This window comes from Acartia tonsa, chromosome 4 (genome assembly GCF_053477335.1).
Source record: "Acartia tonsa isolate MP-2025a chromosome 4, ASM5347733v1, whole genome shotgun sequence".
NCBI classification, from domain to species: Eukaryota; Metazoa; Arthropoda; class Copepoda; order Calanoida; family Acartiidae; genus Acartia; species Acartia tonsa.
Genome location: NC_137263.1, coordinates 11118482 through 11189336, shown reverse-complemented (window position 1 = coordinate 11189336; position 70855 = coordinate 11118482). Strand labels below are relative to the sequence as shown.

General features: G+C 32.9%; 7 protein-coding genes across 8 annotated transcripts; 6 read left to right on the top strand and 1 right to left on the bottom strand.

Moving 5' to 3' along the window:
- Nucleotides 1-21930: 21930 nt before the first annotated feature.
- Nucleotides 21931-27089, bottom strand: LOC145318359 (uncharacterized). Its single transcript, XM_080159656.1, has 2 exons — nucleotides 26354-27089; nucleotides 21931-25589 (listed from the first exon to the last, which is right to left on the bottom strand). Exons 1-2 carry the CDS (start codon nucleotides 26939-26941, stop codon nucleotides 24789-24791), a joined length of 1389 nt encoding a protein of 462 aa, XP_080015782.1. The 5' UTR covers nucleotides 26942-27089; the 3' UTR covers nucleotides 21931-24788.
- A 1907-nt stretch (nucleotides 27090-28996) lies between these two features.
- On the top strand, nucleotides 28997-35260 carry SMC2 (structural maintenance of chromosomes 2). Its single transcript, XM_080156326.1, has 8 exons — nucleotides 28997-30293; nucleotides 30405-30741; nucleotides 30916-30991; nucleotides 31365-31419; nucleotides 31663-32091; nucleotides 32521-32665; nucleotides 33144-33279; nucleotides 33554-35260. The coding sequence occupies exons 1-8, from the start codon at nucleotides 29277-29279 to the stop codon at nucleotides 34899-34901; spliced, it is 3543 nt and encodes a 1180-aa protein (XP_080012452.1). The 5' UTR covers nucleotides 28997-29276; the 3' UTR covers nucleotides 34902-35260.
- On the top strand, nucleotides 34557-38091 carry Prp38 (pre-mRNA processing factor 38). The gene is made up of 6 exons (XM_080156335.1): nucleotides 34557-35433; nucleotides 35741-35828; nucleotides 36188-36318; nucleotides 36620-36727; nucleotides 36965-37150; nucleotides 37659-38091. Exons 1-6 carry the CDS (start codon nucleotides 35270-35272, stop codon nucleotides 37918-37920), a joined length of 939 nt encoding a protein of 312 aa, XP_080012461.1. The 5' UTR covers nucleotides 34557-35269; the 3' UTR covers nucleotides 37921-38091.
- Nucleotides 38050-39868, top strand: LOC145316050 (uncharacterized). Its single transcript, XM_080156336.1, has 3 exons — nucleotides 38050-38142; nucleotides 38350-38471; nucleotides 38769-39868. The coding sequence occupies exons 1-3, from the start codon at nucleotides 38050-38052 to the stop codon at nucleotides 38794-38796; spliced, it is 243 nt and encodes an 80-aa protein (XP_080012462.1). The 3' UTR covers nucleotides 38797-39868.
- On the top strand, nucleotides 39854-48373 carry Elp2 (elongator complex protein 2). The gene is made up of 11 exons (XM_080156328.1): nucleotides 39854-39894; nucleotides 40375-40444; nucleotides 40845-40935; nucleotides 41229-41447; nucleotides 41556-41624; nucleotides 42095-42207; nucleotides 42775-42812; nucleotides 43338-43398; nucleotides 43470-43636; nucleotides 46403-47317; nucleotides 47739-48373. Exons 1-11 carry the CDS (start codon nucleotides 39868-39870, stop codon nucleotides 48318-48320), a joined length of 2352 nt encoding a protein of 783 aa, XP_080012454.1. The 5' UTR covers nucleotides 39854-39867; the 3' UTR covers nucleotides 48321-48373.
- On the top strand, nucleotides 48287-54322 carry Zwilch (zwilch kinetochore protein). 2 transcript variants are annotated; one of them, XM_080156330.1, is made up of 13 exons: nucleotides 48287-48425; nucleotides 49030-49199; nucleotides 49302-49421; nucleotides 49849-50004; nucleotides 50312-50505; nucleotides 50857-50983; nucleotides 51334-51398; nucleotides 51585-51709; nucleotides 51897-52229; nucleotides 52332-52565; nucleotides 52817-52897; nucleotides 53269-53400; nucleotides 53662-54322. In XM_080156330.1, exons 1-12 carry the CDS (start codon nucleotides 48375-48377, stop codon nucleotides 53398-53400), a joined length of 1788 nt encoding a protein of 595 aa, XP_080012456.1. In that variant the 5' UTR covers nucleotides 48287-48374; the 3' UTR covers nucleotides 53662-54322. The 2 variants fall into 2 exon arrangements, with proteins under 2 accessions (XP_080012456.1, XP_080012455.1); XM_080156329.1 differs by having other exon boundaries at nucleotides 53269-53425.
- LOC145316047 (uncharacterized) lies at nucleotides 54216-70190 on the top strand. The gene is made up of 11 exons (XM_080156334.1): nucleotides 54216-54412; nucleotides 54857-54903; nucleotides 55736-55836; nucleotides 59135-59266; nucleotides 59670-59714; nucleotides 59961-60146; nucleotides 61272-61362; nucleotides 61787-61946; nucleotides 62386-62495; nucleotides 63471-63571; nucleotides 69476-70190. The coding sequence occupies exons 1-11, from the start codon at nucleotides 54244-54246 to the stop codon at nucleotides 69624-69626; spliced, it is 1293 nt and encodes a 430-aa protein (XP_080012460.1). The 5' UTR covers nucleotides 54216-54243; the 3' UTR covers nucleotides 69627-70190.
- Nucleotides 70191-70855: the final 665 nt, after the last annotated feature.

Here is a 70855-nt window from a genome sequence, read left to right as displayed (position 1 = left end):
TGCGCTCGGCAGTTGAGATTAAAAACCGCATAATCTACCAATTTTCCTTAATAGATGGGTTTCTATTAGGGCTTTACAGCCGTGCGTAAGCTACCTGTAAGCCTCAGGGAAATCAACCTTTCACAAATTTAGCTGCTGCCGAGCTTTGATTTCTATATTTTGAACAGGTTTAAATTATCAGCAAATTTTTTAAGTTATAAAACGTAAGATTTGTCTACAGTTTATTGGTGGCTTATGATGCACGTCTACCAAACCCTGGTTTGTACTCTATATTTACTCTATGTAATATCGTATTGAAATTGTATTTGCTATACATGTACACAAATTTCACCTACATACTTAACAATTTTAATTTTAGATTAAAGACATAATTATACAAGGACAATTATTTACAAAAGTAGCGCTTATAAATCTTTATATATTTAACATTCATAATATTCATTAGTACAAAGTACAAATTGACTTTTCTGCGTTATATAAGAAAAATTAGACATATTTAAAAAGCCTAAATTTAAATACCTCACCACCTTCCTTTTTTATTATGCAAAATCAACCCCCCTCCCCCCCACTGTAGAAAAAAATTCATCTTTTGATTTAATAAGCAGTATATTATTTTTACTCATATAAGCATCATTTCTTTTTATTTGTAACCATGATTGAAGACTTATTAAATAAAAATAACATGTTTAAATAAACTGTATTGATCATTCTATGTTATATTATAAAGTAGTAAGGTTTTTTATCTTTGGAACAAAAGATCTCTGATAGGAATTGTTGGAATTAAGTTGTACTTTTCAGGGAAGCTTTGTTTTGGTCCTGTGGTTGGTTTTAGTCAAATTATCATGCTCAACCCCTCTATAATTAGGCCCATTGAGGCTAAGTGTGCACCAGTTAGTATTATATTAAATAAAGATAGTACGTTACATAAATAGAAAAAAAGACTGCTATGTGTTTGGGAATCATGATAATATTAAATATGTAAATGGTATAAGTATATAGATAACAAGACCGAAAACGTTCATTGATGTAAGTACAATTTCTATCTTAATGTATATCATATTTATGGAGAGATAGAAGAAGAGTATTTGCTATTGGTTTAATTTTTGTGGTTCAATCCCTGCTACTTAATTTAAAAACACAAAAATTATCGAAAATTATAAATATTTATGTGTAAAATCTAATAAAAAGTATAAAAAAGGTATTTTGTTCTGTAACCAGCAACATTTAAGCTCTAATAGATTTGACTCTAAGGGCACAATAGTACAGTATACAACCATACTTTGGGAAAAATTCAGTCAGCGAGGGAAGCAGATACTTATAGATATGATACTCGTATAAAAAATAATGTTTCTTTAAGATATTTCCTCGCATTTTCCCAGCATGTTAGCATTTTTTAAATCGGATGAGATGATTAAAATCTCTGTAACCACTATTTCTTCAAGGAAATATCTATTTTAGTCACAACCCTTTTATACTATTCTCCCTTCCCGATTTTCAAATTCTTACATAGTAAACGTTAACTTGTCCAACTTTATAAAATTACAAGTGGTTATGAGTCTTTTCTTAATTGTCTTCTTTCCACTACACATCCCCAATTTAATTTGAAAGTTTGCAAGTAAACGACTTCTCAACAAATGTTCAAGTTTTGGTTTAATTTAATTCTTGTGCACAGAAGAACATCAATAATAATGTAGAACATCAACTTGTACTTTTAATCATATCTAATATTCCAAGACAATAGGATTTCTATCTGTATGTATGTATTAGTCCAAGGCATGTTTCAGCCTATTTTGTTGTTGTTTTACGTAGCCAGATAAATGGCTATGAGAAAAAGTAACTTTTTTTCCAGCAAAAAGAATTTCTCTTGGATTGCAGAACCTTATTGCTCTATCGGTGTATAATAACGATGCAAGATGTACCTGTTTATGAGTGAAGACATTTCCTGATGCCTAGTATTTATGTTACGCGCCTAACATTGCAGTAGTATCAACAATCTTTAACATTAGTTTTGAGCTTACAGGTACCAACTATACATGTTCATATTGAATAAGATTTGTGCACTAGGTAGGGTTCACGGGAATAGTCCCTTTCGTAACATCGCCACATAAGGGACAATTCGTCGTATTTTAAAAATGGCTTTTTGTAGGTTATTTTAGGTGATTGCCCCACAGGGTTAGGTAATTGGCCCCGCTGGGTTAGAGCCCCCCGCAGGGGCTAGAAATAGTAGAAAAGCTACTGTAAAAAATATGAAGAATCGCCCCATAAGGTGCGATGTTACGAAAGGGACTAACCCGGGTTCACAAATTTTAAATAGGGAGATCGACTTATTAATTAATAAAAAGTTCCATGGCAAATGTTATTTTTAACAAACTTCTCCTTTATTTTTAGCCAGTTTTTGGGATTTTAGCGTATTCCCAAACTTCCCCTGAGCAAAGCTTATAAAGGCCGGGAACGGAGCTATAACAATACCAATCTTTGGGTAAAAATATTATCTGAACTTAAATAATGTAAAAATTCAAAAATGTTTTTTTTTTATGTAGAATTAAATAAAATCATATTCATAAAATGTGTCAGTTTTTGGAAAGAAGAAAAAATTGTATATAACATATTTTATTATTCATGTGTCATAGTTTTCTATTATTCATTCATACTTCACACATTATGACAAGGAAAAAAATTAGACCCATAAATAGCGCAACACAACAAGCTCACATTAGTATAATGAAACAGTTAATTTTGGGTGGGATATAAATAAATAGGTCATGGTATGTTTCATTGGAATTTTAACAAAATTTTTTAATTTCTAAATTCACTGAAGAACAAAGATGACGTAATGATCGACGGACAATTAGACAAACCCAGATTATAGAGTGGCTGCGCTAATAATAAAAATAAAAAAGATAAAGTCTCAATTCGTCCTTTCATACTAAATCAATTTGCAATGTTCAGTATTATCTAAACTATGGATTAGCCGTAATTTTTAGATATTATTTTTTTTTATGCCAGGTTTAAGGCTATTTTTCTTGAATATTAGCCTCCTAAAAGAGGTACACTTCTTTTTTATATAACTTTAAATTTAAAAATGGGGAAAAATACGTTGACTTCAAACCTATTAGAATTATTGTGATATCTTAACTTTTAAAGAAGACAGGCTTTTACTGTTTCTAAAATATTTTTTTTCTCACATATAAAAAAGAAAACTGTCTTAATTTCACTAAAGTCACTGTAATACTGCTAAAATTTTTACTTACATTGATATATTTCTCAAGTCATAATAACCCTCCACTACACACAAATATACTTTCACATTAATTTCACTCTTAGACGCGGATATTCCGTTATTTTACAAATTTTTTAATGTTCCATCAAAATCACAAGAGAAAAAAAACATTATGGAAAATAAAAAGTAACTACACCTTTTTTGGACGCCTTTAAAAGCAATACTTTGGTCGTTATAATTGTCCTATTAATTTCCAACCTTTATAATAACATTCTCTATTCATTTGATTACGAAATGTTGATTCCTATTAGAATTAGGCATTATTTCATCGCTTTTATAGTGTCATTAAAAATCACTTTTTGTTTTGTTGCGCTTTATATGTGGCTTTAAAGATAGTTTTAAAATGTAAACAATTCCTATTTTGATATGCCAAGATTCAACTTTAAGTTTGTGTTAATATTATGTTACACTTCGTTCTAAAGTAATAATTGGAGATTTTTCTCGTTGTTTTGCTTATTTGTTTTGACTTCCACATCAGTTTAGATTCATAATTTAACAATTAAGGTTCGTTATGTGTGTTTGAAGTGTAATTAAGTTTTTAAGTAGATGTAATAAAATAATTTTCATAAATTTTTTTGAGGTTTTAATTAAAAGATTCTACCTTTCCAATATTTAATTAATGAGGATAATCTAAGATTAAATTAAAAGAAGGATAACAAATAATTAGAGAGAGAGAGAGACAGAGAGAGAGAGCGAGACTGCAGTGCCTACTGTTTCTGTTTAACCTACAGCTTTGTTCAATGTTTAAAGTTGCCAAATCCTAATTTTGATTCAATAGAATGATATCTCTGGGGATGATGGATGATATTATAGCCAGACATTGGCCAAAAGGGAACTATTCATTCCAATATTTGTTAATATCCCTTTAATTACACAATCTTAGTCTGAAAGTCTTTTTGGATATAAACAAGTTGCGCTAGTTTTGGGCAATGATATTTCCCCTTTACTCCATAAATGTCACGCATCTGAGATGGCAGCATTAGTTACCAAGGGAGTAAGGGAGGGGACAATGGGCAATTAATTCAATTTAAGAGTTCTTGCTAAAAAGGCCATGAAATTCAGATTTATCCAGAAAATTTGAAGAAAATTGTAAAGGGTATGTTAATCAAATTTAGAAAACTATAAAATAAGAAAAAGTTCTAAGAAAAAAATCATTCATTTGAAAATTAGATTACCAATACATCACACTGAGGTAACCATTCTGTAATTAATTACTAGAAAAATCACCCCATATTCCTAAATTTTAAAATGCCACTATATACAAGAATTAAATTTAAGGGTTCTTAGATTGTTTATTACACAAATATCACAATAAAGTTTTTATCTATGAAATGATATTTTTTGGAGGAAGAAAAAATTGTTAAACGAGTTATCGTCAATGATGCGGTAGTACCCAAAGTCAGTCAGAACCTGCTAAATTCTTGCACATTCCCTTTAAGCCAGTACCCAAAGTCTAAGACTCCTAAAAATTGAATATTTGATCCATTGTCCCATCCCTTACTCCCTGAGTAGGTACCATTGATTCAGTTCAAGAATATCTGAAATTCTAGCCCCATTTTTGAAAAGATTCGCTTTAACAATATTAAAATTTAATGATAGATGAATTTAACCTAACCCAGGGATCTAAAGGGATAAGACAGTGGCAGATAAATTGATGCACAATACATCGCCAATGATTATACACAAAACTACCTCTTCTGAAAATTACAATTAAGGGTTGAAACGTTTAGACAGTGAACTTAATGACCCAACTAATTGATATTCAATTAAAGTTCCCAAATTAGTTAAACCAACAGGACTAGTGTAATAATAAACAGCCCACTGTCCCTCCCTCCCTGAACCTATCCGTGGTTCGTAAGAAAAGGGTAGGTGATAGGAATGGATGTAGAATATACGTGGATATTATGGCAGGAGAAAATTTCTGGTCATTTTAGGTTGCTAACATGAACATCACTTATTGGTCAGTTCGCTCATCCAGTAGAAACTGAGAGGATGAGGTAAAGGGAGTGGAGTAGACAGCTACAAGTTTATTAGAGTACATGATAATCTGGTGTAAGATCCAAGAAATAATAAATCCATTATGGTAGGGGTGGCAGAGTCTGATAAATAGCAAAACTTTTAAATCTAAGTTTTCACACTCATACGCAACAGCTAAATACACTGAATTAGTTTGATTTATGTTTGGTTTATGTTACTTAAGATATATTGAACCAGGGCTCGGCAGCCGCGCTTAAGCCACCTGTAAGCCTCTGGGAAATCAATATTTACTATTTTGAAAATAAGCTTGAAGTCTAAACCTGACCAAAATATGACAATCCCATTTTTCAAAAAAAAATGTCAGAGTATCCGGACGGGTTTAAATTTGAGGATTAGTTGCGGCTGACGTGTGGCTGTCGAGCCCTGTCTGAAAACGAATTATGGACATCGTGGTGGTTTATACTGGCCTTGATTGTTTTAGGCTTCGTTTATATTTTTATATGGTATAACAAAACCACTAGAGTACTATGAATTTAAATTTAATTTAATATAAACTTGCTTTTTCTAGTTTTCTAAAACCAATAAATAATATATGTTTAATTTTCTATGTTTGAATTATTTTTAAAGCTATTTATTTTTATGTTTAAACTTTTTTGCTGGTTTACAGAAATACCGAAAGTTTGTGTTTACACTATACATAGGTTTAATAATGAAGGTAACTAAAGTAAATGCAAGTCAATTGTGAATGTTAGAAATTAAAGTCTTCAAACCGGATAGCAATATATGATATGTTAGTAGATTTGGTCTCAATATTGATGGGTTTTACCAGTAGAAAAGTTGAAGGCAAATTAAACAATTTCTTATGGATTTATTATTACTTGGATCTTACAAATTTTCATGTTCTCTTATAAAGTGAAAATTGTAGCGGACTAAAATAATAATCTCCCCCATCCACAATCTACCCCATCCCCTTCTCTCCTAGTGGTTAAACAAACAGAACCATAAATGACAGGGAGAATAACAATTTCCCCCCTGTCATAATATCCACGTATATTCTTCATCCATTAACGATCATCTTAGAACCTTGTCAAAAGAAGCGCAGCTATTCTTTAACTAGTGGAGCAACAGAGAGGTTCTGTCAAAATTTACTATGTTGATATAATTCTGATACTTACTCAGGAAGGGAAAGGATAACAGCACTTAAATCAATCTACACATTTATCTCTCCAATTTAACAAACTAACAATCTGAGATTTTTTCACGAATTAAATTCATGGAACATTAGTTTATCTTTCATTGCCTTATCCCTGTAGCCCCCCCCCCCCCCACTTGTATCTGATACATGTAAAGTTTAGTTCTTCACTTGTTACTTAAATTTCAATAGAAAAGTTTTAAAACAAAATTAATTGATTGGATGATATTCATAGTAGCTAAGCTTTTCTATAAATCTAAGTTTCCGTCCGTCTGTCTGTAAGAAACGGCATGAAAAAAAATGTATATTATTCAGCTGCTATTTAAGATAGACAGCAGAAACTTTTTGTGAAGATTTACTGTTAGAATGAGCATCCTTTGTTTAATTTAATTGGTCTATCGGTCATGCTACAAAATATGATAATTATGTAATTGTTTTTGTGTAATTCATATTTTTTTTTCTTTTACTCCAAATGTTTTTTAGGATGACTGATCAGCTGCTCCATAACTCTCTTCGTCCGTTTGTCTTCGCTACTTATCATCCTTGTTACAATTCACCTAATTTTTTAGATATCATTCTTTAGTTATTGTGTTGATTAATTAACAATTTTCATAGCAGATTTGTCTATTTGATATAGACAAAAGTCACTTTAAGTATCTGCAAATTAATATTAATATGTTTTTATCTAATATATTATAATTTACATTTTCCATGTAATAATGTTTACATAAAAAATTACTGCAAGACTTGATTTATTGCATGTTTAGTCTAGTTCAGCTGCTCTGCCATAGTTTGACGGTCGTACATTCTTCACAACGTCAAAGTAATTGAACTAATTTTGTGCATGGGCTCAGAATTGCAAGTAAATAAGTGTAATATAATTATGTATGAATAACCTGTTTAGTAAGATCTCGGAAAACCACTGAACTGATCAGTCTAGAATTTCCAGGAAAGCTTAGTATTGGAACTTTGCAGATTTAAAGCTTTATGAGGGCGGGGCCGGGGAGGAGGGGAGAATGGGGCGAATTAATCTCCCTCCCAACCCCCTCCCTCTTGTACGACTATAGGTAACGATGAAGACATTAATTAATATTTTTATGATATATTCATTTGATTATTCATGCTATTTCTCTCCTTGTACATTAATAAGATCATTAGCTGTTGTGCAATAATGAAAACATAATTTACACACACATACACACTCTTAAACAAACACACACACACATATTACAAGTACAAATTCTTTTCAGTAAGGCTAAAGTGTATTTTCAGGGATTAGTACTGAAAAATTATATGTAGATATTTTGTAAATATGTCTGTATATGATCACTATAATACAATTATACATATATAGTCAACATAAACCCTATAAAGGGTAATTTTCGAGGTTTTTTTGTCTTTGATGGCCAACTTTGGAATTTGTAGAGGTGCTTCGCTTAAAAGCACCAAAAAGCCCTTTTATGCCGAGCCAAAATTGTTTTTAAGATTGAACCTTAGATTAATTGCAGATATATGTTTTAATTTCTATGTCATTAAAGCTTAAATCAAGATACTGGTTGAACTCAATGTATCAGGCTCGTTTCCAGAGTTTTTTCGGAATAGACCTCATAGAAAAACCAAAAGAGCAAAAGTAATCACTTTCTATTGCCTGCATCACTCCACTCTCAAACTCCACGGACTTTCAAATACTTCTTGAGTTTCGCGAATTTAAATATTTTCATACTTGTAGACTACTACAAGTTGTAGTAGTTGAACCACCAATCCGCGAAGTCCCTGGAGTTATGGCACTACTGTGCATCCACTTACACACAATATTACACACAAATTCACACACAATTTAACATGCACTTACACACAAAACACACACTCACACACAGATTTACACACATTCACATACCCAATACAAAACCAACTTTTAAAAAGTAAGTAGAATTCTTAACAGTCAATATAAACCTATTGTGGCAAAGCTACTCTATAATTCTAAATGTTTGTCTGTACTCTGTATGTCCGTCAGAAAAGTATAAAAACGTAATATTCTTATCTCCTAATTGATTCTTGTATAATTATTAGCAATATATTTTTTGTCTGTAGTTCTGTCAATAATTCTATGAAGGCTTTAGATTTATGTATTTAAAATTCTATTTACTTGGCTATTATCTGAGAAAGACGGCTTCTTTTTAATTCTTTGGAGACATTAAATCTAAAGCTTTTCTTTGTCACTTTGCAGGTCTTTAGATATATTTCTTACACCTGTCACTAAAAACAACTCCTCTTAATACATTTTGAACTATATCTAAAAAACTTGTAATAGTACTACTTTATTACATACTCTTTGAATGAAATAATGCATGATGCATTTATTTACGTAATTTTCTTAACATTCACTTCTCTTTTTTTGTGTACACCATTACTTACAGATATACAATAGTTTATCCAATTATGCTTCTAAGCCCATCTATATTAACAAACAAGGATGACAACATCCATAAAAATGATGCCAGCCGCCACAGTAGGCGGTCGGCGGGAAAACGGCGGCAGGTCTTAATTTTAATACTTCATGTAGACATGTAAGAAAAGCTTAAGTTTAAAATTTGAAGTCTCTAAGTAAAAAATTGCGGCCACAGGAGCCTTTTAAAGATTTCTGGAGACCTGGAGGATCAGGACCTGCAGGATCATACCTGGAACCTGAAATTGACTTGAACACCTGTATTTCATATGAGGATGTACTACTAGATGATATTTAAGTATTTTGGTAAGATAAAATGCTTTGTTATGGTCAAAAAATATTTTTGCTCTTTAGCTGGATGACCCTGCCAGGTTTGCTGGCATTCTGTGCCCGCCAGGATGGAGATATTCAAAATATTCTAAATCTCTGTTATGTGTCATATTCATACTTAAAAAGTCACGCAATTTGGGCTCTTTATATTTTACACACAGAAAATGAGATAGAAAAAACCGAAAGGGGTTAACACTTAAATAGATTCAGAACTGAATAATCAGAATATAAAGAGTTAAAGCAAAATTGTGAGTAAATTTGTTTAAAAACTTCTTGATAAAGGATAATGTTTATGGACATACTTACATTTTAGACTAGATTATAGAGTTGCCTTACTTATAATATTGTACTTTGTTGTCCCAGGAATCAGTTTACCAAGAATCAGAACAATCGGATAATTAGATCACATAAAAATTTGTTGTTAAAAAAAAGGAAAAATAAACATGTCTAAAATGGACGTATGGATATTCTGGTAATGATTATATAGAGTTTCTACTCGTTCTAAGCCGTACCTAACTACTACAGGAAACACCTTGCAAAGTTTGAAATATTTGTTAACATTTTGGTTAGTTTTGAGCCTTAAGCGTTATAAAAGATTGGAAGAATATTTCTTAATTACATACTATGCGTGTTCAAAACGAGATTATTTATCCGTTTTTTTGTGTAAAAAATCTTTATTTAAAACTTTATCAAAAATTTTGTTATTATCCTCATCTACAAGGTTTAGTTTCATTTTAGCAAAAATATTGTCGGTTTCGTGACACCACCCTCTACGGGGCGTTTTGTCGTATTTTCACAGTAGCCTTTAATAGTATATTTTAGGTTAAGTAAGTGTTAATGATTGCCCTGCAGGGTTACGCAATTGGCCCTGCAGGGTTAGAGCCCCCTGCAGGGGCTAGAAATAGAAGAAAATCTACTATAGAAATACGACAAAACGACCCTTAAGGGTGATGTCAAGAAACCGACAATACCCAAAAGTTCAAACAATAACGTATTTTGAAAGCATATGTCGTAGTTATGCATAAAATTGAAAAAGTATTATCTTAAACTAAGTGATGAAACGGGGTATACTAAAGAAGAGTGAAATAAGAATTCAAAGACATAGACATACTTATCAGTCGGAATACCATAAAATTTAAATATTCTTCTTATACACATCTTTTTACTAATGAAGTGCTGGAAAGTGTCATGTGTGACGTCTAAATCCATCTCTTTACTCCTTTCCCACTTTTCCTTTCATTCCTCCTTTTTAGACGTATTTTTATGACGTCCAACGTGACACTTTCAGGCGCTTTTTAGATGCTGAGCAAATTAAGATGAATTCTGAGAGGTTATATCACAATGACAACCATCTCAACCACGATAGAAACTTAAGATAGGGTTGTTGCTGGTACATGGCTAGAAAAAACTCTCCTCTCCTTCTAAAGAAAAAATAAATATAGGGGGTAGGAATCCTTCAACTTTCTATTAGGCTATGGGCGAAACCACATGTATTATAAATAGTACTAATACAATTTTACAATTATTTTTACCAGAATTAACTCCCTGTCCTGAGCAGAATTGAGGCATACACTTTACAAACTTTTATATTCTCAATCCTTTGAAGAAAATGGGAAGAGAGAAGCAGATAATAGGCAAGAAAATAGAAAACTTTACCAAACTCATGGAGGCAACCTTTACAACATTTAGATACACATATTAGATTTTATATTTAGATTTCTAAATTAGGCAATCAACTATTTGGGGCAGTTATCTATAAAATTTAATATGTTTAAAGAGGGGCGGGAGGGGGGGGGGGTGGTTAACCCGACTGAGAAAATAAATGAGGGAGATATGGTTCACCCCCAAGATACCATGTATATCTCTGTGCACGAGCCTGATTGGAATATAAATCCTATTAACACCTCTGAATTTAAAGTACAACCCCTCCCCCCCGCCTTTATTTTAACTCTTTAAGTTGTTTCCTATCAACTTTTATTTTATTTGAATCTCTAGTTTTCTTTAAAGCAATACCAGCGTTACATACAGACGTAAAGATTTGTAGATTTGAAATAGATATCTAGTAATCATATTTAAGAAATAGTGTTTTTCATAGATCATTATATGTACCTGTTGCTACTGTAATTTGATTATCTATGTTTGCCTAAATCTAATATAAACACATTCACACACACACACAACAAGGACACACAAATACACAAACACACATAGTTTGATGAGAATGCAAGGGATTAATATCCTATCCTTAGTTTAGGACCAGAGAACACTACAATATTCTTCACCACAACCATTAGCAAAAACATTTAATATAATAAACATATGGATGCAGGATTTATATTTTACCAGTTGCTGAATTCCAAGCCTCTAGGGAGTGGGGTTTGTTAGCTGTTAGCGAGATCCCTTGGTACAGACACACACACACAGACCCTGTTACTTTAATATAAGGATTCGATAAATTTTTTTGTCTGTAGCTTAAGACTTAAAAAAATACTGAACCGATTGATTTCTCCTTTTTTTGGGTAGCTTTGGATGATTTTGTGCTATTTTTCTGTCATTCCCATCGACAGATACAGCGTCCCTAGATGATAAGGGTGCAGCCTCTAGTACTATAGCAAAGATTGTATCCATTTTCAAAAGATTGATTGTGAGAACTAAAATATGTATAAAAGAGAAGAACAACTTTCAGAGAAGTTTAATGCTACCAACATTTATGTAAAGAAACAAAAATATTTAGAAAATCCGAGGTCATGTAAAATAATCTGTTTGTGTTTGAGTGGTTAGGCTTTAATCTTCTATAATACAAAGTAGAATGATGTCTCTCCGTCCGTCTGTCTGCCCGTCTGTCCCTTAAGATCTCGGTAACCGCTGAACCGATTGGATTCTACTCTTCAGGGAATATACCTACTGGTCCTGTGGTGGTTTTAGGCTATTTTCTTCAGGGTTGGGACACCGACAACCCCCCCAAAAAACAAAAAAATACCCCCCCATTTTTTTGTTTATGGGGAAGTTAGTTCACATAAATCTATTGGCAGCACCATTAGTACTTAATTTTCTATATATTTTTTTTAATTACCTCTTTAGACAACGCCCCTAGAGGCTAGGGGCGAGGTCGCTAGTGTATCATAAAGAAGTTTCGCTGTTAAACAAGGTCGATTACTTCCAATGATACTGAAATTGTTTTAGATGAACAGAAAACAGAAATTTTAAAAAAGATAGAGTAAAATACAATATATTAGAAACAGATTTAGATATGAGATAAAGTAGATATGGAGAAATAACAAAAAAATTAAACAGAAATATTAAATATTATAATACTGAATTTTAACAAGGATAATTACGTCGTATAACAGCGAAGCAAAAGAAGAATAAATAGAGAGAAAGTTTGAAAAAGCAGAATGAGAAAACATAATATTAAGAAACAAAGAAAAATAAAGGGAAAGGGGTTAATTAGAATAGGTATTCGAGTTTTGCCTTCTATTCTAAACCAAACTTTTGAACATAATTAACAATTTTAAAACTAAAAATTAAATCAGCAACCTCCTAAAATTACAGGCAGAAGTACAGACAGACAGAAGTACAGACGGACATTGAGTAGCTTTGCTACTAAAAACTGCAAGAGCAGCAGAGAAAATTGTTCTCAATACTTTTGTGTATCTTGTTCCTCTATTTGTTTTCAGTTTCTTGCAGAGATAGAGGGGACAATGGGCTGTTAATTACTCTAGTCCCCAAAGTTTTATAATAACGTACTCTTGTTCGTTGGCTCAACAATTTTGTGGACTTTAGTGAATTTTGATTGATTAAATTATTAAGATGTGTGTTCAAACGTTTCAATCACTAATTTTAATGTTCTCAAGGAGTAATTTTGTGTATCATCATTAGGGATGAACAGTACATCAATTTATCGGCCATTGTCTTATCCCTTTAGATCCCTGAGTTTCTTGTATCTCCAAAAAAGCTAATTGAAAGAAGACACAGATGTGCAATTTGTGTTTCCTAATCCTAAGTTTTACAAAAATACTATTCACAACATACACAAAAGCGAAGCTCAATAGATTGTAAAAGCTGAAGAAAAAAAGTTTACAAATTTAAAAATAAAGCGCTTTAATATACTGAAGAACATAATACTATTTAGGATAATTAGCGGCCTATCATCTAGGGGTCTAATTCGAAGGGGAGGGAGGGGCAAAAATAGAACCCAAATCCATCCAAAGACTCAAATCTAAAAATGAAATAGCATAAAACCATCCAGGGACCTATATGAAGCTTCCCTAAAAAGAGAACTGAATCGGTTTTGTAGTTATCGATATCTTTAGCTACAGACAAAAAACTTGCTACTTTATATAATAAATAGGATATCTGAATAAATGTTCGAGGTCATCAGATTGATAAAGCATATTATATCGTCCTAACATTCGCCATTTGAAAATCAAATTAATAATACAATTGTGTCATTTAAGATTTGGTATTAAAATAGTTCATTGGACGTTCTGACTTTCTGATTATCATAATCGAGAATGCACTTACAATATTATTCCTACTTGTTTTAGTATTCCTCATCTGTAGTGTAAGAAATCTAACCTAAGAAACTCTTTATAGTGCCTGTGAAAAAAAAGGCGTCATATTAGAAAAGTTTTTGATTTAGTGCCTATAAAAAAGGGCTAAATTTAAAAACTTTTGGCCGAAAAATTCCAAATTACGTCATATTAAAATAATGGACTATTTTTATATAACGTCATTTTTATAAAAAAAAAAAAACATTAACGTTACGGACATTCCTAAATGTAGATTGTAGAAGAGCATAAATTTGCCCATAAAAGTTTTGAAGATATGCTCTTCAATGTTCAACCTTAGTGGTTTGTATGATACTTTGGATTTAAAAATTGTACATATCATAATGGATTAATTATTACTTGAATCTTACGCCAGATTATCATTTACTCTAATAAAGTGAAACTTGTAGATGGCTAAAATAATGATTGTTCAACCTAATCAAGATTTAATAAAATTTCGCAACATTTTTAAGCCAAAAAATGAAAGAACGTGTTAATAAAACTTTTGGGAACAGTAAAATTCCAGTCCAATGTCTCCTCCCCCCCCTGTGGTTTACCTAGCTTTTAAGTCCGCTTAATATGTACTTGCTTTTATTTGCTATAAATTTTCCCTGTAAATGGAATAATTTTCGCTCTATATATACATACTAGCGAATTCGCCTCTAGCCTCTAGGGGCTTTGGGTGGGGGAATTTTTTTTTTTTTTGAGGGGGGGGTTGCGATCCCCACTATTTTAATTTTAGTTTTAAAAAGAAAAAAAAATTTCGGGGGGGTATTTTTCATTTTTTGGGGGGGTTAGGGGTGTCCAACCCCACAAGAAAATAGTTATAAACCTTCCCTGGATCTATAAGAAGCTTTCCTGTAAAGGAGAACCATATCGGTTCAGCGGTTAGCGAGATACTTCGCTACAGACAAAAAAATCTTACTACTTTATATTAAGGATATTATATCAGGATGGTAGGGACAATTTGCTGTTTATTACACCAGTCTCAAAAGTGTTTAAAACTTTGTGAACTTTTAATGAATTTTGATGGGTTGATTCATTACGTTGAGTGTCGAAATGTTTCAACCAATAGTTGTATTCTTCAGGAGAGGGAATTTTGTGTATCATCATTGGGGATGTACATCAATTTGTCGGCTGTTGTATTATCCCTTTAGATCCTCTGTCTATATATTATGCACAAGCCATCATATTTTGTTTATCCTCATAGTGAATAAAAAGGTTAATTAATCTAATACATAATAATGTTATTCAATAACAAGGAGGATAACATCCATTAAAGTTCTGCCAAGGAGAAAGATTTTAAGTCTACACATGGTGGAATACAGAAAAGCAACTCATATATATTATATATGTAGATGCTATTTTAAATGTTTTTTTTTCTGTTTGTTCGAATGTTTAGGTCCTGCTAACCACCAAACCGTTTAGGTTCTTTATCGGAGGGAAGCTTTATATATATCCGAGGATTGTTTTAGACTTTTTTTTTTCTTTCTATACTTAAGTTTTGTGATGGTTTTAGGCTAATTTTCTGGTACTTAACTCCACCTTTAAATACAGAGTCCATATACCCCTTGGGGCAAAAAAATCTGGAATTTATCTTTTATTTTTTCATTTTACCACAGGACCAATAGGCATATACCCTGAAGAGTGGTTACCGAGATCTTAATTGATTACGTTGGATTAGAAATGATTTTATAATGCTCTGATAAAAATATATAACATAGAGCTTTCTTTATGTTATAGCGTGGGTAATTAAACTTATGATTTAGTGCAATGCGTCAGGGATCTGAAGGGATAAGATAAGTGACGAGAAATTAATGTATCCTTCCAATTATAATTAACATAATTGCCCATACTCTAAAAAAAAACAACATCCATAAAAGCGAAGCTCTGAAACGGTAGGACAAACGGACATTAACACTTGTATAGTGTCTGAACTTAATAATCAAAATATAAAAGTATAAGAGTCGAAGCAAAATTGTAAGTAAATTTGTTGAAAAACTGCTTGATACAGGATAATGTTTATGGACATACTTACATTTTTAGGACTTGCTTCGCTTATAATATTGTTCTTTGTTGTCCTAGAAATCAGTATACCAAAAAACAGATCAAACAGATAATTAGATCACATAAAAATTTGTTGTTAAAATAGTAGAAAAATCAACATGTTTAAAATGAACTTACGGACATTCTGGTAATGATTATAGAGTTGCTACGCTTTCTAAATCGTACCTAACTACTACAGGAATCATCAAGCAAATCGATAGGACAATTCTAACATGCCTAAATTAACGAATAAAAGCTATCTATCTCGGACGGACGGACGGACGGACCGACCCAAATTATAGAAAAGCTTCGCTTTTTAAAAAATTGGTGAGCAAGTTTGAACACTACTAGTTTGTACCAACCAATCAAGATTTAATATTTTATGCCCAATTATTTAATACTTATATTTTGGGTACCAGAATTTACTAACATTCTAATGTCCCTACCCTTCCTGGCATTATGTAGAATATAAGATCAATTGAAAATGGATTACCTTTTTCTTCCCTAATTTTCGAAGTTGTACAGCAAAAGCTATTTTTAGCTACTCCGGTCAAAGGGAAAAGTGATATAGTGTATAAATGATTTATACATATACATTCAAAATTTTAATTTTTCAAATTTTGATTTTTTTTTGGAAGTTTTAAGCTTTTTTAGATAGTTGTAAATATTGATATAGGATGAGTAAACTATGTACACAATCGGAAACTAGAATTCAGCTGACCAAATATAAATATATTGTAAGTACATAGCAGTGCTATAGAATCAAATAATTACAGTAATAGATGGGTAATACTTTGCTAATTAATGCTGCAAAGAAAAATTTATATAGAATAATATAATGTTGGGAATTAAACAGTAAAGTTTTCCTGAGATTGATTATTTGCAATCTACTTTTATTCAAATTTTATTTTAACATGTTCAAGTCGAGCCACAAAAGCCCTGCGGTGAACTAACCCTGTGGGCTACCAAGTACCCAATATAACCTATTATAATCTATCCTATAACCTAATAAACAAACAAACGAAAAAATACCCAGTCCTACTTTATTTTCGATTAATACCTTAAATAAGAGGGGAGAGTTCACTGCTCGACAAGGCACTTTGAGAGAAGTTACCAACTGGTCTAAATTCATGCTATTTGGTGCAGCCAAACAGCCATAAATTGACAGTTTATTAGCGGCTTATTTGCAGCTGCCGAGCTTTGCCTATTCGTTTAAATTTTAAAACTTTTTTTTCTAAAAAAAGCCTAAGAAATTTAATGTACTTTTCTGTGGACAATTTCTTTCAAATCATGAAAAATATTATTTTTCCTCATGGTTTAATAGAAGTGAGATTCTAATAGAATAGTAAAATTTTAGGTTTAATCTTTCTTGAACGATATACTTTTGAATTTTATGTAAAATGACCAATCTTATTTCACTTTCAAATTTTTTCGAAGATTGTGTCCCTAGCTTCGACCAACGGGAGTTTTTTGATGTTCTCTTCCTTCTACTCAACTAGATGTGATGACCCTAGATCAAATTGGTGGTATCACCCTGTATTATTATAAATTATAATATTATATATTAGAAATGTGCATATTACCAAGAGTACAAATTTTAGACATACTTTAGGTAACCAAAGTTTTATGAACGGGTCTTTCATTCGCTAAAACTTTGGGTACTTTGGCATAGGCGTCCAAGGGGGGGGGGGTAATGGGGCGATTACCCCCCCCAAACGATTTGGGGGTGCCGTAGGCATTTTTAATACTATATATTTGATAAAATTTAAATTACCCCCCCCAAAAATTTTACCCCGGGGGTAAATTTTGGGGGGGGGTAAACTAAATTTACCCCTGCCAACAGATTTCATGGGGGGTAATTACCCCCCCCCCCCAAGCAAATTTTACCCCCGGGGTAAAAATTTTGGGGGGGGTAAAAAAAATTTACCCCCCCCCAAAACGAATTACCCCCCCTTTAAAAAATTTTTACCCCCCCCGCCAAAATAAAAAGCTTGGACGCCCCTGTACTTTGGTTAATTAGCAGTGTCAAAACTTTTTAGCTAATATAAATCTTCTCCAATTTTTTTGTTTATCGTCATTCGATATATACATCAATTCATCGAGCGTTGTCTTATCCCTTTAAATCCCTGACATATTCCATATATTGGTATAGATTCAATACTGTTTAGGGAGAGGGGGGAAGGAAGATTGAATTATATATAGAGAGAGGAGCAGAGAAATAAAGCTTAATGCATGCATCTAATACAGAGTGCTTCTCATAGTAACTCAATATAATACTTCAGTGTGTCTGTCTGTATGAGAGTATTTTATTCTACTTTTATGATCTTCTTCTATAGACAGCGAGAGGGGACAATGGGCTGTTTATTACACTAGTCCCTTAAATCCTATAATAACGTTTTCTTATTCGTTTACTTAACAACTTTGGGGACTTAAGTGAATTTTGATTGGTTGGTTCATGAAGTTGAATGTTCAAACGTTTCTAACTAATTTTGATCTTCAGAATTATCGGCCAATGGCTTATCCCTTTAGATCCCTGTCTTTACATCTGTCTGTAATGGGTTCGAGTCCTTTCCTATAACTGGTTTAACAAAAAAAATATATTTATTGGAGCTATGCCCTATCGAGAGTTAGGGGACAATAAACTTTAAATGAAACTGCCCCCCAAAGTTTATAAAATTGGCCTTCCATTAAATAGCTAAATTTTAGGTTTATTTATTATTCCTACAGTGTAGAAATAAGACACTACAGGTATAGGGCCGCATAATTATGAACCCCTCCCTCCCCCCGCAAGAGTTGGTCATCGGAGAAAAACTACACCCCCATTTATTTAATTTATGTCAAAAGATAAGGTTCGGGGGGAGGGTTCAGTTCTCTACTGGCAATTTTAGGGAAAGCGCCAAATTTTGATTAAAATGAGTGCTTGTATTTTGTTTTGCCTCGTAAAATTGGTGATGCTTGTAATTATTTATAGAACAAGGAAATTATGTTCAATAGAAGCGCAACAATTGAATCATTATAAATCAGCCAATAATCAAGGAAGAAAAGAAAGACCTTAAAGTAATCATTCTTTAGTCCATAAAATTGGTTTTCTGTTTGGGTTTACAAAGTTCTATACGTAACTTAAATAAACCTTGCAATGAAAATATATTTGGACTGTAAATTACACTGGTAACCAAAATTATTTTATGTTGGCTCTAACGCCTTGGCTACTTGTAATGCATTTTGATTGTTTTGTACAAACTAGCAGTGTCCAAACTATTCAATCAAAAATTTTAATCTATTGAAGGCGTCAATTGATTTATCATCATCGGGTATGTTTAGACGTCCTTTGTCTTATCCCCTGAGATTACTGGTATGCAATTTATTAATTTGATACAAATTCAGATGGTTACGTCACGTTGAGCACAAATACCATTAATTTCATCACGGTTTCTGAATGAATTCATTATTTAACAAACATTAGCATGTCCTTAAATAATGCGCAAATTATAACCAAAAAAACATCAATATTTTAGCAGTTTTTACGCAAATTATAGAAAATTTGTGGTAAGTGAAAATAAACCAGAAGAAGTCAGGAAGCGTAACAACCAGAGAGGGTTAGTCGCAAGAGCAGTGCAAATTTCTGGACAGGGGTGTGGAGCTTGAGCTAGAGAAATTTATGGACAGGGGTGTTTGAGCTTGAGTAAGAGAAATTTCTGGACAGGGGTGTGGAGCTTGACCAAGAGAAATTTCTGGACAGGGGTGTAGAGCTTGACCAAGAGAAATTAATGGGCAGGGGTTAGTCGCAGGAGCAGTGCAAATTTCTGGACAGGGGTGTGGAGCTTGAGCTAGAGAAATTTATGGACAGGGGTGTAGAGCTTGACTAAGAGAAATTTCTGGACAGGGGTTTGGAGCTTAAGGAAAAAAAAATTTCTGGACAGGGTGTAGAGCTTGAGCAAGATAAATTTATGGACAGGGGTGTAGAGCTTGAGCAAGATAAATTGATGGACAGGGGTGTAGAGCTTGAGCAAGATAAATTTATGGACAGGGGTGTAGAGCTTGAGCAAGATAAATTTATGGACAGGGATGTAGAGCTTGACTAAGAGAATTTTCTAGACATGGGTTTGGAGCTAAAGGAAGATAAATTAATGGACAGGGGTGTAGAGCTTGAGCAAGATTGGGGTGCTTGTAAGGGGAAAAATTTTTGAAAAAAAATAACATGGTCTCAAATGATTCCAAATTGCCTAATTCGGCGAGAAATGCAATAAAAAAAATTTTTGGTGGCGGCGGAAAACGGCGGCTGGCGGCGGGAGCGGCGGTCCCGCCGCCGTTTTTTATGAAAGATACCAAAACTTGGGGTTATTAGTGACCCAGCCCAAAAGATTTTACCCAATTATCTCTAAAACTAAGGGTGTAGCATCCAAAATAAAATTGCTGGTATGTCGTGGCCCGAGTCACCACATTTTACCCCCCCCCCCCTTTATGGACAGGGATGTAGAGCTTGACTAAGAGAATTTTCTAGACATGGGTTTGGAGCTTAAGGAAGATAAATTAATGGACAGGGGTGTAGAGCATGAGCAAGATAAATTTATGGACAGGGGTGTAGAGCTTGAGCAAGATAAATTTATGGACAGGGGTGTAGAGCTTGAGCAAGATAAATTTATGGACAGGGGTGTAGAGCTTGAGCAAGATAAATTTATGGACAGAGGTGTAGAGCTTGAGCAAGATAAATTTATGAACAGGGGTGTAGAGCTTGAGCAAGATAAATTTATGGACAGGGGTGTAGAGCTTGAGCAAGATAAATTTATGGACAGGGGTGTAGAGCTTGAGCAAGATAAATTGATGGACAGGGGTGTAGAGCTTGAGCAAGATAAATTTATGGACAGAGGTGTAGAGCTTGAGCAAGATAAATTTATGAACAGGGGTGCAGAGCTTGAGCAAGATAAATTTATGGACAGGGGTGTAGAGCTTGAGCAAGATAAATTTATGGACAGGGGTGTAGAGCTTGAGCAAGATAAATTTATGGACAGGGGTGTAGAGCTTGAGCAAGATAAATTTATGGACAGGGGTGTAGAGCTTGAGCAAGATAAATTTATGGACAGGGGTGTAGAGCCTGAGCAAGATAAATTTATGGACATTTTAAGGACCCCCCCCCCTGTACTTTCTTGAAATAGGGAAATTTAAATAGTTTTTGTAGACTAACACTTTTTTATAGCTCCAAATCACTGTTCATGGAGTTTTTATTAAATTGTGATAAAAAGTAACTAGGTGAATGATGATGAATCATCATAAATTTTTTCTTCTAATTTTGATACAAAACAGAAATGTCAAAAAGTAAATTAAAATTGTAATGAAGTTTGATAATTAAAAAAACAATTATGTCCAACAGTAGCGAAAACATTCGAAATTATAACCAATAGTTAATGTAAACAGCCAACAAAGGAAAGAGTTTGAGAGAGGACAGAAAGAGATTAAAACCAGAATAAGGCAGAGAGTATTCTAGTTCAAATCTAGAACATTTCCAAAATATTATAGAAAAAAAGAAAGAAAAATAAAAGGATTGGAAATGGGGACGGGCCCATGACTGTCCAGTGAAAAGGGACAGTTAATCCTGCAACCGTATTTAGCTCGTAATATTAAATTAGAGCTTTGAGCGCGCCTTCTTAAAGTAGCTCACGAATTTTCCTCCTTTTTTTTTACAAATGTTAAATGTTCAATGGTAATAAAAACAAGTCCACCCTTACATACAGACACGAACAAGCAGAGTAGCTTTGATATAAGAACACATTTCCGATCACTGTAAATATTTTAAATTTAGAAATTGATTGCTCTAATGCAGAGAGACAATAAACTATTTAAGAGTATTTTTAGATTAAAAATCTAGTAAAATGAATTGGAATCACACAAAATTAGGTATACCTATCTATCAAAATAGTTAATTATCAATCTGTTGGAATTAATAGCATACTTTATCAGGAGAAAGACACTTCAATAATATGAAGAAAGGCAAATTGACAAAGTTTTGGATGATTCCTGATTCATATATGCTTTTACACCAAAATTTAGCTTTTTAACGGACAAAGTGAAATATAGAGTTGCTACACTCCTAAAATAATTAAAAATAACTAAATTGAATTATATGTTTATTAAAATTTAAAGTGTACAACATAATACCTCGAGAATTTACTATCACAGGGTTGCAATTAGTTAATTTCATCTTAATTAATTAATTAATATTTACAAAAGGGTAAAACCAAAGTTGTTAAATAGAAAGCGGTAATTCATGTTCTGTTTTTTTATGTGTGACTTGGACCACATTGAAAATAACCTCCCCTATTTTCAGAATTAACAAAAGTAAACACATGATACTTAAAGTATATCTAAATACATAAAAAAGATTTATTTTCATTCAGTTTTACAATTTTTTGAGATGTGCTCTAGATTTAAAGAAAATTTAATGATAGGAGTTTATAGCTCATTAAATAAATAAATGATTATTATAATTGTTGATGGTAGGGAGAAGGGTTGAAATGGTCCAAGTCATATGTAATGGTTAATGCAATTTTTCGCACCATTACATTTTTCAATTGCCCTTTAATTATTTGCATGTGAAAAAAAAATATTATATTTACTACTATTAGTAGGTATCATTTTCATTTTTTTTGTATATTTTTTCATTCTTTGGTTACAAAATCCTCTTAGTTATTTTCTGTAATTTTATTACTTTGCATTAAATTCTAATCCCATAAACTACAAATTGAGCATGAAAAAAAAACATATTTTTACCAAATTTTTGTAATAATACTTAATTCTTAAATACAATAAATTTATTATAAAAATTTTAATACATTCTAAAACGCAAAAATAAGACCGTTTTATGTTTAAAACATGAAACAAATTCTTGTATTGAAACATTTTTTTTATATTCTGCTCTAAAATTTGATTTACTTCCAGATGTGAATAAATAAACTGAACAAGTGTTATTTTTTTTGGAATATCAATGTAAATAAACTCAATTTTTAATATTTAAAAAAAATTCATAAAAAACTTGTTAAATATTTCATATAGTTGTGCTCTAAATGCTTTAAAGCACATTGCAAGAAATATCTTAATATGAGTCTTATTTTACATCCTATTTGTAATGTTTGTATTAACAAACTTACTACTCAAATAGAGTATAATCATTGGTGGACAAGTCTGAACACCGTTACTTTGTATAAACTAATCATTATATACTTCCAAAGTTTTAATCTAACAAAGGCGAGAACGAGTTTGGAAACCTTTAAAGTAGGGTTGGGCCGGATATCCGGTGTGGCCGGACATCCGGCCATTTTCAATATCCGGCCGGATACCGGATATTGAAACTATCCGGCCGGATATCCGGCTCTAAATTTTTTTATACTTTACACCAAAAATCTCTGCTTTTTAAATTTTAAATGGCTATAATTTTCTTATTATTGAAGCTAGAAGTACATTTTTTCTGAACAAGTTAAACTTTATGTAAATTTATATAAGATTTCTGATGAAATTTTTTTTTGCTTCTTTAATATCTGGTAATTTGGCCGGTTATCCGGCCGGATATCCGGTAATTTTAAAGAATTAAAAAAATATACAGTAGGACATACTTCACATTATTAAGAGGCTTTTGAAAAAACAAATCTTGATTTATTATTATTTTATGTAGAGTTGTTCTAACAGAAACTTAAATTTGCACTTTTACAATTTCCATTATCAACAAATTTTCAAAGAATAACGTCAAATAATTCTGCCTTTGAAGTAGATTTCTAGAGTTTCTAAATTGAATTTCTACTTGAATTTGTGTGTGAGAGATGTATCACGGAATATACTCATATTGGAGATTAATTAGAGCAGCAAAATATTTCCTAAATTTAGGTTATTAACCCTGCAGGGTACATGTCAACAGCCTTTAGTTCATTTCGAATTCTTTTCTATAAATTCCCAAATATTGCACATTTTCGCGTCATATAAAGAACATATGTGAAATATGAGTCAAATGAAAAAATCTTTTTGGGCGCTGTTTAGTCTCTGTGTATATGAAAGCGGGCTATGCCATAAGCTGCCTTTAATGTTATAATTCAAAAGTTTTTTAACAAAACCATGTTCATAATGACATTGATAGTCAATTAAAAATTCTTATGGCATATTTTTAACAAGAATTTATAAATAAGGTCGTCAATTTTAATTTGAAAGACAAATCTTATTTCCTTTTCTTACTTACTTACAAAAACTTATTTTGTTTAATTTAATCTTCTAATCTTAGTTGAATTCTCATATTTTATTAGATTTACTCTTTAAACAAAATAAACATAAAATAGAATTTGTACAGACGTAAACCAGACATTTTAACAGAAAAAATTAAATTTTGTTTAAAATTTTATTTCAAATAAAAAAAAACTTGCATATTATGATTACACCTGAGCAGAAATTAATCAAAAAAATATTATTTTTCAAAATTGTTCTAGACTAATTCTATATTAAGTTCTAATGTATGTAATCTAACTTTAAAATTAAATTAATTTGAGAATATTATTTAAGTGACAAAATTTAGGGTATAACTTTAAGTAAATGTCCATTTGACATTTAATTTAATTTCGATATTTTTACATTATTTCAACATTGCTGTTTTTAAACTGTAATGTGCCATTCATACATGTTAATTGCACAACTCATAATTAAAGGACAAAACCATTTATTTATTAAAAAGTAACATTATTAAAATCACTCTTTAACTTTGTCATTATTTTTTTCTGACAATAAATGAGACATAATTATAGATTACTAAATTTCTAATAATTAAAGATGACTAGAATCTATTGCTAGAAGCAAAACTGCTAATAAAATCACATGTTTTCTTAATATCAGTGGTTAGGCCTTCTTTTTAAGGTAAAGGAGCCATCCTTATGTGTCCTTAATCATAGGCCTATATTATTTACTGTAATGACACACTTGAAATTAATTCAACACTTGTTAGTATCTCTGAGGAACTTTGTGCCTATCAATTATTTGTTTCTCTCCCTCTGTAAATTGAAGCAATCTTTCTATTGACTTCAAATGATAAGGTCTGTTTGTGACATCGGTAAGAAAATAATACACACTCCGTCTTAGGAACTGATAAGTGAGTAGAATAGTTTCTGTGGATGGGCCTTGATCACCTGAACTGGCAGGATGCAGGGGAGAGTCAGCCAACAGCTCTTCAATGTTGACCTGGCTAATGTTATCAATGCCAGGTGTTCTCCAGGTTTGTGTCGACATTTCAATCCTTTTATTCTCCGGCTGCGAGACTAACTGCTGCTGCTGCAGTTGGGTTGTCAAGAGAGATGATTCTGCCAACTTGGCCTGGAGTAGAGCAACTGTATCTTTGCTGGACACTAAATGCTTTTGTAGAGAAATAATTTCATCTCTTAATTGTGTAATCTCACCAGAATCTTTGTTATTATCACCATCATGACCAGCATGATTAACTAAAGCAGCAACATTCTTATCCAGTTCAGCTTTTAGAGTAATATTAGCAGATTTTAATTCTTCAATCTGTGTGGCTTGTTGGCTAATCATATCCTGGTGGTTTTCTATAATGCTCTGCTGTCTGGAGCATCTTAATGTGCTTTCTGACAGCTCTTTTAGCACCTCTTCAAGCTTCTCATTCTTTGTTTTGTTAATACTTTCTAGCTGTTGATTGTACTCCTCCTGTAGGACTTGAAGCTCCTCTTCATGTTGGTGTCTCTGCTCATCAAGCTCTCTGTTGAATAACAAGCAAATATAATTTGGAGTTTATTTTTTGAGAAATATTCTAACTTTTTGTATAGGATTTTAGCAACGTATTTTGTTACAAGAATGTAAACGGCACCTATTCTCATAAGTTTGTAAAAATATTATGATATAGGTAATATATTAGGTATGAAATATGTTGTATTAATTCTCATTTGTAAAATCTGTTATTTTTCTAAAAAGATACTGTGAAACTGAAAAAATAATAATAAGATAAACATTGTCTATATCCTTAAATGATCATTTGCTATAATCACATTGTTGTTGATGCAACAAAACTTTAAAATTTTAGGATTTCCAGAAATTTCACAAAAATTTTCTCGAAAATAAAAAAAGTCATTGTGTAATCTTTATACAATCACTAAATGAAAGAAGGCTTTAATAAATAAATGCAAACAAGTATGACAACATGCGTGAGAAGCGAAGCTCAAAGATCAATATCAATAAAAGCGTTTTTAAAGACAAAGTGTTTTATTGATCAGATATTCATTTGCCAGCAGAATCTTTACAAAAAATGCGTTCAATCTCTAATAACAGTCAAGAAAATATATTTTATTTGTTGTATTTCAAAGTCTCTCTAAGCATGAACGACAGACAAACGGACCAAGTGTAAATTGTATTCTAATTGATTTTATCAATCTTTACAAAAAAAATCGTTTATATTAGGACAAAGTAAATTATAAAGTAGCTTTGCTTCTAAAATATATGAATCTTAAAATTTAAACCGTCTTATTTCATTTTATATCAAGAAACTTTTAAAATTTTGCTTTCCTGTTAAAATGCTGTTGTTGTTCTTGTAACTTCTCCAACTCTGCCTGTAGCTGTTGTCTGGTCTCCTCTTCCTCCTGGAGTGTCGACTCCATCAGCTCAAAGTCGATGCCGAGAAGCGCGGACCTAGTCTCATTCTCAGAGTCCTCACAATGGTCCTCACAGTTGCCAGAATCTGGGATGGAGCCACTCTCCCCACCGTGGTCCGGCGACAATACCTCCTTCAACTTGGAAAGCTCGCTGCGCAACGTTGTGATCTCCGAATCCTTGTGGTGGATCAACTCCTGGGCCTTGTTCAGCTCCATCTTCAGTCGCTTTATTTCGTTGTTCTTTCTCTGTGTTGGGGTTAGATAGGTTGATGGGTCCGAGGCCGTGTCCTTGTCCCCAGAACCAAAGTCTGAATATGAAAGGGAGCTGGCGGACCGTCGCATTTTAGCGCTGACCGCGGATAGCTCAGATATCCTGCGTGTGCAGGGAAGGCTGGTTTTCTTCTTGCCCCACTCCTCAAGACCAGCTCCTCCACCGCGTTGACGAATACAAGACGGACAATTTCGACTATGGGAGTCTAATTGTGAATATTTGGACATTGCTGTATGCACTTCACAAGATTATATTAGTTTTTTCTTACGTCTAAAAGTAATTTTCTATAAAAATAATTACATTTCGTCACTTTGTTTTGTTTAAAATTCTCTTCACACTTGAATGAGCTTCATTCTAAGACTAGAGAACTTTAGAGTTAGTTAGACAGTTCGCAGTAGTGTACACACACACACACAAAATATTCCCCCTCCTTAAACTTCCTCCGTAGCCCCCCCCCCTAACACCCCCATGTTAATCAAATATTTGTGTATATTTCCCCCAGAAGTTCCTTTTACTCTCCGCTCTAACTCTCTCTCTTTCTATCTTTCTACTTCCTGTTCCTCTGACAGGAAGTATTTGGTTGGGGAGGGGGGTAAATCTACCTCACAGCTCTCCTCTCTTCACTTTCTCCGGCTTTCTGATGAATACATAAACAACAACAACAAATTGACAATATTCAATACAAATGCAATGTGCCTTTTAGGAAGGCCCATCTGATCTTCTGAAATATAATACTTACATTAAAAAATTACATACAATATTATCATAATATAAGATATGAAAAATTTTCAATCATACCTAAACTTATTAAAGATCTTTATAAGCTTCTAAGATTTAGATTACATTTACTGTTCTTGGGTGTCTTATAAAACGTGTTCTTATATTTTTCATAAATAATACAACCATGTCATTATTCTTAACAAATATTTTTGGGTTTAAAAAGACTAATAAAACAAGGATGACAACATCCATAAAGGCGAAGCACTGAAACGGTAGGACAAACGGACATTAACACTTATATAGTGTCAGAACTGAATAATCAGAATATAAATGTATATGAGTCGAAGCAAATTGTAAGTAAATTTGTTGAAAAACTGCTTGATACAGGATAATGTTTATGAACATACTTACATTTTTAGGACTTGATTATAGAGTTGCTTCGCTTATAACATTATACTTTGTTGTCCCAGGAATCAACATACCAAAAATCATACCAAATTGTTAGATCACATAGAAATTTATTGTTAAAAAAGTAAAAATATCAACATGTTTAAAATGGACGTACGGACATTCTTGTAATGATAATATAACTTTGCTAACGCTTTTTAAATCGTATCTAACTACTAAAGGAATCACCATGCAAAGTTTGAAATCGATAGGACAATTCTAACATGCCTAAATTAACGAAAAAAGCTATCTCTCTGTGACGGACGGACCTTCGCTTTTTAAAAGAAGACATATGCCTGTTAGAGGAAATTTATTTTCATTGAAAGTCTATATATATTTGATTTAAAAATTGTAAATTTCTGGCTCTTCGTTAATTGAGGTCAAGCAAAGGTGCGTGTATACTTTCAAATAGATTTGGGCTATAATTTCAATCAGCAAAGCAATAAAAGAATATGGAAAAATTGTTAATTTTAGTCTTTAGAAATTACAAATAATTAACTTTCATTTGCAATAAAATTATGTTAACGAGGTTGCGTGAATATGAGGACCGTTTTAATTACCTGAATGTACAGGTAGTTACGGGGCATTATTTTGAACATTGCGCTCCAGTGTTTTGATGCGCGCCGAGAGAGAACGCTTGATTGTAAAATTTAAGTTTATGTATTTTTGAATAAAATGACACGAAATGACTATTTCCTTTATTTGATTTTATACTATCGACATACAGGCCAACTAAACTAGTTAAAAAACATTTTAAATTGAGATTTTTACGTTATAATATAAGATGGATACAAATTTTTCAGAGAAATTCGTTTAATGGCATCTTAAATTGAGTTTATTATTTGAATTTAATTGTGTTTTCATAAAGGAAAACGCTATATTTTTATGTTTATTAGTTTTGTGATGAAAGTTTCAGTTATAACGTTTCAGTCAAACTAAAGTAATATGAACACTGAGCTGGATATATCTTTAAATCATTTTAGTGGTGAGCCAGATCGGGGTGAGCCAACTTTCCACCAATGAGAGAACAGCATTTTATGAATTGCCGCGCTGTGATTGGCTGAAATTCGGCTCACCCCGATCTGGCTCACCACTAAAATGATTTAAAGATCCAGCTCTGTTATCACGCACATATAATCAACAATAAAATAAAATTCTACTAATTAATTTAATAAAGAAGGCTTAAATCCTTTTCTTTTGTTTGTCTGTTTAATGAAGATGGGGGGGGGGGGGGGTTGCACCTCCCAAGGTATCAACGGACAGACACATCCAGTAACTTTATTACATTTAATACTCGAAAATTTGAAAAAAATTAATGACTAATATATCTTCTCTAAATTACAGTCTATAAAAATTACCTAAAATATTTTCAGATTTAAATGATAAATTAACAAGATGTATATTAAGTCTATGGTAATAGATGGATTCAAGTCCTACGGACAAAGGACTGAAATCAACGGATTTGATGACCAGTTTAATGCAATTACTGGTCTAAATGGATCTGGAAAATCCAACATTCTCGATGCTATCTGTTTCTTGCTTGGTATTACCAACTTGTCCCACGTTCGAGCCTCAAACCTACAGGAGTTGGTGTTTAAAAATGGACAGGCAGGTGTGACCAAAGCCACTGTGTCAATCACCTTTGATAACAGAGATAAGAAGCAATCACCATTGGGCTACGAGCAATATGATGAAGTTACTATTACAAGGCAGGTTGTTATTGGTGGTAAAAATAAGTACCTTATCAACGGTACAAACGTGCAAAATAATCGCGTCAGCGATCTCTTCCGTTCTGTACAGCTCAATGTCAACAATCCTCATTTTTTGATCATGCAGGGACGTATCACAAAGGTGCTGAACATGAAGCCACCTGAAATTCTTGCCATGTTGGAAGAGGCGGCTGGTACCAGAATGTACGAGTCCAAAAAACAACAAGCTGAAAAAACGATCGAGAAAAAAGATCAAAAGTTAAAGGAAATTAACAGTATTTTAGATGAAGAAATCAATCCAACCTTGGCTAAGCTAAAAGAAGAAAAATCCGCATATACTGAATACCAGAGAATTCAACGTGAATTGGAACATTTGCGCAAAATACACATTGCCTGGCAGTTTGTCTGTGCAGAAGAAGCTGCGGTTAAACTCGCAGATGAGCACAAACAAGTTGAAATTAAACTGACTGAGGTTAAAACAAATATCTCTTCTGGAGAAGAGAAAGTCACAAGCCTAGACGCTGAAATCAATGAGTTGATTCAATCAAGAGAAGACTCAACCAAGGGAGAGTTAGACAAGGCTGATAGTGATTTGAAAGAGAAGGAGAAGTTGAAAGCCAAAGCCACCTCTCATATGAAGACACTTCAAGAAAGTATCAAACAAGAGGAGAGAAAGAGAAAAGGCATTGAGAAAGGATTGCAGGTCATTAAACCTGTTTAAAATCAATTTTAAAAATAAAATGTGTCCCCATTACAGTTTTTTAACGCGTAGATTAAATATTATCATATCTTAATATCTGTTTTTATTTTTCAGGATGACAACAAAGCTCTAGACCAGAAGCAGAAGAGCCTTGACGGAATGCAAGATGTTTACGACAAGCTTAGGGAGGAGGACGAGAAGTGTCAGTCAGCCCTAAAGGCCGCACAGGACAGAATGCAGGCCATTTCTTTGGGTCAGTTCACCACAGAGACGGGTGAAACTGCTACTCTCCAGGAGCAGCTTATCAAGACTAAGGCTGACGTAGCTGCTGCAGAGACTGAGGTCAAGACTGCAGCCTCTAAAATCAAGAACAATACTGAACAGCTGAAAAAGAAACAAATTGAGATGAAGAAAACTGAGGCAGAATACAAAAGGGATTCTTCCTCATTAGGTAATTTTTTTCCTGTCTTTGATGTTATATTTTAAAGATTTATAACATAGGGAATGGTTGAAAATAATGACTAAAGGCTATATTTTTGTAATCTGATTTTCTACATTATTTACACACAAAAAAATCGGAATATTATAGGTAGGTAACCTATTTATGTTTGAATCTGATATTTAGGTAAATACGAATCCGAGGTTGCAAGTATTGAGAGTAAGCTAAAGAAAATTGATTACGAGGAAGGAACTGCTGAGAGGTAAATCATTGTTAAGCTTTTATTATTATTTAGCAACGCAGCTATTCTATAATTAGGGATAGCCAATTGTTGTACTTTATATTTGTAAAGGTATTTTATATACAGCCACTAAAGATGCAGAATTAATAGCATGCGCACAAGAAAATACTCTTGCCTATGTCCTTAATTAATTCACCCTTCAGCCCATTTGCTTTGCTACTTTTCTAATGCAAGTTTTGTGAGCACTATCTAACTGACGAATAAAATTCAGGATAATTGTTCTTCATAGGTATTCTTATAAAAAAAATTTAATATCATATGGCACCTAGTCTTTTTTACTTAAAATAATACCTTTAAGATGTCGTGCATTTATTGATGATTATTCTTTATCTAGATTTGAAGAAGACCAGCGCCTTTTGAAACACGAGATAGCTTCATTGAGAAGTAAGGTAGGAAAATATGTCTTTTATTACCTACACTAAAATCTTTTATCAAGTCATTGAGTAACTAAAAAACTTATGTTATTAATTAATCAAATAACACTGTGAGTACAGATTGTGACGGAAATTAAGGTCAATTTCGAGTCGTGCTAAGCTTTAAAACAGACAAATTTAACGTTAGTTGCCCTATCCATGTTTTCATTTTCTTATTTCATGAAATATGTTGATATTAAGATAATATTTTTCAATTAGGTGGAAGGAATCGAGCATCGCCATTCCCGTTTATCATTCCAGTATTCTGACCCCTACGCCAAGTTTGATCGTCGCCAAGTTTTTGGCGTGGCCGCAAAGTTATTTTCCGTTGTCGATCAATCTTTCTGCCAGTCGTTGACCTACGCTGCCGGCGGCAAACTGTTCAACGTTGTTGTCGAAACTGAGAAAACTGGTAAAGCACTTTTGGAGCGCGGCAGACTTCAGAAATCAGTAACGTTCATCCCGTTGAACAAAATTACTCCTCGCATGATAAATGCCAAGAAGATTGCGGCTGCCAAGCGCATAGCCGGGAAGGATAACGTCTGGTGGGCCAGGGATCTTGTCAGGTGTGATGACGTTTTGGATCCTGCCATCAACTTTCTCTTTGGCGGAGTTTTGATTTGTAGAGATCTTGACATTGCAACAAAGGTAAAAATATGATTAGACAGAAGATAATAGTTAATTCTCGCATCGTATTATAAACAGCTTTCCGCAGATATAGAAATGTACAATTATAAGATTAAAACCAGTTTTTTAGCCCCGAGGTGCCGAAAAGGTTTTCTATTTATCTTTATTTTCTTTTTACCTACATTTTAAACATTAAAAAATATTTTTTATTTTTGACAAATGATTAACCTGAGGGTTGTAGATAAACCTAAAGAATCTTAAACTTGTAGGAAATACCTATTTCAGGTCAAAGTCATATAAATTGAAATAGTGCTACTGCTATATAATAATCTAATCTTTCTTGCTAACAAAAACGCATAAGCTAAACACAAACATACATTCTATTATAAAAATCATCTATTACTATTTTAAAATTTTTTTATATTCTTTTTATATATTTTTATATTCTAGGTTGCTTACAGCCCAGAGGTGAACAACATTTGTTACACTCTGGCTGGAGACTGTGTCAATCCAAGTGGTGAGATGTCTGGTGGTGCTGCTGAGAAGAGTGCACCTATACTTCTGGAGCTATTCAACTTTAGAGAGATGGAACAGGGATGGTTATACATGTAATTAAAGTACCCAAACCTATAAGATCACCACTTATTTATTTCACGATTATTTTATCCCATGGACCTAAACAAACCATAAAATTCCAGTTATTTTGAAAAGTGTTATAAAAGCATTTTTACTGCACGACTTTTGTCCGTAAGCGCTGCCCTTATTTATAGGCTAGGAAATGCATTTTATCCTAGCTTATACCAACAATGGAATTAATTCGGACAAAAATCACGAAACCTATATGTGTTTTTCAGCTGTCATTGGGGGGCAACACATCGTAGATTTGACGACCTCTCCATTTGCCCCCCAAAAATCATTTTATATTTATTTCCCTTGTTGGTTATACCTTATACCTGATTTTATCCTTTCGCCTCCCCTACAAGCATGCAGGTTTTGCGTATATCATTATTCTTTGGTGTTAAAACGTCTAATAATTTCGAGAAGATTCATACATGTATGACCACTTTAATAGGAACTTTACAGTAAGCAGGCTCAGATGGACCAAGTGAATGCTCAGTACAGAAAGGTCGCAGAAACTGCAGAACAGTACAATGCTCTTTATCAACAGCTTGATCTTAAACAGCATGAACTGGAAATGATTAGAAACAGGTTAAAAATTTAAATATTTATTACTTTTATGAGGTCACAATCATTTCATTTAAATAGGACATGGTCCGTTCAAAAGCCCTGTTAGGGTTTTTCCGCCTAAAACGATCCATGTCACAAAAACTTAAGGTATTTTGTACACTTTCACACCAATATAAAAAAATAAACGGTTTTGTTATGCTTTCTCTTTTAGTATGTTGATTTTATTAACCTTAATTTTATTACTTAAATATTTACATAACTTTTACCTATTAAATATTTTATTTTAATTAAATAGGTTGAAACAAACTCTTCACCACCAGCTGAAGGAAGAGGTTGATAAGCTGCAGGAGGCAAATGAGCAAGTGACTCAAGGTGTTGAGAACGCCAAAGCTGCTGTTAAGAATGGTAACGCCAAGATAAAAGATCTTGAGTACAACATTAAAAACTCAGAAGAGTTGAAGGCCAAGGAAATGAAATCTGCTGACGCAGAAGTCAAGAAGTGCAAGGCGGCGGCTGAGAAGAGTAAGAAAAATTGGTCGAGCAAGGAACAAGAAGAAGAGTCAATGAAGCTCGAACTTGACACTCTCAAGAAATCTATTGAGACTGGACAGGAACAGCTTGAAAGTGTTGCCAAGGCTATTGCTGACTGGGAAACTGAGATTGAGAGCTACAAGACAGAGGTAGAAAATGCTACGGAAGAAGTTAAACACGCAGAAATGGTCGTTAAAGAAAAGAGGGATCAGCTAGCAAAGAAAAATCAAGATATCAACAACCGTAGCAATGCTAAAGAGAAGCTGATAAAGCAGATTGAAGACTTCAAGCTCCAAGTTCAGGAGCTGAACCACAAAGTATCCAAAGCAGGAGATGATCTGGAGCACGCCAAGATCAGGGTCAGCCACATGTTGGAGGACCATCAGTGGATTCAGGGAGACAGACAAAGCTTCGGTCAACCCAACACCATCTTTGACTTTAAGCAAACAAATCCCCAAGAAGCGGCAAAACGTATTCAGAAGCTGGAAGGAACGCAGGAGAAATTGGCCAAGACTGTCAACACCAGAGCTATGAACATGTTGTCAAAGGCGGAGGAACAATATGATGATCTCATCAAGAAGAAGGAAATTGTAGAACTTGACAAGGCAAAGATTACAGAAACTATCCAAGAGTTAGATAAAATGAAGAAGGAAGCGCTTAGAAAAGCCTGGGATCAGGTCAACAAAGATTTTGGATCAATCTTCTCATCAGTTTTACCTGGAACTTCTGCCAAACTGCAGCCACCAGAAGGACAGGATGTACTGGATGGTCTGGAGGTCAAGGTTGCCTTTGGTGGCATTTGGAAGGAAACTTTGACTGAGTTATCTGGTGGTCAACGGTCTTTGGTTGCTCTTTCCCTTATTCTGTCCCTGCTGCTTTTCAAGCCAGCTCCGCTCTACATTCTTGATGAGGTTGATGCAGCTTTGGATCTGAGTCATACACAGAACATTGGGCACATGCTGAAGACTCACTTCAAGCATTCACAGTTCATAGTTGTGTCCTTGAAGGATGGTATGTTCAACAACGCCAATGTTCTGTTCAGGACCAAGTTTGTGGATGGTATGTCAACTGTTGGAAGGACAACTAACCAACAAAATATGGCTAGAAAGTAAACATAAATCATTTGTATATTATATGATATTATCTTTTTAGTTATGTAAGTTTTATATATCTATGTATATTCAGTAGTAATATTCTTTTCTCCTTTTGATTTAGTTTCTAAGTAGATTTGTTACATTTTAGGAAAGAAATACAAATATGTTGAGCATGTACAAATCTATATTTCTTGTATATATTTGAAAGTTCTTAGTTACCTGAAAAAGTTAAGACTGAATGAAGAAAGTCCTAACACAATCCATTACGCTTATGATAATATATTTTAAAGATCATGTAATTTTAATAGTTTGCCTTCTTTTAAACAAAAACAAGTAACTCTTTGATTTAAGTACCTAAATTATATTGTATTTCAGAATTAACCAGTATGGCGAACCGTACCGTGAAAGATGCGGTTACGGTCAAAGGTACGAATCCCCAATATTTGGTGGAGAAGATTATTAGGTCTCGTATCTATGACAGCAAGTATTGGAAGGAAAATTGTTTTGCCCTGACTGCAGAACTAATGGTGGATAAAGCCATGGAACTAAGGTAAACGTTCATCAGGGAGGGAGGGGACATTGGATTGTTAAATTATACTAGTTCCCAAAGTTCATAAAACAAAATCCTTTCATTCGTTGACTTAAACACTTTGGTTAATTTTATTAAATCTTACTGGTTGATTCAAATTAGCAGTGATCAAAATTTTCAATTAATAGTAATGACCTTCAGAAGGTGTAATTATGCTAATAGGTAAATCTCTACCCTGATATTATTTAGGGAGGAGGGGGGGGGGGGGGAGAATAATGAAAATATACGAACCTACCATTACTTATCAATGAGATTATTTGATTTTTAGATTTATTGGTGGAGTATTTGGAGGAAACATTAAGCCAACACCATTTCTTTGCCTGGTCCTAAAAATGCTACAGATTCAACCGGAAAAGGTATTCTTTATATTATATTCGAAAGTATGAAAATAGTTAAGAAGTTATTGATTTTTTCAACCATAGAGTTGTGCGCTAACTAATACTCTATGTGACACCCTTGTTTAATTATGTCCTGTAAGATCTTGTTAACGTCCAGAAAAACTTTTGTTTGGTCTTGCAAAAGTTTTAGGATTTTTGGTGGGGAGAGGTGTTAGGTCATTACCTCCCTAGAGATGCTTATGCATTTACATACAGCCTCAAAATACATTGCATTCTTATCAAAACAAGAAATACATGTTTTGAAGCTTATTTTAAAGAAAAAGAGCAAAAAAAATATTTAAATTACCTAGGTATTATAATAATAATAAACATTTTAGGACATTATTATTGAATTTATCAAGAACGAAGATTTTAAATATGTTCGCTGTTTGGGAGCATATTATTTACGGTTGACAGGGTCATCACTAGACTGTTACAAGTATCTAGAGCCACTTCTTAATGATTACAGGTAGAGTTTTCTTCTCATTTTCTCACAATAAATTGGTTTAAAAAAAAAACATTTTTAAATTTTGCCCTATTTGTATTACTAGTGGCTTCGTGGAGAGGAGATTATCTCCATATTTGATAATTTTTTTTGTATATAAATGTTTTTTTTTTGAAAAAGGGTAAAAAATTAATGAATAAAAAGAATCCCTTTCGAAATAAAATTGTTCCAAACCCTAGAAAATGACAACAGGACTAGAAGGTTTAATCCCTGAGAAGCAATTTTTTACCGGTCCATTCATAAAAATTAAAGGCTTTAATTTCAGAAAAGTTCGAATCCAGAGACGCGACGGGAATTTTGAGCTTGGCCACGTCGATGACTTTATTGATCAACTTCTCAGAGAAGAAAGAGTTTGTGATGTTCAACTTCCAAGGTACACAACATGAAAAAAAAGTTTTGCGTGTTCTTGAAAATAAATTTTTCTTTGTTTGAATTTTTCATTTGTTAATGTTCTTTTTTTGGGGTAGATGGTTTTGAATTAATTAAAAGATCTCGTATAATCTTGTTTTTATATGCACAGAAATGGCATATTTTGGTCTGCTATTAAAATTGCTAATGCCTCATAAATGACTTTTTTATTTTCGGTTTTTAACACATAATAAATTTCTAGGCTTCAGAAGCGAAAGATTCTTGAGGAGAGTAATGAGCTGGAGCCCCGAGTATCTGTGCTGGAAGATGATCTCCTGGATGAGGCCAGCTCTGACTCGGAGCCGGAGCCAGAGCCGGAGGAAAAGAAGAAGTCGGACAGAGAAAGGAGAAGAGAGCGCAGCAGGGATAGGGACAGAGAACGTGATAGGTAAATACCGAAAAAATGTAAAATAAGGATGTCACAGGGGTGTATATTCTGCACAAGATTCATTATTTTACCTACCTTCCTGCAATAAACTTTATTTCCCCCACCCCCCAGTTAAAATTAAATTTTCTATCATTTTAGGGGATTTTTGTGTCTGTAGACGAGGCGACAAGTAGCTTTTTGCTGACTTTTCAAATATTTCCCTATACCTATTGTTTTTTGGTCAAATTAAATTTTTTTTCTTGTTATATGTTTTTTTGATGTTTTCAGAACACGTGACATATTTGTCATCGCCCCCCCCCCCCCCCCCCTTACCCAGAGATCCCATGCAAATTATACACCCCTAGGATGTCATTATTGAGCGTAACTACGCGTTTTTTTTTTTTAAAAGCTTCTACATAATTCAATTTTTACAGACTGACTTATATTGACGGGCTTATATTGGTGCGGACGCATCTTATTTTTGTCAGAGAATTTTTATTTGTTGCCTATAATTTAATCTTCTATTAAGGAGCCGTGACCGCCACCGTGACAGAGATCGTGATCGCGACCGTCGCGATCGAGAGAGGGACAGTCGACGTGAACGCCGCCGTAGTCGTAGCCGTAGCAGAGACAAGGCACGCCGCAGATCCAGAAGTCGCGAGTATAAGAAGGAGAGACATGAGCGGTCAGAGCGTGGAGGCGGAGGTGGTGGTGGGGGTGGCAAAGATGAGTTGTCGATTGAGGAGACAAACAGGCTGAGAGCACAGATTGGGTTGCCGCCATTAAAATAAATTTTGATCGTTTTCATCCTTACAGTAATATAACTTCATGTCTAATATTTTTCAAGACAAGCATTTACAATTTAGGATTTTATCCATTTATAAAAATATTATCTTGAAAAATATTTGTGTTCTTTTCTAATGTATTTTTTGTATTGTATAAAACAGGTTTGTTTTTCAGAAGTTATAATCCACAAAATGAAAGAGAAACGAGCAACTAAAGCAGTTATGCAGGTTGGTTAAATAAATTTTGAAGGTTTAATGTTATGATTGAGAACATTATCCTTCAGAAAACTAAAAGAATGTGTGTGTAGCGAAGGATCTCACTAACCGCTGAACCGATAAGGATTAACTTATCATTAACTTTAAATCTTATAAAGTAGGCATAGAAAACGCGTAAGAGTTCGATATAAAGCAATAACATACCAATTATCAATTTAGGCTGTTGACAAGCTGTATGGACATGTGCCTGCCTTTGGTGATGTTTTTGATGAAGACACATTCTATTTGTTTGCGGGAATTTTTACACTTTTCTCTTTTGTTGCCGCCTTCGTAGCCTCCAGGTTAGATATATTTTTTATATAACCTATTTTTTTTTTAATTAAGATTATTACTTGTATTATTAGTAGCGAAGCTACTCCGTAATTGGAAACGTCATTCCGTTTGAAAGGAAATGGGGGAAACCAAAAAAATTCAAGGATGAGAAAAAGTACGATAATTTAATCTCCGCCTCCAAATGTTATTTGTCTTTTTTAGTTTCAAGACATTGGGACAAGAATAGGATCAAGATTAATTCATCTTGAATTTATCCGCCTCATTTAAAATCTAATAGGTATACATAATTTTTTTGCTTTGCTTAGGTACATAACATTAAAGCAGAAGGATTAGAACTGCCCATAGCATGATGAGTCGCACTTTGCCGAGAAGTCTCATCACTCCATGGGGACAAATTAAGATATTCTCACAATTCAAAAAATTACTTAGTTTAGTCAAAATATATTTAACCTATGGAATTTTAATCTGATTATGTAAACTAACAAAAGTAATGTACAAAAACCTTTAATTCATATTATAATATTTACTACCTAGGTTATATAAAGTAAATTTACATTTATCCATGTTGTAAAATTGTGCCTATAATACATTTATTATTGAAAAATATTATTTGAAATTTCTTGACATTCCAATTAGATATTTCAAATTAATCTAATTATAATGTTTATTATTTATTAAACAGAATCTCGAATTTAGAATTAATGAATATGATACTATATTGTATGTAACCTAATAATTAACCTAATGAGATTAAAATATGTATTCTAAATAATAAAGAACTATTTTCAAGATACAATATATTTGGGACTAATTATGAACGAGATTTGGCTAGATTTGCAACTTATCGGTGTGAATCCAATACATTTTTTTCATGTTGATAAAAATAGTATTTTTGTTAAAAGCAAAAGAGATATTAACGCACTAAGCTGTGGTCCCGTCAAAAAAAAAGTATTTACTACATCAAGTAATATCCTAGACGGTCATTTTAAATAGATTTGCTAAACACTTTGTTTAATGGGATCTAAGTAGTTTCCTAATCCCTTTTTCTTATTTCTAAAAGTGATAAATGAATAATACTTTACTATTAATGATTAAATACAATATAGATTCCCTGAGCAGAGTTCTTTACTTCTTGTTCATGAATAGTCTCATTTCAAAGTTACACCAGAAAATAACAATTAAAGTTCCAGTATTATTTAACCAACATTCCTAATAGAAATTTCATACCACATAACATTTATCTTTACAACTTTAATATAATAGTTACCTACCTAATTTTAAATTTAACTTTCTGGACCATTAGAATTATATATAATTCAAATTGTACTGTTGTTAATGTTAAATTTAAATAAATTTGCATAGATTAATAAATGAAATTAGATTGTTCAATTATCTTTCAGAAAAATGGTGGAAAACGAAGAAAAAAATGAGGTTTGTAAGTTTAATCAAAAGATTTTTTATAAATTTTTAGTGAAGCATTTCTAAAACTAGGGTCTGTACTATTGATAGAGGGATATAATAAACTTCGTTTTATAATATTTGGATCGCAGATGTTCACAAATTACAATATGTCGGTATAACATCTTTTTCTTTTCTATTATGGTCTATAAAATCAACAAAAAGTATAAACAAACTTTCCACAATTATAGTAAAATTGAGGCGACTATGATAGTGAATTGAAAAATCGAATAGACCGCAAAACATACTTTCCTTTATTGAATTTACTAGTTGTTTCGACCCTAGCCCCTATAGGCGAGCGATATTGTTCAGAAAAATCGCCTAAACCATCTAAAGTCATTTATTAATCTACCCGGAAAAGTATAACCTTATTGGACCAGTAATTTCCGAGATTTTAAGCTTCAGACAAAAAAAAATCACAACTTTATATTGAAGGATTTGATTTGTTTCTAGAATTTAAATGTTTATACGAGTATTGGTTGTAATCGAACATGCAACTGTATGGTTATAAGCAAAAAATCAGGTAATTCAATAATGAAATGAAAAAAAATATATTCCTACTTAAAACTTTTTTTGAAGACTACTTGAATTGTAAAAGTTATCCCAATTTTTTTCAACACCCTATTTTTAATACCCCTTAACTTAATACCTAGCTATTAAAATATTGATATCATGGAAAAAAACGAAGTAGCGTGTTTTGTCGTATTTTCACAGTAGCTTTTTATAGGTTATTTTAGTTTAGGTTAGGTAAATGTTAATGATTGACCCGCAGGGTTAGAGCCCCCTGCAGTGGCTAGAAATAGGAGAAAAGCAACTGTAAAAATACGACAAAACCCGCTACTTTGTTTTTATTCCATGATCCAAATATTGTTGTTAATCTAATTATTTATCAAGTAGATTTTTTTTAATTTCGTTCTTTTAAGGTTTAGTTTACTATGGTGGGAATGCCAGTGTTGCTGTGTATTCTCCACACAATGAAAAAATTACACACACATTAGTTCAACATGATAAAAGGTAATATAAACCTCGATACTATTCAAGGGATCTTAGGGGATAAACAATGGCAGATAAGCTTTATGCTCTCCCATCGATGACAAACATAATTAAGCCTTCAATAGATTCAAATTATTGGTTGGAAAGTTTGGACAAGTGTAAGTTACAATCAAACTTCCCCGTTCTCCCTAGGTGGCACTAACCGATTTTTTATAGACAATTTTTTATGACCTAAACTAATTTTCTTTTCGATCTTTGAAAGTGAGACATCAGACTCGTTCCAATTACACAACTAAATATGAGAATAATTTTAGGGTAAACTGTGTAACTTTGCATGAAACAGAATCTTCAGATAATGGCATCCTGTTTGCTGGAGCCAGCTGTGGACACATTGCCCTGTGGCAGGTCGATGTGGCTGGAGGCCATCATAAACCTCTTGGCAAGTTTCCTTGTCATGACAGTTCTGTGACCTCTCTGTCAGTTGTGGAACAGGATGGAGATATTATTCTGGCCTCCACAGCAAATGATTCCAGGTAAAACTAGCTGTTAAGCTTCTTCATGAAAAAATAAAGTTTCAGCGAATATTAAGCATTTTAAACTAAATCACATATATTACCTATTGTAATTTTTTTCTAATTTAGAGTGAAGTTATGGAAGATTAATTTGGACGCTGATGAAAAATTACAACTTTTACTTGATAAAGATTTAAAGTAAGTTATATTTATTTTCAACTTAAAGTAAATAATATTATCCTTATAATAAAGAATCAGGAAATCTGTGTGTGTCTCTTTGTACCTATATTTAAAACTGCCGCTATGCGGTGCAACTGTATGACTTACTGGACTTCCAAGGGTGCCAAAACCTTTTCTTTTTAGAACTACAATTGTAAGTGGCGCGTCGACTCCCCCCCCCCCCCTTACCTCAAGGGCTTCTAGAGTCCTCTAGGGGCGTAGCACCTCCAACCATCCAAGAGAAATCGATCCTATTTGTACATACATATGACAAGTATAGCTTTTACAGTACACCCATTAACCTGGCCCAAACCATATTTGTTATTTAGGACCAGTCTAGCCTTTACAGTACACCTATTAGCCTGGCCCAAACTATATTTGTTATTTAGGACCAGTCTAGCCTTTACAGTACACCTATTAGCCTGGCCCAAACCATATTTGTTATTTAGGACCAGTCTAGCTTTTACAGTACACCTATTAGCCTGGCCCAAACCATATTTGACACTTCTGTATTCACTTGACAACTGCAGTGTGGTCGTTAATTCTTTCCATAGTGATAAAAGTAAGTGAAATGATTTTCTTAATTGCTTTACTATTTTAAAAGCATTTCTATAAGATTTTTTTTATTAAAATGCAAGATTAAAAATATAATTTATATCCAGAACCATTTCTAGTGTGTGTATGTGTGTGTAGCCATTGTTTCTTAGTGTTTGGACCTAAGTAGTCATGGAGAAGGACGAGACACTTTTGTATAGCCACTAGGGCTATCAAGCTCCACGCTCAAGTACATTATGCCTTGACCCGCTGTGTGTTGTGTGAACATATTCAACTGAGAAATTCGAGTTGCCACATGGGGACTTGAACTCGAACTCTCATCACCGTAACCCAGTGTGTTACCACTAAGCTACTACACCATTTCTAGTCTCTTGTATAATTTTTTCTCTCTCTACATTTATCAGTACATCTGTTTTAGAGGTTTAACTAACTCCTTTGGAAAAAATACATTAAAATAACTGAAATATTTAATATTTATTTATTGATTGACACACAGAAAATAAGCATATAAATAATAATGTTTAATCCCTTGTGATATCCCTAGTTCTAAGTTAATCTTTACGCTTTCTTTTAGAGGAATTGAAAGTTCTTGGACTCTTGAAAGGACACGAGGTATTATATATTTGTTATATGTATGCTTTGTTTACCATAGTGTTATGAAACAATCTTAGTGAGTAGAGGAATGGGTAATTCAATATAATATATCAATTAGACACATATTCCTAATTGGAGCCTTATTTTTCTTAAGTCTGGCCTGAGTATAGCAGGTGTCCTATAGTTTAACCATATATAATAATGGGAATTCAATAGTTTGCTTAAAGGGGATTTAGGAGGTTTGCTGTTAATAATCTCGAACCATCTACCTTCATATTTGTAATCTAGGGCCTTATCTTATTTTTAAACTCTCTGGTGCGAATACAATTAAATTATCAGAAGGCTGTTTCAAAAATGTTTATTTTTATTTAAAACTATCTGTTGTGCCACAGACACTGGAGGGAATCAGGGTTGTAAAATAGCCTAAAACCATCCAGTGATTACCTGTTAAAGCTATCTTACATTTTAAAATTCCAGCGGTTATGGGTCAAATCTTGCCGAAAAAAAAAATTCTACTTAGTTTATATTAATTAAATATTTTAGGACTGGGTAACCCAATTAGACACTATTCAACTGACAGAAAACACAATTTTGTTGGCTTCAGGTAAAAACTTCAAAAATGAAATAAATGCAGTAATTATAATTTATCATTTTATTCCCATCCTTTATTTTTAGGTGGACAAGACTCCATAGTAAGAATCTGGAGGCTGGAGCCGCCTTCAGCTGATACACCATCAGATGATGAAAGGGACCTAGAGGTCAAGGATCAGTTGCTTGAATATTCAAGTGAACGGCTGTACAGAGTTCAACTTGAAAGTGTTCTTTGTGGTCATGAGGACAAGGTGGTTTAATATTTTTATAGAGGCAATTATTCTAAAATCAAATAAAAATATAGATAGTAAGGGGGGGGTAAGTTTTGCCACTTTCGCGTAATCAGTGTTGTGTGGGCTAGGTATTGATCTGAGATTATAGGTTATTTAGGATAAAAGTTTACTTTTGGGTAGTAGTTCACGGAAATTTAATCATTTTTTGAATAGGTCTCCAGGTTCAGGTGCTGCAGGCTGGAAGGTCGTTTCTGGACAGGTAAAATTTTTTTTAAAATTTAGTTTGAAGAGTTAGAGAGCAACTTATTAGACAAAGTATGCTTCTTTTCGAATTGTTTTAACATATCTGCAGAAAAAATTAAGATCGGCCTCCAGGTTCAGGTGCTGCAGGCCTCCAGGTTCACTCTGGACAGGTAAAAATTAAAAATTTTTATTTGAAGAGTTAGAGGTACACCTATAAAACCAAATATGCGTGTTTTTGGATGTTATTACCATATTTGCAGAAAAATTAAAAATCAGCTTCCAGGTTCAGGTGCTGCAGGCTTCCAGGTACACTCTGGACAGGTAAAAGTTAAAATTATTTATTTGAAGAGTTACAGGTACACTTATAAAACAAAGTATGCATCTTTTTGGATGTTATCATCATATTTGCAGAAAAATTTAAAATCGGCTTCCAGTTTCAGGTGCTGCAGGCCTCCAGTTACACTCTGGACAGGTAAAAATTAAAATTATTAATTTAGAGAGTTACAGGTACACTTATTAAACCAAATATGCATCTTTTTGGATGTTATTACCATATTTTAAGAAAAAATGACAATTAGCCTCCAGATTCAGGTGCTGCAGGCCTCCAGGTACACTCTGGACAGGTAAAAATTAAAATTTCTTATTTGAAGAGTTACAGGTACACTTAATAAATCAAATATGCATCTTTTTGGATGTTATCATCATATTTACAGAAAAATTTATAATCGGCCTCCAGGTTCAGGTGCTGCAGGCCTCCAGGTACACTCTGGACAGGTAAAATTTAAAATTTCTTATTGAGGTATTTTTTTATATTAGAGGAAAGGTTTCTAAATAGAAATTGTTAAAATATAATAAAATAGCAAAATTTATCAAGTTAACCTTCTATTAGTGTTCCATGCAGGCTCTGGTGGCCTCCAGGAGCCTGCAGGATAGCTAATAATCCTAATACATAATTTTTGAATTTAGAGAAAAGGTTATAAAATAGGAAATGGATAAATATCATTATCAAAAAAAATACATATTATTTAATGTCCCTAGTTGTGCTTTAGACAGGCTCAAGGTGGCCTCCATGAGACTGCTGGACAGGTTTAAAAAATTAATTTAATAATTTTTTTATTTAGATGAAAGGTTTGAGTTATGCTTCGGACAGGGTCAAGGTGGCCTCCAGTGGCCAGCTAGATAGATTTGAAGTATTTATTACTTTTTGTTTATGTATGGTTTTCCACACATATGCAAAATATAATTCTGTCTCAGATATAATATTACAGATACTCAGAATGGGGAATGCACCTGAACCTGGAGGCCGATTGTCAATTTATCTTTAAATATGATAATAACATCCAAAATTACGCATATTTAGTTTAATAAGTGTACCTCTAACTCTTTAAAAAAGAAATTATAATTTTTACCTGTTTAGACTGGACCTAAAGGCCTGCAGCACCTGAAACTGGAGTCTGATTTTAATTTTAACTGCAAATATGATGATAACATCCAAAAAGATGCATATTTGGTTTAATAAATGTACCTGTAACTCTTCAAATAAAATATTTTATTTTTACCTGTCCAGAGTGTACCTGGAGGCCTGCAGCACCTGAACCTGGAAGCCAATTTTTAATTTTTCTGCAAATATGATGATAACATCCAAAAAGATGCATATTTTGTTTAATAAGTGTACCTGTAACTCTTCAAATAAAAATTTTTAATTTTTACCTGTCCAGAGTGTACCTGGAGGCCTGCAGCACCTGAACCTGGAGGCCGATTGTTAATTTTTCTGCAAATATGATGATAACATCCAAAAAGATGCATATTTTGTTTTATAAGTGTACCTGTAACTCTTCAAATAAACAATTTTAATTTTTACCTGTCCAGAGTGTACCTGGAGGCCTGCAGCACCTGAACCTGGAGGCCGATTTTAAATTTTTCTGCAAATATGATGATAACATCCAAAAAGATATTTTGTTTTATAAGTGTACCTGTAACCTTTCAAATAAGAAATTTTAATTTTTACCTGTCCAGAGTGTACCTGGAGGCCTGCAGCACCTGAACCTGGAGGCCGATTTTAAATTTTTCTGCAAATATGATGATAACATCCAAAAAGATGCATATTTTGTCTTATAAGTGTACCTGTAACCTTTCAAATAAGAAATTTTAATTTTTACCTGTTCAGAGTGTACCTGGAGGCCTGCAGCACCTGAACCTGGAGGCCGATTTTAATTTTTTCTGCAGATATGTTAATAACATTCAAAAAGAAGCATATTTTGTTTTATAAGTTGCTCTCTAACTCTTTAAACTAAATTTTTAAAATTTTTTTACCTGTCCAGAAACGACCTTCCAGCCTGCAGCACCTGAACCTGGAGACCTATTCAAAAAATGATTAAATTTCCGTGAACTACTACCCAAAAGTAAACTTTTATCCTAAATAACCTGTAATCTCAGATCAATACCTAGCCCACACAACACTGATTACGCGAAAGTGGCAAAACTTACCCCCCCCTTTCTTTTTCTTACAAAACAATCAATAATCTTTAAATTTTTCTTCAGGTTAATTCTGTAAATTGGAACAAATCAAGAACAACAGGAGAGTTGAGCCTACTTACTGCCAGCTTGGATAAAACCACGATCATCTGGAAACAAGAGGAGGAAGGAGTTTGGACAGAAATGGCAAGATTTGGTGAAATTGGAGGCAACACTCTTGGAATATTTGGGGCAGCGTGGACTAATGATGATGATGTATTAAGTTATTCCTTTTCTGGTGCCTTCCATTTATGGCAAAGGGCAAAGGATAGTGACAGGTGGGTTCCAGGTATTGTTCCAGGTGGCCACCAGGGTTCAGTCTGTGATTTATCCTGGGCTAAAGATGGTAAATATTTGTTGAGTGTCAGTGTTGATCAAACAACAAGGTGCCATGGTTGTTGCCAGGTAACCGCAGCTGGTAGCTGGCATCAGGTGGCTAGGCCGCAGGTTCATGGATATGATATGAGTTGTATAGCTGCTTTGCCAAATCTTGGCTTTGTTTCTGGGGCAGAGGAGAAAGTATTGAGAGCGTTTAAGGCACCACAAAATTTTCTTGACAACTTTAGACGATTAACTGGTTATAGTTTAGATGATATTGATAAGAATAGCTTACCTACAGGCGCAAGCCTTCCAACATTAGGACTATCAAACAAAGCAGTTTATGAAGGTGACTTGAACAATCAGAAACCCGAGACAGAGCGCCATGTTAAGGATCAATTTCCAGATTTTTATTTTTCTCCAGAAGTATTGGAAAAGCCTCCAACTGAGGAGTCGTTAGTACAAAACACTCTCTGGCCTGAGGTACACAAAATGTACGGACATGGGTATGAGATATACTGTGTTGCCGCCAGTGCTGATGGCAGGATGGTTGCCAGCGCCTGCAAGTCGGCACAACCCAAGGAGGCCGCCATCTTGATTTGGAACACGCAAACTTGGAAACAGGTAATCATTACACATTGAATTTAAAAAATCAGACGTCACATTTTTTACCTAGTGCTTTTGCACAAAGTGTCGGTCAAGAATTAATTTCCCCACCCATATTATTTTGAAATTGATTGAAATAAGGGGGAGAGTGTTATTTTTTTCCTATGCCAAACTCTTGCTGGGGGCCATAACCTTCCCTGACCTATATTTGGAGTACCCAGTTACCAATATAACCTAACCAAACTTGAATTTAGTTATAAATGAACTTACTAAAACCCCTCCCTCTCCCCTTTACCATCATTTATTTTTTTTAAATAAGGGGGAGGGGTGGTATCATTGCTCATCAGGTTACTTAAAAAAAAACTATGACTTTGAGTATGATTAAAATAAAGTTAATTTATTTATAAATGAATAATGATAATTTAAAAAATCAATTTAGATTGGACGTATTGAAGTTCACAGTTTAACAGTAACTCAGCTCGCCTTCAGCCCTACAGCGGACCACCTTCTCTCTGTGTCCAGAGATCGAACCTGGGCCCTTCACAGCCTTACCCTGAACGGGACAGATGACCTAACCATTTCAAAGATAAAATATTCAGACAAGAAAACTTCACCGCATAAACGAATCATCTGGACGTGTTCTTGGAGTCATGACGGCAAATATTTTTATACTGGAAGTAGAGATAAGATACTTGCCTGCTGGTCAGCTGTTGATGGCAGCCTAGCTATGGCTACTCCTCTGTTATTGCCAGAAGCTGTGACAGCTGTTGCTGGTTGTACCCATGAGATTTCAACAGATTTTTACACTCTTGCTGTCGGTCTTGAAAATGGACAAATTCACATTTTAAGACACGCCTCGACTGGTGGAGATTTCACTTCTGTTTCTGTGTTAAACAATGAGCAAGCACATCATAGCACAGTTACAAGGCTACAGTTCTGTCCATCTGATCCTAGTCTACTTGCTAGCTCTGCACAGGACCATTCGGTCAAAATTTACAATCTTAAACCTGTTTTAACATGACCTGTGGTAAAATAATTTACAATGCGTTTTTATCTGTGATTTTTTCAGATAAAGATGGTGAAGCAAAATGATTTTTGTGATAGACTCAGCTTTAGCTATGAAAAGGTAACTTTAGATGTAGAAATATTTACCTATTTAAACTTGAATTTTGTGAATTGCATACTTTTTCAGTTCAATAGTTTAAACTACATCTATAGGACATATCTCAGGGGTGTATATTTTGCAAATTTGATACTGCTAAAGGGGGGGGGGGGGGGGGGCGGTAAAAAAAAATAAAAAAATGTGGTTGGGGGGATAAAAAATGTAAGGATCAGGAGAACTGAAAACATTTTTTTCCATTTTACTCCCCTCCTTGGTAAAAACAATAAAAGAATATATGGAAAGGGTAATAATATGAATAAAATAAAGAGTTCTGAAAATATTTTTCCATTTATTTCCACTCTTTGCTGGAAAAAACTAGGAGGAAAAAAAACAACATTTTGCAGCAGGTAAAAAAAAATTAATCTTGTGCAGAATATACACCCCTGACATACTTGAAAGAATTTAAATTTTCTGCCAGGTAGTTTATAAAAATATCAAGACTTAAAAATCATATTTTTTGGATATATGTTAAATGCATTCTATGCAACTAACCCATTAATCTTTTTCATTGTCTACATAATACAAATACGCCTGTATTAGTTCAAAATCAAGTAAATTTTAAATTTAGGAAAAGTTGCTGAAGAATCCCCGATTATTGAAATACATCCCGAGTGCTGAAAATCAAGAAGTGTGTTTATATTACGAAGAGAAACTACAGTCAGAACCAGAAACTGTAACATCTCCAAGAACACCGATTAAACTTCCTATTAAAAAGAAGTTGGCTTCAAACAGAGCTAGGTAGGTACTTTTTTATTAATTGTTCATTTATAAGTTACAATTTATCCTTGAAATTTCCTTAAACTGCAATCCCTAACTTATTAAATAAAACTTTTTATTCAGTGTTGATTTGGATTTAACTGGAAGTCCATTAAAAGCTGGATTTGACCCAAATGAAGTATTTGACAATTCTGTTGATGATTTACTGAACATCCGACCAAAACAAAAGAAACCGACTCACAGGTTTTTATTTTAGAAATAAAGCTAATGATTTCTTAAAAATATCGCGGGAAGGTGATGGGTTCGAATCTTGGTTCAACACTGTGTCATAACTAAAGAAAAAATATAAATTTTTCTACTGGGGCGCGATATTAATAGTTAGAGTATGGGTAATGCTATGGCCCAAAACCTATATTAGTTATTACTTTTAGACAAAGGGCCTGCGATCAAACTTGAGTAGCTGGATGGATTTTTTGTATGTTTAGAAAGATCTCAAAAACGACTTAATCAAACAGTCTTTAAAAAAGCTTTTATACATAGTCATTTTATGTGGTGAGGGAGATCAATGTTCTCGATTTGCTCAGGGAAATATTTCTCCCTCCCCAATCCCCAACTATAATTTTTTTTTTATCAAACTATCCTCTTTAATAATGTAATCATATGGTTTTAGAGGATTAAAAAGCGGAGATGCACGCTTGCTACTATCCAAGCTAAACACAAGTGAGGAAGCCAAGGGTGAAGATTGTATGAATCTTGTATTATGTTCATATGATGAATCTTTAAACACAACACCAACCTTTAATAATCTTCTTTATCTTGGCAATAGGGAAGTCTTGTTTTGATAAAAAAATCCTATAACAAAAAAGATAAACTAGATGATTTTTTATAATTAGGCTTACTCTTTAGACATTAAATATTTATATGTTTTCTTTTTTAAATTGAGATTAATAAAGTATAAACGCTCGCTTAATTATATTTTTCCTGGGTAGTCCCTGATTTGATTTCTGTATAGGTATAGGTATAGGTAGTATTGTTGTGTTCTCTAGTCCATAAAAAAAGTGAAATAAATTTCTTAGTTTGAAGTAAAAAAAAACAGATTATGATTTTTAAACAAGTATTTTGAAACCTCGTAGAACAGAAAGTGGTGAGTTAGTAGAAGTTAGTAAGACCAGTTGGAAGGGACCTGTCTCATACAAATCGTTGACAAGCTCCAGTTCATACCTGGAGGAGTTCAGACAGATGTACATGTGTGCCTCGGGCGGCAACAGGAAGGGTGGCGCCGCTGGCAGGACAATTATCACATCAACTGCCGAGTTTTATCTTACAGGTATACTGAATCCTTATTCAAAAGAGATATACATATGTGTCGGTCTGTGTTTCTCTAGCATATGGTTGGACTGCTTAAGCTAGACAGTAGACATGTCTTAATTGATTCTGGGTAGATCTATTTTTAGAGAAGGTAGATTAAGCCAAAAAGAAGTTACCCGCCTCCCGAAAAAAAATATTTTAACTTCTATCCTCATACATATTCATAACCTTCCAAAAGTATATTCTAAATGTTACTTATTAAGAGTTTTTTCTTGTTATTGTTAGGAAAATATTTTAATATTAGGTAAATAATACCTATACAAATTTAAAAACAATCTTTTATCTACTATTACAGTTTATGTATTCCTAGGAATGGAAGAAAATGAAAGTCACATGAAGTTACAATGTAGATGGGACAAGTCCAACCTCTTTCTAGAGTCACCTCCACCTGATGCACAAACTAAACTTAATATTTGTCTTGTCAAAGGGGATTCCAGGTTTGATAATTTTAAAAATATTATTGTGGTTATCTTTTTGGTACCATAGGGTGATCAACACAATTTCTTGTAATATTTTGATTTATATGATAAATCCAATACACAGAGTGTCTTTGTTTAAAAACAAATCATCAGTTGGTTCATAATATACATACCTACACTTTTTAAAAAGATTAATAGTAACACTAACTAAGAAGTCTATAAATAAACTAAGCCTTATTTTGTATGTTTTATTGTAAAATATTCGTGATCTTATGTAATAAGTTTATTTTTAATCCTTATGTCACTTTTATATTTTACATTGATGAGCCAATTTTTCTGTAATTTAGCTGTAATTTATTTTATTTCAGGTTTATGTGTGATAACCAAGCCACAGAAATTGAACAGTTAGAAGGACTTATTTCTGGGTTACAAGGTATACAAGTTACCAACAATTCACTATTAAATTAAAAAAATGGTCTGTCACTACGCCAAGTTAGTTATTTGGATTTTTATGCATTAATAATTGTATGTTTTTTATATGTCATTACTTTAATATAAATATTGATAGTTAACATAATATGCATGGGAAACTATAATTGTGTCTATTTGTTGACAACAGGTGCAGAGCTGGTTTGGTTGGGGAGACAGGACCAGGATCAAACAGAATGGACCATGGAACAAAAAATTCTAGAAATACTTGAAATATCCAGGAAAAATCAACCTCAAGAATTTGATAGACTTCAGGTTTTTTTTTACTTTTTTACATTTTGGATTTTTATTGTTTTATTCTAAATTTATCTAAATAAATCTCAAACTAGTGTATTTAGAAAGATACCTACATTTAATCACATAACATTCGTGAAGTAAAATATAAAGTACAAATGACAAAGATAGTTTTAGTTCCTATTTTATTTATTTTCACCGTTGCTAGGGACCGTCAGACAACCTGCTGAACGTGAACGCTCGTCAGGATCTGGACATTACAGACATGCTGTGGAAGATCCTCTCTCAGTGTGAATCCTACGCCGAGCTCACCGACGCCCTCCACTTTCTCTTCCAGACCATCATTGCCGAGGATATTCGGCCTTTCGTGTATTCCGGCAACCACAGCAGTATGGCTGGCCTCCTGCGCCAGTGCCTGGCCTCAGGTGCCATGCCGGACCTGTCTGGAGCTAGGCCGCTCACTTTGCTCTTGGAAATGGGAATTGAAAAGTTGAGGCGAGATTCAAGTCACTATCTACTCTCAAGTGACCATGCCAGTAAGGTAGATCTTTAAAAATAAAATTCTTTTTTCTTTCATTTAATTATTAAGAATAATCAGTTGCTATAGTATTTTGCACCTATTGTTAAATAGATCTTACTTTAGGAATCACTGGACCCATATTTATCCTCCAACTCATCTCTGTCCCACTCCCTGGACATGATCAAGCGTCTCCACCTTGTTGTCGAGGTGGCCTTCGCCTGTCAGACCTACATCTGTCTTCCCTCCGCCTCACTCAAGACCTTGGTGCACACGGCCTTGGCCAGGCTGAAGCAGGAGGATTTTGTGCTGGAGAACAGGGTCGTCATGGAGTTTTCCCTACAAGCTGCAGATGTTAAGGTTACACAGTTTTTTTTATACATTTCTTATAACTTTTCATCAACTTTTATTTATGTCCACAATTGAAAAGCTTTACCAAAACCAACCTTTTTATATAAGATCTATCCTTACATTGCATGGCTAAATATATGTACCTATATTGTATATGTATTTATTACTTTATAAACCTACTATGAGGCTGTAAATTCTAGCTAGGCTAAAAAGGACCTCTAACATAAATCTTGAAATACAATTTTTAAAAATTTTTTTAGACACAACTGGAGACTGGAAAAGCTTCTTTATGGAGTATGACCTATAAGAATGACTTGGTTACCAACACAGCTATTTTACAAGTAAAAATTATAATATTTTTAGTTATTTTTAAAGATATCCAATTTTTTAAACTAGTGGCTTAATTTTGCTGGAATAGGTATATTTTTCTGGTGGTCATATCTCTTGTATGGCTGTGAGGGGATAGACATTCCCCGCCAATTAAAAATAGCTTGAGACATATCCTTTATCAATGCAAACGAATCCAGAAAATTATAGAACAATCGGTCCAGCCGTTTTCAAGATATTAGAAAGGAAATGAGACTATTAAAAGTATATATTATTAATAACACGAAGTATTCATATATTTATCATAAGCAGAAAATTATATAAGACCAAGATGCAAGATTGTAGAGTGGCCCTGCTACTTCTTATTGTACAAATTATGATTAAGGTTGAGCGTCCTGAAGAAATCTATCCCTATCCTGCAGAAACTAAACAGATATCTGATGTAGATCTGTTAGAATCAGATGATTGTGATATACAGTATTATATTATTTATCATACCAGTATCAAACAGGAATAAGTATTGTAAGATAGATGTGATTGTTGTAGAGATCTTAATTAATATTTTTTCTTCTCATTTTTTTGTCAAAAAGTCTCAGCAACATATTAAGTGGTAAGTAATAAATGGATAATTTTTTTTGTCTTTTTACAGTTAAAAATTAATATACAAAAATATATTACAATTGGTTTTCGTAATACCTACCTTCTTCCAGAAAGTTCTATATGTATTTCTATCTTCTAGAATTTCTGAGATCTTTAGAATATTTACTTCTACCTTCAGTAAATAGGTAATAAGATTTGACATGTACAAAATTATGAAATATTAATATTATGATCGAACTACTAACAATTAACTTTAAAATAAATCAGAAGTAAACTTTGTAAAGCCTAGTAAACAACTAGGTATTATTGCAAACATAAAAGTATTTTTCATTGATAAAAATAGGAAAAATCGTTCATTTAAGTAATTTAAATTCTTTTAACTCTTCTTTGTGAATTATAACATCTTATATCCTAAGTTAGTGTAGTTACAATGTTAGTTTTTATTTATATATAGATTTTAAAATATCGCATTTTAAAAATAACTTATTATAAAAAAAATTAAATACAAAAAAATAAAAATAAAAATGTTACTCTGTGATAAAATTAAACTGAAAAATACCTGTGCAGAATATTTACGCTTATTGTATGACCTGAAAATTATTAACATATAAACTTTTATTTTTCAACTTATTTAGGTAGGTACCTATTACCTAAGCATTTCTTATAATATGTAATTTTATGCAATTTAATCTATTTTTATTGCTTATTAATCCTATTATTATAAAAATGATTAAATAATTCTTAATTTAAAGATCAAACAATGTGGAAAAGGCAACAAAATAAACAGCCACCATTTAAGGCTGGAAAAAATGGTGCCCCGTCGGGGGGAATATCCAAAAGGAAGAAAGTTAACCCCCAAAGGTTTAAAATCCAAGCACTGGGAAAAATCTGGACCCCACCGCCAGCAGTGAAAGAAAAAATACTTAATGGTAAGCTAAGAATACAAGTTTTGGTGCTTTCCATCCAAGTGCTTGTCGATAAATGAACTTCCATACCCCCTTAACTTATGTTTAAATAAATTAAATATATGGAGGGTAGGGGGGGTCGGGGGGGTGTAGTTTTTTTCTCTGCCTGTTCCCTGATACCTGGGACCCTATATAACCTAAACCTAACTGACCTAAAATTATATATAAACAAACGAAAAGCACTGTTAGGGAAAACTTCCAAATTTTCTTTTTAAATTATTTTTGTAACCACAAAAAACCGTGACTGGATTATCATATAACTTTGAAATTATAACATTTATTTCTCGCATCATATTATAAACAGCTTTCCGCGGATATAAAATGATTGTACATTATTATTCTATATCAATATTGGATATTGACCTTACTGTTAATATAAAAAAAAATGATTAAGAAAATCTTTTTTAGACATTCTGAAAATCCCGTACAAAGCTCCAGAGAATATGCAAAATAAGGTAATGATTGTTCAAACAAGGATGACAACATCCATAAGTAGCAAAGCTCAAAAATTATGAATGAGAATCGGGAATAAATTTACTCTCTATAGAGTAGGGTTTTACAATAAACACGAAACCTATAAAATCACGAAAACATAAAAATCTAGGAATCGATCTAGCTCCGCAATTAATAGTTAAATCTTAAAGAAACGTGAAGGAAATATGTAGAATATGAGCATATGCAATCCCTGATAATTTCAGTCGTCAAATATGAATAGGAATAGAGAAAATCACGAAAACCTAAAAATCTACGAATCGATCTAGCACCCCAATTAATAGGTAGACAAATCTTAATGAAACTTGGTAAAAATATGTACAATGTAAAAATTTTTAATCCCTGAAAATGTCAGCCTTCTATCTTGAAAAGTAGTTGAGAAAATCGTGAAAACTTGAAAATCTAGGAATCGATGTAGCACCCCAAATAAAAGACAGATGGACAAAACAATGTATAGATTAGATGGGCATTGATATATCATAGGAATCTTCACTAAAAATTTCAGCTGTCTATCTTGAATAGGAGCCGAGAAAACCACGTTTCCCCCATAGCGTTACGGACTGACGGACAGACAAAGTTAATTATAGAGTAGCTTCGCTACTAAAAATTACAGATCCTCAAAAACCAAGGTGTATACGTTTTTACGTTCATTTAATGGTTGTAATGCTCTACGCTTTGCAGGCAATTTTTATTTACTTGAATTAGATGAATATTTTCTCCTCAATGAAAAAAAAATGATAGAAATTAATCGCCACATTACATAAATGCTCTAAAGAAAACAATATATTTGTTCAGTGGGATAAAAATAACAAAAAGTGGAAGAAAGAACCAAGAAAGGAGCCAGGACATCTTCTCAAACAAGGAATCAAGTTTTCATCTCAGGAGGAGTTTACAAGGTGAAATATTTAGTTTTTAAGCAACACTTAAAGAAAGGGGGGGGTAAGTTTTGCCACTTTCGCGTAATCAGTGTTGTGTGGGCTAGGTATTGATCTGAGATTATAGGTTATTTAGGATAAAAGTTTACTTTTGGGTAGTAGTTCACGGAAATTTAATCATTTTTTGAATAGGTCTCCAGGTTCAGGTGCTGCAGGCTGGAAGGTCGTTTCTGGACAGTTAAAAAAAAATTAAAAATTTAGTTTGAAGAGTTAGAGAGCAACTTATAAAACAAAATGTGCTTCTTTTTGAATGTTATTAACATATCAGAAAAAATTAAAATCGGCCTCCAAGTTCGGGTGCTGGAGGCCTCCAGGTATACTCTGGACAGGTAAAAATTAAAATTTCTTATTTGAAGAGTTATAGGTACACTTATAAAACAAAATATGCATCTTTTTGGATGTTATCATCATATTTGCAGAAAAATTTAAAATCGGCCTCCAGGTTCAGGTGCTGCAGGCCTCCAGGTACACTCTGGACAGGTAAAAATTAAAATTTTTTATTTGAAGAGTTACAGGTACACTTATAAAACAAAATATGCATCTTTTTGGATGTTATTATCAAATTTGCAGAAAAATTTAAAATTGGCTTCCAGGTTCAGGTGCTGCAGGCCTCCAGGTTACTCTGGACAGGTAAAAATTAAATTTTTTTATTTAAAGAGTTACAGGTACACTTATAAAACAAAATATGCATCTTTTTGGATGTTATCATATTTGCAGAAAAATTTTAAATTGGCTTCCAGGTTCAGGTGCTGCAGGCCTCCAGGTACACTCTGGACAGTTAAAAATTAAAATTTTTTATTTAAGAGTTACAGGTACACTTATAAAACAAAGTATGCATCTTTTTGGATGTTATCACCATATTTACAGAAAAATTTAAAATTCGCCTCCAGGTTCAGGTGCTGCAGGCCTCCAGGTACACTCTGGACAGGTAAAACTTAAAATTTCTTATTTAGGTATTTTTTTATATTAGAGGAAAGGTTTCTAAATAGAAAATTGTTAAAATATAATAAAAGAGCAAAATTTATCAAGTAAACCTTCTATTTGTGTTCCAGGCAGGCTCTGGTGGCCTCCAGGAGCCTGCAGGATAGCTAATAATCCTAATACTTAATTTTTGAATTTAGAGAAAAGGTTATAAAATAGGAAATGGTTAAATATCATTATCAAATAAAATACATATTATCTAATGTCCCTAGATGTGCTTTAGACTGCTGGACAGGTTTAAAAAATTAATTTTATATTTTTTTTATTTAGATGAAAGGTTTGAGTTATGCTCCAGACAGGGTCAAGGTGGCCTCAAGGGGCCAGCTAGATAGATCTGAAGTATTTATTACTTTTTGTTTATGTATGGTTTTCAACACATATGCAAAATATAATTCTGTCTCAGATATAATATTACAGATACTCAGAATGGGGAATGCAATTTCTATAGGATTCAGATTTAAAGTATAGATGCTGGTGAAATAATATTAAAATTACTATTGAGAGAGGTTAATTTTATCCAGATGTCATCCAGAGCTACAGATTCTCCATCCAGGTTAGTAAAATATAAAGAATATAAATTGGATAGTCAATCCATGTATCAAAGAAAAAGGCAAGGATGCATGACACAACCAAAAAGATGCATATTTGGTTTAATAAGTGTACCTGTAACTCTTCAAATAAGAAATTTTAATTTTTACCCGTCCAGAGTGTACCTGGAGGCCTGCAGCACCTGAACCTGGAAGCCGATTTTAATTTTTTCTGCTAATATGATGACAACATCCAAAAATATGCATATTTGGTTTAATAAGTGTACCTGTAACTCTTCAAATAAAAAATTTTAATTTTTACCTCTAGAGTGTACCTGGAGGCCAGCAGCACCTGAACCTGGAGGCCGATTGTTAATTTTTCTGCAAATATGATGATAACATCCAAAAAGATGCATATTTTGTTTTATAAGTGTACCTCTAACTCTTCAATTAAGAAATTTTATTTTTTACCTGTCCAGAGTGAACCTGGAGGCCTGCAGCACCTGAACCTGGAGGCCGATTGTCATTTTTTTCTTCAAATATGGTAATAACATCCAAAAACACGCATATTTGATTTTATACGTGTACCTCTAACTCTTCAAATAAAAGTTTTTAATTTTTATCTGTCCAGAGTGAACCTGGAGACCTGCAGCACCTGAACCTGGAGGCCGATTTTAATTTTTTCTGCAGATATGTTAATAACATTCAAAAAGAAGCACATTTTGTCTTATAAGTTGCTCTCTAACTCTTCAAACAAAATTTTTTAAATTTTTTTACCTGTCCAGAAACGACCTTCCAGCCTGCAGCACCTGAACCTGGAGACCTATTCAAAAAATGATTAAATTTCCGTGAACTACTACCCAAAAGTAAACTTTTATCCTAAATAACCTATAATCTCAGATCAATACCTAGCCCACACAACACTGATTACGCGAAAGTGGCAAAACTTACCCCCCCCCCTTACTTATTAGTTTTTGTGAATTTGTTTTAGTTTTTATTGGATTGATAACAGATCTGTAGTATAGATGTATATACAGACAACTACCTTCCTTCATTTTTCAAAGACCTCTTTCGTCTGCTTCTAAATTATTTTCTGCTACTTAGCTGTGTAATATAAGCGATACCATTGATTGATTTTCAATGACCAAATAAGAGGTTGCACAAGACGGTTGCGATGGGGAGATACAGTTATTTAACCCTTTCTCACTCTAGTGTTTTACTCTATTGGATTGATCATATTACTAGGTATAAAATCATTAGTTACTGCCTAAGCTGCAGGGATGACAACCCCTCCCCCTGTTTCCAACTTTATTATAACCAATATTATATCCTATTATATAAAGTAGTAAGTTTTTTTTTAGCAATTTCGATTACTATTAAACAGATTGAGTTCTACTACAGGTTAAGGACGCTTTGATGAGGTCCTAGGAAGGTTTGGGCTAATTTTACTTTTATATTTATGTCTTGTGATGGGTTTAGGCTTTTTTTCTGCCCTTCCCTACATCTTCGAATACAGAGCTCCTAGAAGCTAATGTTATATAACATAACAATATTCTTTACATTTATTTATCCCGATCTGTTAGCGTTTATGTTTTGTTTTTATCACACATATATATTAATTTTAATGTCTTTAGTAAGGACGCCTTTCGGACCAAGAATATACTAATAGCGTATCAAGCGTATTGAATGATATGCTACGTTTTACGCTACAAGCGTTTGCATACATTTAATTTAATTTTTTTTTATTTTAGCCACTTAAAATCTGAAAAGAAGAATAAGAATGTTGACAAGAAGCGTAAACTGGAGGATGTCTCGAGCCCGCCACCTCATACAGGAGCTCTTAACCCGGCCTTCAATGATTCAATGCAGGATACTCCTAATGGGTATAATATTTATATGCATTTCAATTCATGTATTATATTAGTATAAAGGTAACAGAATGTATGTGTGTCTTTATCTGAAGATTCGCTGGACCGGCATGGTTCTACTTTACAATGAAGCTTCTTATAGGTCTAGGCAAATTCATAACTATTTTGGGGAAGGTTAACTCCACCATCTCAAGAGAAACCATTCATGGAACCCCCCCACCCCCCCCACCCACAAAATATATATTTTTTTTCTGAAACAAAAATTAAAAGTTTAGGGTCGACTTCCTCTTGATTAAAAAAAAATATTTGTAGAAAACTCACTAGGTACCAGTTAAATGAAACCCCCATTAGCCAACATACATTCAGAACTTACTAAGACTTTCGTAAAATATGCTCTTGATATTTTTTTTTCATTTAGAAAGAAAGAAGAAGATATTTCAACAACTGACAGCGTTCACCACAGGTTCATACTTTACTTTACATAGAAAATCATACGCTCCTACTATCATCAAGGGTTTTGTCCAAACAGGGTGTGGGAGATATCCCCCGAGTTGTTTCCTCTCGTGGTCATATCATTGATTGAAGGGATAGGAGGTTGGTGACGAACCCCCCTCTTCATCCTGGAAAAAAACCATACTCAGTAAACTTTTCATTAATCCTTTTAAACATAAAAAAAATAAAACTCTTAAGGAACATTGTTATTTTTTAGGCTGAAAAAGGATAAACTAAAAGAACTGTTGGCATCAACTCCAGTAAATAAACCAATTGAAATTGAGCCTCTTGAGCCTCCAGTTCCTATAAAATTGACCATAAAAGAGAAGAGGAAGAGAAAAGAGGCGAGGAAAAAGACCATTTTTGATGTAGCCAAGGAGAGGCTTTCTACAGCAAGATTTAGGTAATATACATATAATATGTAACCTGTAAAATTTAGTTAAGGTATATTTGTCTGTTTTTCCAAATTTTTTGCAGAAGGTTAGTTCGATTTGGTTGAGAGAACGGTATCATAAATTTTAGTGTTACTAGCTCCATTTGTTATTTAATCGCTTGGATAATTTTTACATAGTTTCCAAGAAATTATCATCCCTCTCCTTAATATATGTGGGCTGGAGGTTGTAATAATCTCTCTATACTAAAAGAGAGTTTCTCCTTTGTAGGGAAGCTTCACATAGATCTTTGAATAATGTTAGGCCATATTATGATTACCAACTTTAATTATGTATTTTATCATCTATACTACAGTGTGTTTTTTTTTTTATGAGCACTTTTTTGAAAGCAATTTTACCCCACTTATAGTTATCAGAACTTAATGATTAATGGCTTATTTTCTTCGTTTTTTAAGGGAAATTATGAAACAACAAAAAAAATTACAGTTTTTGTTGAAAAAGTACAGTAAAGTTGAAAATTAAAAACTTAGGTGTCAACATATAAAACTGGTTTTAGCGCATTTTTCTTTAAAAAATGGATTTTCTGTAGTCGACTTTGGGGGGCCAGTACTCCCTCCCTGGTTGAGATATGACCTTCAAACTTTGATATGTTCTAGTACATGTCCCTAATAGTATCTGTATACATTTTTAGCTCTATATCTCAACTTTGAAGTGTTTAGCAGCCATTCTTGCAAAAGGTTAATTATTTGAGCATAAGAAAAATGCGCTAAAACCATTTTTAGATGTTGACACCTAAGTTTTTAATTTTCAACTTTACTGTACTTTTTCAACAAAAACTGTAATTTTTTTTGTTGTTTCATAATTTCCCCTAAAAAACGAAGAAAATAAGCCATTAATCATTAAATTCTGATTACTATAAGTGGGGTAAAATTGCTTTCAAAAAAGTGCTCATAAAAAAAAACACACTGTATAACTAGTTTCGGTCTGTCCGTAGTCTGTTTGACATAGTCAGTCTACAGCATTCATATTTTCTCAGCTTCAATAAAAGATAGAATTCTTTTATTGTCTGTGTAGATTCCCTTCAGTTAGAAAATGGTGGAAGTTTAATATTTAAACTGATGTTGAATAATCTTTAGATATTTAAATGAACTGATGTACACCCAAACAAGTGCACAGAGTTTTAAGATGTTTCAAGAGGATTCTTCATTGTTTGAAGCCTACATGGAGGTAAAACAAAGTTACAGAATTATTTTTATTTTCTTTCCCATATACTTAGTTATTAACGTTGTGTTGGTCAAAATTTATTTCCTCGTAAATTAAGCTTTTTTTGTGCCAGTTAAGTGAGTGAGAGTCTTTGTAGCTATACATATATTGCTATTTGGAGTTCTTTTTTATCATTTTAAGTTTGCGTTTTAAATAATTAACTTCGCTGCGTAGGTTCTTCAATATTTCGTAAGTTAAATGATAAATTGAAAGATTTTCTACTGCAGATTTATCTGAAATCAAAAAGTTTGCAGTTTCACGGATTCGGATTAATTGGTCAACAAATGGCGGATTAATCCGTATTCTGATTCGGTTTTTTTATTGTCATTTCTGGTATACACTATACACTCCTTTAAAAACTACTTTGCAGCAACCTTAATATTATCAGGGTTACAAGAAGGCAGCAGGCGCCTGGACGAAGGACCCACTGGATGTTATTATAGCCTATGTTAAAAAGACCCCTAAAACAACTGTGGTGGCTGACATGGGGTGTGGTGACGCCAGGCTGGCAAGATCTGTCAAGCGTACTGTCCACAGCTTTGACATAGGTAATGTTTTTAAATCCATATTATTTCCTATATTTATTGTTTTTACTCTAGGATAAAAATAAGAGATCTTCATTTTCTGATAGAAAAGGATACATTTTTAAAGCATAACAGCATTTTTATTAATGCCAGAAATCCTGTACATCGATTTAGAATACTAGAATTTTATTTTTTTACCAAAAAAATATAAAACAGAATTAACTCTTAGTTTAAGATTTCTAGGACAATTAGGCACAATGCTAAAGACTCTATTATTGTGATTAAGAATTTTGTAATTCCATGTTAGACAATAAACATGCAGGATTCTCTTGGACATTTTTATTATAGATGCATAATTTCCCATGTCCATATTATTATTAATATTTGTTAATGTTTATCTGTCATATTTTCTGATTTGTTCAATATTTCATGGATGTTGTCAACCTTGTTTTTTTTTATGAAGCCTCGACAGCACCTGGTGTTGTTCAGTGTGATATGAGTAATGTACCTCTGCCTAATGAGTCTGTGGATCTTGTAGTTTTCTGTCTAGCATTGATGGGAACTAATATCAAGGTAATTACTACGTTGTAGGGATAGATTAATGAAAGAATACTCTAGTTAGGTCACAGCTAATGTCCATCACGTCAGGTCTAACATTTAAGGATGACTTAAATTTCTTGTTGAGTGGCGGCGAGGGTAAGTTTCTCCTTTTTCTGCCAATGCATTAGGGGAACATGTTTTGGTAACACACAACAAATAAACTACACATGTTTAAGAAGAAAATGTTTTTTTTAGCACGTTTAGGGAGGCATTAGTCCCTCGGTGCTCTATTCCCTGTAGGCCTCTAAGTTTAAAATTTAAAAGTATGTTTTTTAGTCCATTTGCTGAAAGAGGAAAACAACCGTGTATACTGTATAACTCATATTTTTCTCTAATATAAATAAATTTTTAAGGGGAAAAAATCACGGAACCTTTAAAACACAATTGCAGTTCTATTTTTAAATTTCCGCTGAGCTACGCCCACTGCTTATTAGGATAATTGCATTATTGCCCGCGTCAGATGGTTCTAATATTATTACTTGTGGGGTCATCCACTTGGCAAATTTTTCAAAACTTGCCAATGATTATTATCCAAATCGTTTTCTATAAAGCTTAGGTTATCTCATCCTGTCGTCAATACTTTCCTGTAAAGTTTAATGTCAGAGGTTTAAGTATTATCTTACATACTGTTTATTGAAAATCTTTTGTTCAGTGATGTTAAAGTTTTGAACTCGAGCATTTTTAGTTATATTTCCACTACGGCTCCGAATCGGATTCGTTTCCCCTAGTAGATCAAAACCAAGCCTTAGCTATTATGAAAAGAAAACATCGTGTTATAGACAATTTCTACAAAGAGAAAATATGATAATAGGACTAATCCCTGTTTTATTTCTCCTATCGGTCTCTTAGCATCAGCAAAGCAGGATCTTTTTGTTTCCTTTACTGGCTATACTACAATTAGATGCATGTTTTTAAAAAACATCATTATATCTTTATTAATACTTTTAGGACTTTTTGTTGGAGGCCTCGAGAATATTAAAAGAAGAGGGAATAATTAAGATTGCAGAGCTGGAGAGCAGAATTCCCAAAAATGACTTGGATTTTATCAAGTAAGCATTCCCTGTGGGCAAGGAAGTCCAAGCTTTTTTTTTAGAGAGGGGGGGGGAGGGTTAAAAGAGGGGTTTCAACGGTTTGAGAAGGGTAAACCAATGTATTTTTAAGAAAATTTCAAAGGCGTAAAAATGATGGATTTTAAATTTTGAGGTGGGTAAACTCTAAAATCTTTTCTTTGCCATAATTCATGTTACTTCCAAATTATTTAATATTCATTATTTTTAAAAACCTATTTTGTTTACATGTTATTATTAAACTGTTATCTTATCCTAACATCAAATCTATCTAATATACAACACAACATCTGCTAATACCTAATAAGAGTTAAATTCAGAGTTTAAGCCAACGTGAGAACTTTTCTATTTGAAATTAAAAATGACTGATTATTTTATTATTGAATTATCTATTTATCGTATAATGATAAGTTACTCTTATTATTTCATCTCATAATTATATGGGTGAAGCAGGAAGCTTCGTGGCTCAATATATTTGTATTTTCAACAAAATTATTAGCCATAAAGTTCTTATTTTATTTTTAAAATTTAATGGTCTTATAAAGTATTTTATTTTGATATTTATTTTATATTTTGAAAATATATATAACCCTGTAATGAAATAAAGGTATAAATATTCTTTAAAAATAAGAAATAGTCTACAAAATATCTGATAAGTTGCCACACTGAGTGTCTGTTTGTGTGGATGTGTCTGAGTGTTTACCGCTAAATCAGAATTGCAATAATTTTCAATAAACTGAATATAGAAATGTTTTGTGCCAGTGTATATACCCCTAAGAGAAATTAAGTTTTAAAGAAAGGTTTTGTGGATGGGAGTCCTTTTCTCTCGATAAAAACCCCCTACAGACTACAGGTGAAGCCTCTAGTGTAAATTTGGTTTGACTTTTCTTCGATAACCATAATCTTAGTCTAAATATTTTATTTTTGAGCATTTATGTCCGTGTCCAAAGTACCACCGTCAATATTACCTAAATTACTGCCTCGTTGACGAAATATTGAAATATTTGCCTATAATTATAATTATAGTGGTTTCTAAATTCAATTGTTCTTGGGTAACGTGCCGGTTCATGGAGGTCCTAATTTCGTCAGTTATAATACTTATTGTTTTTTTCAATAAAAAAAAACTTTGAAAGGGAGGAGTAGGTTGCGCTAAAAATCCGTAAAGGTTAGGAGTTTTAAGTTTAAAAATTAAAACAGTAGTAGAACTAAAAAAAATTATGTTAATTTAAAAAAAAAAATTTTGTCTATAGTTCTTTTCAATAAGAAATACACATATTAAGCCTTAAAACTCACACTTTTACGGATTTTCATGGAGTTTCATGGAGTTTATTTTAAAAGAATTTCAAGAGTATGAATATAATACTAATGGCAGAAAATTTGATACAAATGGATAACAAAATCCTACATTGAATTGAAAATTACACTGGTACCCAAAGTTATATAACCACGTTATCTTATTCAATAGCTCGAAAACAATGGGTACTTTTATTGAATTTTGACTGATTGTGTAAAAACTTTTCAACCATAGATTTAAATATATAGAAGGGGTAATTTTGTTTATCATCATTTTTTATCAATTTACCCCCATTGCCTTATCCCTTTCGATCCTTGTAAAATAACCCTTCTTATTTGATTAAAACGAGGATATAATTTTTGTTTGTCCAACTTAGTGGAATATTGTTTAATTTTAAACAATTGAATTAAGGGCGCAATTATTGAGTATTGATGGATCACAGGATGTAATATTTAGTTTTCAAAACTTATAGAAAATAGGATATTCAGACAAAAATAACAATAGCATAAGGATAATATAGGTAAAAGTCATACTTTCTGCTAATAATCTTGTTTCAAAATTGATTATTTTCATTAGATTTTTAAATTTATGTTGAGATTTTTTTCGGAAAGACCTTAACTCGTTGAATAACTCTTCGCGAGAATATTTCTTTAGATGAAGCTGCTAAACTACGCTAACAGAGGCCTTTAAATGAACTTGAAGGAAAGGGGGTATGTTACTTTTTACTTGGGTTATTTCTTTTGGGAGGGGGGAGGCAGCTTATTCCAACAATGAAATTAATTCGGAACAAAATCACTAAACTTATACGTGTTTTTCAGCTGTCGTTGGGGGGCAACACATCGTAAAATTGACGACCTCTCCATTTGCCCCCCAAATATTATTTTATATTTTATTATTTCGCTTGTTGGTTATACCTTATACCTGGGGGGGGGGGAGGTATCCTTCTCTAAAATAGTTATAAAAACCTATCAAGGTCTTTTAAGAAGCTTCGCTTTAAAGGAGATCCATAGTGGTTAAGCTACATAGAGATAGACATCCTATTACTTTAATATAAGAATAAGAATATTAAGCAAAGGTTTTATTAAGACTTTTGGTCAAAAATTAAACTAACAATTTGTAGCAAATGAATTGTCTTGTTGCAATATTTATTTATGTTATTTTTAGCTTAATAAAATTTTATTTATGAATAAAAACTCAGTTTTAACGGAACCTTGGGAAGTTTAAATTTGCAAAACGTATAATTTAATATAAAAATAAAATTCCTTCTTATAGTTTTAAGATTTGCTACGGGTCTTGACTTTGTAAATTGTTTGATTCATTTTGTGTGAGTAATTATTTGTGGTTGTCGGATAAATAATCCAATTATTTGAAGGAATATCCCAGGCTCCATGCAAATCCCCTGCATAGGATGTTCTTACCATTCAACGAGTTTGTTAAATAGCTAAAAATTCCTTTCTTTATTCAAACAGTACAAATTCTGAACTGGGTAGATTTTAAATGTTTTGGAATTAAATTATTCTCGTTTTGATTTAAGAAAATAAAATACTTTTACAAAATAAACAAATAAATTGGAAGATTTCATTTGAAGCACATTTTTTTTGTAGATTTTTGTTTGAACCAAAAAACCCTTTCTACTTTGCTTTATTGGTATTTTTAATAAATTATTATTATTATTATTATTTTTAAACCATGATAAGAAACTAATTTAAGGGATTCAAAGTTAATTTTCTGAACAATCTTTGATTAGATTGAGATATATGCGGATGTATCAACATGTTATATAAAGTTGCTGCGCCACGAGCTAAATATAAATATTTGATGTTTTCAAGGAACATTAGCATGTCAGGTCAAATTTGATTAGAATGAGAGTGAGACAAAGGAACGATGGGTGGGTTGAGGGGGGCGGGGCGGAGGAGGGGGATGTTTAAATGGTCAAAAATAGAAATTATTATTATATCCTCTAGTAGGACAGCATGCACCCGGTTATAATAGTGACATTCACTTCCGCGCACATTTATCATTATCATATTATCAAAACTGCATACTATTACAACAGCATAAAATGTTTTTTTCCTCTTACTTCTATCACATTATTAAATAATCTTTAATTTAAAATATGTATTTGCTACTTGCAAATATGGAACATTATTTATTTATGATTATACGCGGAAGTTAATGAACACTTCAATATTGATCCGTATTTTATATTTAGAAGCAAAGTCAACTGTATATTTCATAGATTTTCAGATAATTGTTTTTAAAAGCGAAGGTTTTCTATAATTAGGGTCAGTCCGTCCGGAGTGGATAGCTTTTTTCGTTAATTTAGGCATGTAAGAATTGTCCTATCGATTTCAAATTTTGCATGGTGATTCCTGTAGTAGTAAGGTACGGTTTAGAAAGCATAGCAACTCGATAATCATTACCAGAATGTCTGTACGTCCAATTTATACATTTTACTTTTTTAACAACAAATTTTTATGTGATCTAATTATCCGATTGATATGATTTTTGGTATACTGATATTCCTGGGACAACAAAGTACAATATTAGAAGCGAAGCAACTCTATAATCAAGTCCTAAAAATGTAAGTATGTCCATAAACATTATCCTGTATCAAGCAGTTTTTCAACAAATATACTTACAATTTAGCTTCGACTCTTATACATTTATATTCAGTTCTGACACAATACAAATAGAGGGAAAGTAGGACTAAATATTTCAATTTATACATACCTATCAATTAATTTTTTTCTTCTTTTTGGATGGTTGGCTTTTATGAAGTTCCCCTTTAAATATTGAGACTTTAGATACACGACAAAAGAAAGACATAAAACAATATACATCAAACTATTTTAGTATATAGGATAATCTTACTTTTATATATTAAAACACAAATCTTCCAAAAATATTCCTTTGACTTTCAAACCCAATCTCAAATAATTTAATTTCAAGAAGTGTTTTTCAAAATAGTCTTAAAATATTAAATCCTGTCAAAGTTTCCGTGGAGGGGGTATTTCTCTTGAAAAGAAATGTGATTATTTTGGTCTAAATAGGGATTAGGATATATTATTTTATTTGCGCTGAATGGGGATAGATTTGAAAGGGACAGTAGGTACCTGTGTCTGGTAGAATAGGACAATTCTTAAAATCTTTTCAATTATAACAATCCTGAAAACAAATGAATTGATTCTCATTCATTATATTCTGATTTTTTTTGTAATCATTATATCCTTACCTGGTGGATTTTTAACCCTGCAGAACAACTCATTACCCAAACTAACCTAACTTTTCAGTTTGGCGACAAAATTCAATGGGTTACCGGGTCAGTTTACTTTTCACTTATATATATATATTTTTTTTTTTGGGGGGGGGGAAGGCGGGGGTAGATAATACTTCTAACCAGTGCTTCGGAGCCGGGAGCCGTGGAGCTGCCATTGTTGCTGGATTATAATTTGGTAACTCTGTTTTGTCATGTGCAAATGCCCTTTTTAAGTTTTTTAAGTCCATTTTTATCAAAATTGAACTTTTAAAACCCTCAAGAGTCAAAAATAAAAAATATTTTTTTATGGGGAAAAAATATATCGAGTTTTTCTTGATTTTAGGTCGGAGCCAGAGCCGCATCAAAATTAAACGGCTCCGACACACTGCTTCTAACTATTTTGACTTCACTGGTATACATTTGACTTACCTTAAGGTTTTTTTTGCTGTCTCTTTAATTTTATGAAGGTTTTAATCCTTATCTGTTAAAACAGGTGGTGTCATCGATAGGAGAGAGGAAGGGGAAAGTCTCAGATGGATTTTGGAAGATAAAAAGAGGGGAAGAGGGGGGGGGGGTTGATATTGAAGGGATTAAGGACTAAGTTGACCGTTTACTGACTTTATGCCCTTGTCAGGTTAAGACTTGATACCAATTCTTTATGGATTTAAATTTTAATACAAAGCTATTTTTGTTTTTATTTTTCGTTAAACATTAAACAATAATAACCAGAAAAATATTTTTTAAACCAATGATTTTATTTAGCATTTGAATATGTTAATTAATAAAGATAAATGACAGTTAATTAAATAATATTTGAGTTAATTATGTGTTATCAGATATGGAAACTGGACACCTGTCTAGACACTAAATATTAACAACAACAGATATTTTTTTGCATCATTGTGACAAATTAGGTTATGTCATCTACCTCCATAATTAGATATTCTTTCTATGATAATTAAGATCTTCAAATTTGAATTAATTTAATAGAAATGACTTTTAAAATTAATAAAAAAACACTGATTTACATTATGTAATTTGATTAGAAAGCTTTGTTTAAAAACGACCAAATCCAAAAAAGCTATTGATAATTATTGGGGGACTTAATTATATTTATTTTTGTCAGATATATTTTTACTTGGAACTATAATGTTTAGGGGAGAGTATATCCACTACCGTCCCGAGACAAAATTAATCTAGAAAAAAATGACTGCACTTACTGTGTAATGATAACTTTTTCCCACATTTCAGGTGTCCTTAGATGAATCTAGGGGCGCAGCCGCCAGTCCGTTATAGAGTAATTTTTATCATAATGCTAATATTTTTTTTTCAGGAGCTTTGGAAGATTTGGCTTCAAACTCAAGTGGAAGAACACGAAGGAGAGATTTTTTGTCTATTATGACTTCATCAAGGAGCGGGAGCCAAACTCGAGAAATAATTTACCACATATCGAATTAAAGCCTTGCTTGTACAAAAAGCGATGAGTTAAATATGTTGGATTATTATGGATTACATGGCACCAAAAACAAAACCTTTTCCTCTTTTTTTTTTTAAATTGTCCTCATTAAAAAACCGTAAGATTTATACCTATAGCACAAAGTAGAACAATGACTGTCCGTTCTTATGTAGCTGAATATCTCGCCAACCGCTGGACTGATTGAGTTTTGCTTTTCAGGAAATATTCCTTTTAATCGAATCATAGAGTTGCTTGTGCTTCCCACTTTTAAAAATTGTTAAAATAAAAATTCCAAAGAAGGTCGAGTATTGGCTAATAAAATTTTTGTTTAAGGGGGAGTGGGCGGCATTTGTCTAAAAAATTTCTTAAGCCATGATATGTCCTGGTAAGCAGAGCGCAATCAAGTCAAGGAGTTGTTAAAAACCTTAAGCCCCATTCTGACGGATGGACATAAGGACATTGTTCTATTTTGAATTAGGGAATAACTTATGCAAGCTTGAGACAGTAAAGTTATATTTCAGGTGCCATATTCCTGCCCCTGTTATCAAATGTATTTATTTTTTATATTTTTTAATAAATTTTTTTTTTGTAATTAATTGTTGATTATTATTTACATGTTTTTCTTTCGGCGACAGATTTAGCGTCAAAATATTACCAAAAACCAAAGCTTCAAAGATTTTTTTCCTGCCACTTCGAATTATCGAGCGAGTACAGCAATTATGCCATTAAAAACAAAGCTTTCACAGATGATTGAATTAAGCTTTCGCACAGTCGCACTTTTAATGTATCAAAAAAGCACGATATATGATACTGAAGCAAATTTTGTATGAAAATAAATAGAAAAATATTTGGCCTTTATCAGAAGCTGGAAAATATTTTTGAATCTTTTTATTAATAAGATATAAAAGAAAGAATCTTTGAATTGACGTTTTCATTTCTCATTTTGTTTGAAATAATAAACAAATTATTTTTTTGATAACTTAAAATTAAATAAAGAGCAAATATTCTATTAGTTCTTGTAGATTTCTTAATTTGTCATGTTAATGAGAAACATCGTTAAAACTACATTTTTCTCTTGGTTATTAATTAAAATATTGTATTTTATTGTTGGCCGTTTATTCGGCCTGTCTGCTAGGATATTGGTTTGCCCATTAATTTCAATAATTCAAAAATTTGTTGAATCTTGAACTACTATAATTAACCCCCATATGCTGGGTAGGGGGCCGGGGGGGGGGGGGGTTAATAAATAGGAATAGG

Excerpts from the sequence above, each read along its gene's own strand:
- LOC145318359 (XM_080159656.1), bottom strand. The coding sequence starts at position 26,941 with ATGTCCAAATATTCACAATTAGACTCCCATAGTCGAAATTGTCCGTCT. Across the intron at positions 25,590-26,353 it reads AACAGCATTTTAACAGGAAA|ACTCCAAATTATATTTGCTT; the intron begins GCAAAATTTTAA and ends CTCAAAAAATAA.
- SMC2 (XM_080156326.1), top strand. The coding sequence starts at position 29,277 with ATGTATATTAAGTCTATGGTAATAGATGGATTCAAGTCCTACGGACAA. Across the intron at positions 30,294-30,404 it reads GCATTGAGAAAGGATTGCAG|GATGACAACAAAGCTCTAGA; the intron begins GTCATTAAACCT and ends TTTATTTTTCAG. Across the intron at positions 31,420-31,662 it reads TAGCTTCATTGAGAAGTAAG|GTGGAAGGAATCGAGCATCG; the intron begins GTAGGAAAATAT and ends TTTTTCAATTAG.
- Prp38 (XM_080156335.1), top strand. The coding sequence starts at position 35,270 with ATGGCGAACCGTACCGTGAAAGATGCGGTTACGGTCAAAGGTACGAAT. Across the intron at positions 35,829-36,187 it reads TACAGATTCAACCGGAAAAG|GACATTATTATTGAATTTAT; the intron begins GTATTCTTTATA and ends TAAACATTTTAG. Across the intron at positions 37,151-37,658 it reads AGGGACAGAGAACGTGATAG|GAGCCGTGACCGCCACCGTG; the intron begins GTAAATACCGAA and ends TCTTCTATTAAG.
- LOC145316050 (XM_080156336.1), top strand. The coding sequence starts at position 38,050 with ATGTATTTTTTGTATTGTATAAAACAGGTTTGTTTTTCAGAAGTTATA. Across the intron at positions 38,143-38,349 it reads CAACTAAAGCAGTTATGCAG|GCTGTTGACAAGCTGTATGG; the intron begins GTTGGTTAAATA and ends TTATCAATTTAG. Across the intron at positions 38,472-38,768 it reads GCCGCCTTCGTAGCCTCCAG|GTACATAACATTAAAGCAGA; the intron begins GTTAGATATATT and ends TGCTTTGCTTAG.
- Elp2 (XM_080156328.1), top strand. The coding sequence starts at position 39,868 with ATGGTGGAAAACGAAGAAAAAAATGAG. Across the intron at positions 41,625-42,094 it reads TTACTTGATAAAGATTTAAA|GACCAGTCTAGCTTTTACAG; the intron begins GTAAGTTATATT and ends TTTGTTATTTAG. Across the intron at positions 42,208-42,774 it reads TTCTTTCCATAGTGATAAAA|AGGAATTGAAAGTTCTTGGA; the intron begins GTAAGTGAAATG and ends GCTTTCTTTTAG.
- Zwilch (XM_080156330.1), top strand. The coding sequence starts at position 48,375 with ATGGTGAAGCAAAATGATTTTTGTGATAGACTCAGCTTTAGCTATGAA. Across the intron at positions 48,426-49,029 it reads TCAGCTTTAGCTATGAAAAG|GAAAAGTTGCTGAAGAATCC; the intron begins GTAACTTTAGAT and ends TTTTAAATTTAG. Across the intron at positions 52,230-52,331 it reads CAAGTGACCATGCCAGTAAG|GAATCACTGGACCCATATTT; the intron begins GTAGATCTTTAA and ends ATCTTACTTTAG.
- LOC145316047 (XM_080156334.1), top strand. The coding sequence starts at position 54,244 with ATGTGGAAAAGGCAACAAAATAAACAGCCACCATTTAAGGCTGGAAAA. Across the intron at positions 55,837-59,134 it reads TCTCAGGAGGAGTTTACAAG|CCACTTAAAATCTGAAAAGA; the intron begins GTGAAATATTTA and ends TTTTTATTTTAG. Across the intron at positions 59,267-59,669 it reads ATGCAGGATACTCCTAATGG|AAAGAAAGAAGAAGATATTT; the intron begins GTATAATATTTA and ends TTTTTCATTTAG.